At 44.5% G+C, this 70,279-nt stretch overlaps 6 protein-coding genes across 7 annotated transcripts in view; 2 read left to right on the plus strand and 4 right to left on the minus strand.

The window, feature by feature from the left end:
- Positions 1 to 3,101: 3,101 nt before the first annotated feature.
- On the minus strand, positions 3,102 to 23,365 carry kdm1a (lysine (K)-specific demethylase 1a; the record flags this gene model as incomplete). The annotated part of the gene is made up of 21 exons (XM_007894985.2): positions 3,102 to 4,330; positions 5,128 to 5,274; positions 5,616 to 5,743; positions 6,184 to 6,298; positions 7,092 to 7,279; positions 7,830 to 7,962; positions 8,737 to 8,848; positions 9,173 to 9,246; positions 9,793 to 9,927; positions 10,916 to 11,006; positions 11,177 to 11,319; positions 13,716 to 13,733; positions 14,154 to 14,248; positions 14,522 to 14,603; positions 15,047 to 15,153; positions 15,899 to 15,991; positions 16,217 to 16,295; positions 17,592 to 17,725; positions 18,164 to 18,202; positions 20,911 to 21,076; positions 23,117 to 23,365. Coding segments are annotated over 21 exons (2,514 nt in total), but the record flags the coding sequence as incomplete, so codon positions are not given.
- A 1,930-nt stretch (positions 23,366 to 25,295) lies between these two features.
- On the plus strand, positions 25,296 to 30,996 carry tmem30b (transmembrane protein 30B). Its single transcript, XM_007894786.2, has 7 exons — positions 25,296 to 25,847; positions 27,217 to 27,324; positions 27,954 to 28,061; positions 28,152 to 28,242; positions 28,441 to 28,593; positions 29,320 to 29,508; positions 30,296 to 30,996. The coding sequence occupies exons 1-7, from the start codon at positions 25,632 to 25,634 to the stop codon at positions 30,481 to 30,483; spliced, it is 1,053 nt and encodes a 350-aa protein (XP_007892977.1). The 5' UTR covers positions 25,296 to 25,631; the 3' UTR covers positions 30,484 to 30,996.
- Positions 30,997 to 36,600: 5,604 nt separating this feature from the next.
- Positions 36,601 to 45,056, minus strand: zmpste24 (zinc metallopeptidase, STE24 homolog). Its single transcript, XM_042338809.1, has 10 exons — positions 44,815 to 45,056; positions 42,024 to 42,170; positions 41,501 to 41,587; positions 41,133 to 41,249; positions 40,574 to 40,726; positions 40,328 to 40,469; positions 39,117 to 39,313; positions 38,841 to 38,945; positions 38,174 to 38,317; positions 36,601 to 38,057 (listed from the first exon to the last, which is right to left on the minus strand). The coding sequence occupies exons 1-10, from the start codon at positions 44,917 to 44,919 to the stop codon at positions 37,833 to 37,835; spliced, it is 1,422 nt and encodes a 473-aa protein (XP_042194743.1). The 5' UTR covers positions 44,920 to 45,056; the 3' UTR covers positions 36,601 to 37,832.
- A 1,385-nt stretch (positions 45,057 to 46,441) lies between these two features.
- On the minus strand, positions 46,442 to 48,075 carry LOC103179610. The gene is made up of 2 exons (XM_042338593.1): positions 47,641 to 48,075; positions 46,442 to 46,878 (listed from the first exon to the last, which is right to left on the minus strand). The coding sequence occupies exons 1-2, from the start codon at positions 48,073 to 48,075 to the stop codon at positions 46,534 to 46,536; spliced, it is 780 nt and encodes a 259-aa protein (XP_042194527.1). The 3' UTR covers positions 46,442 to 46,533.
- Positions 48,076 to 53,995: 5,920 nt separating this feature from the next.
- Positions 53,996 to 57,468, plus strand: LOC103179476 (dynein light chain Tctex-type 1). 2 transcript variants are annotated; one of them, XM_007894788.2, is made up of 5 exons: positions 53,996 to 54,144; positions 55,294 to 55,335; positions 55,452 to 55,575; positions 56,756 to 56,833; positions 57,103 to 57,468. In XM_007894788.2, the coding sequence occupies exons 1-5, from the start codon at positions 54,109 to 54,111 to the stop codon at positions 57,171 to 57,173; spliced, it is 351 nt and encodes a 116-aa protein (XP_007892979.1). In that variant the 5' UTR covers positions 53,996 to 54,108; the 3' UTR covers positions 57,174 to 57,468. The 2 variants fall into 2 exon arrangements, with proteins under 2 accessions (XP_007892979.1, XP_007892980.1); XM_007894789.1 differs by lacking the exon at positions 53,996 to 54,144 and adding an exon at positions 55,043 to 55,102.
- A 541-nt stretch (positions 57,469 to 58,009) lies between these two features.
- LOC103179477 (RLF zinc finger) overlaps positions 58,010 to 70,279 on the minus strand; it is a 24,048-nt gene continuing 11,778 nt past the window's right edge. The window contains exons 3-8 of the mRNA XM_007894790.2: positions 69,422 to 69,503; positions 68,582 to 68,717; positions 67,928 to 68,130; positions 67,280 to 67,416; positions 65,115 to 65,256; positions 58,010 to 63,864 (exon numbers count right to left, since the gene is read on the minus strand). Of these exons, the coding sequence (XP_007892981.2) occupies positions 58,411 to 63,864; positions 65,115 to 65,256; positions 67,280 to 67,416; positions 67,928 to 68,130; positions 68,582 to 68,717; positions 69,422 to 69,503 (6,154 nt within the window). The 3' untranslated portion in view covers positions 58,010 to 58,410. The remainder of the gene's footprint in view (positions 63,865 to 65,114; positions 65,257 to 67,279; positions 67,417 to 67,927; positions 68,131 to 68,581; positions 68,718 to 69,421; positions 69,504 to 70,279) is intronic.

Genomic DNA, 70,279 nt, shown 5'->3' on the forward strand with positions numbered 1-70,279 from the left:
AAGGTATTACATACATCTATAATATAAACCACATGCTTTGTCATTTCATTAAGGTTGTTTACAAAGAGTTAACAGGATAAAGACAACAAACTTTTAACTTATTTGGCAGCTTTAAAATGACACACGTTCTGTTCTATTCCCCCTATCCAACCTCCAACTCCTTCACCAAACTTTTGTCTTAATTTCACATCCATTTTTTTTCAATCGCTGTATCACTAAAAAGGATGCCCACCAAGTCCGCTTGCACTCGTTATAAAACAATAGAAGACTACGGAGGAGCTGAAACAAGCTGTCGGAGGAGCACTTCACCTCCTCACTCCATCCATGTTGTGGAGGATCTCACACCGAACATGGTGACGGATTATTATCTGCCATGAAAATAAGGACGCTCACACACAACATCCTCTGGACGTCTAAATACAGATAAACACTTGTACACAATACAATGAAGTACTCCTAAATACAACTATCATCATTCTTCCACATGTATTAGCTGTTGGTCAGTGCATTGTGTGAAAAAAAACATGGGGTAACGAGATTGTGGATACCCTGTAGAAAATTCAACAAGCCAACATGAGATAAGTGGGAAGGAACAGAAAGAGATCATTTGCCTCACTGAGCCTGCTCTGCCACTTTATCAGTGTGTGGCAGCTCTTTAACTTTCTAATGCCTCAATGGCTTTTCTCCATATCTCTTAATACCATAAATTCCTAAATACCTATCTAATTCCCTCTTTAAAATAACCTTGATCAACCCTGCATCGACCAGCAGTTTGTCCCACAATCTCACCCGCTTTGGTGTTGAGAAATGTTTTCTAAGTTTACTTCTAACCACCAGAACTCAGCTTTTAAGATCACTATCCCAGACTTCAAAGGAGGCAAGTTTCCTTCTTCCAAAATGGAAGTGGATATTTGCTTCAGTTAGAGGTCCATCTGGTGGCTTGCTCCAGAACTAATGCAACAGAGACGAGTGAGTCTTGAGTCACCGTCCGCACTTGGGATTCAAACTGTGTGACCTTCTGGTTTGGAGTCAAGTTCTCAACTGTTGCAGTTGGTGGATTGCCTGCCCAAGCTGTTGAATGACATTATCCTCCCACTGTCTGTTGACTTAAAGCTGACCAACTGCATGATTGAATCAAAAGAAAAAAAAATGTTTCTCTCACAATGCACTAAAATGTTAAATAGCTTTGAATACCGCTGCGTATTGTATTATCTTTGCACTCGCAGCAACACTTGAGTCAAGAAGGTACAGGAAAGGGGGCGTGAGGGCCTTCGTGGTCGTGGGGGTGATGTGGGGAGAAAGGGGGTGGGGTGGGCAGACATGATCCTCCTGCTCCTGATCGCTAACAAAGGTGCGCGTGCGTGGATGACAGGTGAGGACAAGACCACCAGCAAATTCCCCAAGAGATGATCAACCGAACGTTACTCACTGTCCAGGCTACCATGTGACAATTGGCCAGTTGGGCGAGGAACCAGATGGAGCCAGTGCTCGGGGAACTGTATCCCAGCACGAATGAACGCAGTAAGAAGAGAATTACACATTCCCCCCCCCCAACCCCCCCTTCCCTCTTTGTTCACTTTCCAGAATTGCCGACAGCTCTGTCCCACTGATGGGAATTGAATTTCAACAAGTTTCCAGAAGGGAATTTGGACATTTTCAAATGTTGAGAAAGAAAACAAACAGAAGCTGAGAAAATTTCTGTTTTCATTTCCTTTGCTTTCTTCTTCTGGTGTCTTCTCACCTCTGCATAACCTCCCTCTCAGCTGGGAGGCGAGTGAAGCCACAGAATTTCTGTTGGCTGTAGTCAGGAATTGTAACAGCCCACGTTAACTATTCCTCCGCCCAAAACAAGCTGATGTTTGGTACTACAGTCAGCAATGGCAGAATGGAGAACAAGGCGGAGATGACGACTGAAAAACTACTGCCCTGGATTGAAATGCCAGAAAAATGTCAATGGTATCAATGAAGCTTTGCTAGATCGAAATTGGCACAGATCGAAAACTGTGTTTACATTATGTAGCATCAATAACAATAACTCGTTTACTATTTTGGGTCGACGGGTTTATCCATAATAAAACGTACTGTGAAATATAATTTGGCAGCTTTAGGTATGAACAGGTCTATTGAATATCCCATTAAACAGCTGGTGGAGGAAAGGGGGTCATTAGAAATCCTTCCAACGTCTGTCAAAATAATAATAATAATAATAATAATCCTTGCATTTGATATAGCGCTTTTCACGTCGGGAGGACGTCCCAAAGCGCTTCACAGAATAGACTGTAAAGTGAATTGACTGTATATTTGTGGGCGAACGCGGCAGCCAATTGCACACAGCAATGTCCCACAGACAGTCGTAGATTGAAAATGACCAATTTATTTTTGTTTTGGAGGGATTATTATTAGGCTCTGTGTGGAGTAAGGAAACTTGCCCAAGGTTTCGCCCTCTGCCGGGAATTGAACTCAGGTCTCTCACTTGCAAAAGTGATCACAGAGCCTTTATTATGCACATGGGTGCAGTTTTGCTCTTATTACACAGACGGATGTTATAAAGAGCAGGGTCTAGTATGGGCTTGCCCTGATGGTTTTCAGTACTGAGAAAGAAGAACTCACTCGTGAAAGAATAACTCGTTTCTGAAAGCAACCTTTGGCAGCAGCAAGACAAAAATAAAACAGGCACGATGGGCTGGACGGCCTTCTTCTGTGGTGTACAATTTTGGGGCTCCAGAAGGGATCCCGAAGGATGTTGGGCACCTCCCTGTGGTGCACACGGAGATAAGGTAGCGCACGTGGGCAAGTCTGCTGGGTGGCTAAAGGAGACGAGGAAAAGGGTGTAAACGAGGAAGTAAAGAGCAAGATTTTCTTGAATGAAAAAATGTTTTTTTTTTCCTTTATCAAGTACAGGTGATGACAAAGTTTCTTTGAATTTTTCTGTGCCCAGTTACACCTAATTTGCATTCTGGCAACCGGTAATATGTCTGGCGAACCCACAGGAACACTGCGTTATGGAGAGAAGAGTTCATGCAATTTTCTTAAATGATGTCAGTAATCTGCGCAAATTAACCCTGTTATATCATAACCACACCCAGTGGACACCGCAGCAATGATAATACTTCTCCAATTAGACCAGTTTATTGCCTGCCCTCAATGGCATCTTCCCACTGTGTTACTCTTGTCTGAATACAGAGAAATCTGACTGTGCCTGAGATGTGTGGAATGATCTTTCGGAGAAAACAGTGGCATAAAAAAAATCATTGATTTCTCTGCTTTAAAAAAAAACTATGCTACTTACAAATCTTTACATAATCGTTACAAAACAAGGGAAGTGAAGAAAATAAAATTAATATGTACAGTTGGGTTTAAAAAAACGTCATCATCTGAGGGGTGTACATTGCAGGCAACACAATAAAAGACAACTCAAAATTTTCACGCTCGCCCAGCATTGTGGAAAATTACAGTCAGCTAAATTTGTTTACTTATTTGTTGAGCTAAATTCAGTATTAATTTGGAAATTGGTCTTTTTAAAAAAAAACTGCAGAAAAACAGATTCCAAGTTAATGGGAAGAAATTGCACCTGGAAATTTTGGACGCCTTACTCGACTTTCTAAGCACTTTAGAGCACCCAAAATCAGAAGGTATTGCAAATGTTGATCTCTGAACAATTTACGACGGTCACATCCAAAAAAAAAGTTTATTTCAGTAAATCACAACTCAAAAAAAAAAAATTCCTAAAGCACATACTCGTATGGCTGGGAAAAATACCGTCAGGAAAAAAGTAAATCTTTTATCAGTATTACAATCACACAACATTCTCACCTCGCTCCCAAAAAAACAGAAAGCCTAATAATGCATTGACACAAAAGTTAATGCTACAGAATACCTAAGGCTTCGCTTCGAGAAAAGGTTGGTTATCACACAGTTTGGTCACAGGTGGTGTTCGAAGTATCCTCGTTGCCCCATTTGGCCTTGCTCTTGGGTCAATGTACCTCCTCCTCTTGGCAGTCAGTCCCAGGGAAAAGGAGGGAAGGAGGTCAATGCAGCCCATGCATCAGTCTACACATAGTCTTCCGTAAGTCTACAGTAGCTTCTCCAGAGGAAATAAAACTTGCTTGTTTTCCATCCCACACCCACTTTGTTCTGTTTCAGATCACATGCTGGCAGGTTGCTGGGTGGGGATGCCAGGTGTGGCCTGGCGGGGGAGAGTGTACATCGCTCCCAGGAACTGATCCGCGATGCGGCCTGCTTCTCTCAACCCGCTCAGCAGAGCGCCGTGCACGGTCGCGGGGTAGTTGCGGATGGTGTGTTCCCCGGCGAAGAAGAGGCGAGGTACAGGCTGTAAATGGAGCAGAAAACCTGCAAATCAGGATTTAATCACCGGCTTGGCGCCCTGCCTGCTGTATCCCCTATTGCCTCAGTGTCAAAGGCAGGCAGAGATTCCAGATTGTGTGGAGCATTTCAAACACACATCAAGCAACATTATAACTTAGGATCCAGGGGGAAGAAGTTCCATCTGGGTCCTAGGCAGACTTGTTTCTTAGCATTTCAGAACACGCTAACCATGGGACGATTCCTAAATTCGGTCTTAATTCTGAAGCCGGCTTAAATAACCCTACAGATAAGGTGCGTCCAAAGAAAATCACCATCTAAGATGGTGGTTTCTAGCTCCAAGCCTTCTGTTCCCCTGATAGTAAAATCCTTCAAATAATGACCCTTGCACATGATATAGCCCCTTAAAGCATAGTTGAGATGTCTCAAAGCGCTTCACATAATATTATAAAGTGGGTTGACTGCGTATTTTGTGGGTGAAAAGTGGTAGCTAACTGTACACAGCAGCGTCCTACAAACAGTCGTGCATTGAGTAACCAGAAGTTTTTTTTTGTTTGTTTGGAACGACCTGAAAAGCAATCCGCCAATCGACTAACAACCAGGTTACTACTTACTGCTAGGTAAATAGAGGCGACTAGTGTGGAGTAAGGAAACTTGCCCAAGGTTTCACCCCGCCCGGGAAAACCCAAGTTGAACGCATGCATTTGAAGGACGATGAACAGAAATTCAATATCAATATTAGCAACAACAACAAAAAGCGCATTTTCTCAACAAATCATGGAAGCCAGTATGCAGATGCTCTACCTGAGGAGCGCCAGGAATGCTGGGGCCGGGAGTCACAGGCTGCGCCATCAGGTCGTAGTCGTTTCCTGAAGAACCGGCGGCCACGTAGGAATAGGAGCCTCGTGCCCACGGGTCCGCACGCCAGCGGGTCACCACCGTCTCCTTAGGCTGAAGGAATAAAAAGTCACATAATCCACCAGCAAGTCTATTTGTTTTTCTTGGTCGACCAACTCCACCCAGAAACCCATCACATCACCTCAGAGTATCCAAACTCTACCTACATTTGGAAATATCTGTTCTCTTGTGCGGTGCGCACTCTCTCCATAGAGGGGGTTCCCCCCTTGCTCACCTAATCTTAGAGAGATATCCACTCCCATTAATTTAGGCTTTGATTTAGTGTGAGACACGTTCAAAATTATTTTTTTAAAAACTGCTTAAAAATGTGATGATCCAAATTTCCCTATTCCATGCACAAGTGATCGCACACTCAAACACACACACACACACACCTGAGGCACTGCACCACTGCCAAATATTCCTTTCAGGATAGCAAGACAACGACCCACAATGACATCGTCGCTAATGTTCTCCATGATGCCGGCAGCCTCCCCGGCCACCAGGGCCAAAAGAATGGGGGCTGGCGATGGAAGGAAATAAAAGAAATGAAAGACACGAACAACAGCATTGCCACTGCACCACACTATGTAAGCAAAGCTAACAAGCAAAGGTCAGCTCACTGGGCAGCCTTCACAGAATAGACTGTAAAGTGAATTGACTTTACATTGCCACAAAATACAGTCACGTTACAGTATATTTTGTGAAGCGCTTTGAGAATTCTCAAAGACGTGATAAGCCTCTATATCAAATGCAGAAATTATTATGATTTCCAGTGGCATATTATTATGATATTCCGGCGGAATATCTATCCTTCATTGCCAGAATACAATAATTTTACAATTGGACAAACTTGACAGTCAAACTTCGACAATTACATCTGAACATTTAAATTTAGACAATTTTGGTAGATCAGCACAATGGAAATAAAGAATAAGCTCTTTCTGGTGCAAGAATGAATACCTTTGTAAAGATTCCAGAAGAGGAATAATTCTCCTCTGCTGGCAGTCGTACTTCCAACATGGCCAAAGAGATTGACGCTGGGATCCCAAAATACTCGGTCAAAGCACAGCACAACCTGGAGAGAATTATTATTAAAATTATTATTATTATGCAGAACTCTGTAAGCTGAAAGACTTATACTGTCTAACTCTATTTTTTATACTGATAGAAACTATCAAATGTAGTTGCAGCAGCAACTAACAAGGGGTAAAGACTCACTACAGTAAACCCTCTCTATTAAGCCAAGATGACCAGGATTTTGTAAGCAAAGCTAACAATAATAAAACAAAACATACAGCAATTAATACAGAAATTCAGGAGCAATGAAGGACCAAATGTTATTTATCACTCACACTCACAGGCGCATTCCTTTACGTGCTTTATCTTCCCATGGGATCTTCTCGCTGAACATTTCTACAATTTCTACCATCCATCGCAATTCTTTACATTTTAAAAATATTTTTCAAACCTTTAAATGAGTGGATTTGCAACAGTGAGATTGATGCCGAGTTTGGGCAGCTAGTCTGACGGTGAGTTGATGCTGTATTTGCTGGTATCAGGGGAAAATTGGCATTGACCTTACAGTATAAACTAGGGCTGAACTGAATGTCCAGCTGATGGATGGTAAACCTCTATTATGTTTTTCTTTCTGCTCACTGAGCTTCAAGTATCACTGTCACCTGACAGTTGGGATATTCACACCTACACACTCCCTGGCGATGCACCAATTCACCACCCCACCAAAACCTAGCCAAGAATAGCCACCTTGTGTACAGTTGTATTTTTCTCAGCTCCTGGTAGTCATAAGAGCAAATATAAAAGCAGGGAGGCCTATCTCTCATCTAGTTCTCACAGAGGAAGTGCCTCACCTTGTTGAGATTCCCAAAGCCCATCCGCTGAATGGCAGACGTCTTCCACTCGGGAAGGGGTGGGACAAACTGGACGGCCGCTGGCTGCTGTTTGAGCACGCCCAGAGGAAGTGTGCATAGGACTGCGTCACACTTGTAAATGAACGTCTGGCTATTGGAGCGCGTGTTTTGAGCAATGACTTCGCAACCTGAAAGATGGAGATTGGTTTTTTTTTGCAGGTGAGACACGTCAGACAGCGAGTAGCAACACAGGAACGAGCAGAATTCAAGATTAAAATCACGCTTTAGAGAGTTCAAAGAATTCACATCATGATTTTTAAATGCAGCTTAAAATAAAGACCAATTTAATATCATACTATGGTATAAACGGACAGTATTTGGGGGGAGAAAGATAGCCCTCAAGGTAACAGTGAAAGAGAACTTTTGCACATTTTACATGGTTACAGCATTGTATCTGCTGATAACCTCTCACTTGGGAGCTCCAAGGACTCAGCAGACCTGAACAGTTCCTATCAAAAAGCAATAATTCAAATTAATGGAAACAAAAGGTAGGGAGGGAGGGCCTGAGGCGAAATACATCGTAGTCAATTGTGAATGCTCTCAAGTTAACTTAATTAATTTCACATGGCTAACTCAAACACACAATAAACCAAGGATAAGAACACTGGATTTGGAGGCATTTTTGTTAAATGGATTCATACGAAGACCTGAATTACAATGAGAGAGTTGCTGACTGACCTGAAGCAGTGTAGCGGACCTGCCGCACGGCAGTATTTAATTTAATGTCAAGACCTTCCGCTAGAGCCACGGGGACGCATGAGTAGCCGTTCCGTACCGTTAAGTGACTTCCTGTGAATTCGAAGTCATCATCCTGAACGGGAGGCAAATAGGAAACAGTTCTAATGTTAGAGGCGAGTTTAGAAATGGCTTTCCATTTAACGTTGAATCTAAACTCTAATTAAACCATTGTGTGCATTGCCCATTAATCAACTCACAAGTCTCCTTTGACCCTCATGTTTTTAATTTCTAATTGTTTGATGTGCAGGGTCCTACAATCTAGTTTTCTTTGCCAATGCAAAAATAAGTCAATGACTTTCAAAAAATAATTTAAACAATTCTGGAAATGGGATACTGCAGTCGATAAACAGGACAACCTGATACAAAAAGATTTGCTCTCTGACCCCATTAATGTACATTAACCTTAGAAGAGCAGCTTTCTACGCCAGTGTAAACCTTACCTTTCCCATGCCAGGTTGGATGGCATTGCTCAGTAAAGTAGGCAGCCTATAAAGTGGGACTCTCTCTGGACACCGAGGAGAGTAACAGCTTGCAATAAGCCAAACACACACTAAATGATGATGTCCAGACAAACACGATCTATATTTAGTGTAAACATTCAAAAGGCTTTTCCAGACATTAAAAACAGATGGAATGTCTGGGCTCAAGGATTAGTATTTCTATTGAACTGTACATCAAAGTAACCACAAATGCAGCCTTTTAAACATTCAGATACAAATCTTTACTACTACTGCACCACTTCTTCAAACTCACCAGGTAATACGGACACAGACTAGCTACATAAGCAGATCAGCACTGTTAACAGGTGTGTTGAGCCATGTTGTCTGCACTGTAAATGCCCATTTACCTGGTCCCAGTGTTTCAACGATAACGTGGAGAGGGGTGTTGCGTTAGCAAATTCCAGATTAGCAAAATGCCAATCCAAGATCTGTCGGTCCCGCGATGACAAGTAAACATCGCTGTAACACAGAAAAGATTAGTCAAAAAAAAGCAAAGCAGTTTCCTGATCCCCCACCACGTCATAATTTCTATCATAAAATCTTATCGTGGAACAACTTATTAAACTCCTGACCAACAATTTCAAACTTCCTGTCAGATTAAACAGTGCAAGTGTCAATACTGCTAACTATTTTACAGCTCGTCACAAAGCTCCAGGTACAGCACTGATTAACTCCTTCAATGAAGCAGGACAATACTGTGCGACCAAGTTAACCAGTCATGCTGACAAAATTATCAAAACGTGATCTGAAATAGGATTCTGATCTCAGTGTGGGTGGAAATACCTGGGTGGGTTCGCTTCCAGTTCCTGGAGTTTCTCCTCAAGTTTTACCTGAGCCTCGGCAAGCTCGTCATACTCCTGTTAAGAGTAAAATAATAGACAGTCACATACCTGAAGGGATCGATCCCAGGCCTGCTCACTCAGCCAAACAAGGAAATATTGCTACTTCTTTAGAACTTGGGTAGCTCAATGAGTTAAGAACTTTTATTTCTGGGGACCTGGGCTCAAAGATAGAGCATTCTGTTCGACAACATGGATTGGATAGGACTTGCACTTATATAGCGCCTTTTGTGTGGGAAGGACTTCTTCCTTCACATTGACATTGGGAGGATTACTGAGCAGGGAGGAAAGTAGGGGGGGGGGAATTTCAGAATGTTGAGCAAAGGTACATTCAAAGTGATAACTTTTCCAGGGGGTTTGGAAGGTAGGGAGAGGGGGAAAGATACAGGAGTTTAAAAATAAACACGTACAACATCAACAAATTACATTTGTATAGTGCCTTTCACATCAGGACGTCGGAAAGCGCTGGACAGACAAGGATGTTCACCCAAACTGGGGGTTGGGATCAGGATGGCAGGGAGCTAATATATACATATACATTACTGTATCTTAATAGATACATACCTTACACAGAGCAGTTAAGTCTCTCAATTTACTTTTCACTAGAAATTCAGATGTAATATCACGTGGAGGCTTCACCTCGGAGGCTTCTTTATATTGCTGATGGAGCTCTTTGATTTTTTCCTTTAATGATACCATCTGAGAGGAGATGATAATTTTTAAACAAATCAATAAAACAGAAAAGGACAGACACTCGACAACAGTAAAAATCCTTTGAAATATTGCTGCAGCAAATAATCTCCAATCTACGGTAATAAATGGAGGTCCCTGCCATTTCCGGATATTTTCTATGTGCCCCCGAGTATCATATACTTGCAAAAATAAAACTACACGCACAGGCAGGGCATTAACAGTGACCTAAAGCCCTGCAAGCCAACCATTTGCCTTTCCGTGAGTTGAATCTCCGATGGAGCCATCAGTCATTCTGCATTGCATGTCTTTGTGCTACTCAGGGTAATACCTTTCTTTAGTAAATAGGCCAAAAGGAGAGCTTTCAATGGGTTTTAATCATATGGTGTGTGTGAACATGTTTTAGTTACATACAGTGAACAGAAGAATGGAGACGGCACAAACAGTTTAGGAAAAATAATGAATTCAACGTTACTCTGGTTTTGAAATCACTGCGCAGTGCCTCTTAAGCAGAAGTAGCACAAAGTGTTTGTGTCAGCAGCAGCACCAACAAAGGGCAGCTGATGGAATTGCAACCCAATCTGATAAACCGACAAAAATATAAGGGAGGTGCAGATAAGCGCAGTGATTTAAGCAATGTCAGAGGAAGGCATTGATCTGACAACAAAGTTAGACTTTTTTTAAAAAAAATAAGTGTTGAAAGTTCTATATGAATTTCTGTACTTTAGATTGGCTCCAGATTTCCCGAGTGCAATTGGAATTTTTATCAGTGGTACTTTCTAAATTCAACTGTGAACTTCGTGAAGGATATATTTTTGTGAAGGATATATTCTGTTCAGGTGCACGTTTACAACAAATGCAAGCAATGAAACATAGTGTTGAACTGGACGCATTAATTGAGGAATTCGGTAGCACATCACATTGGGAGACAGGTTTCAGTTTGAGAATTAACGCATTCCAATGCCCATTCCTACAACCCAGAACCTGCTGTAATTACCTTATTAAGCAATTCCTTCAGATCCTCCTGTGTTTTAACTATTTTCTTCCAGTGTTCAATCTGCTCATCCTTTACATGTTTCTCCTGCAATCTGTAGCAAGATATAGAAATCAAATGTTTTTTTTTAAAAACAGCCCACAGCATTTTACTATTGCTTACATCGCAACGTTTTAATGACAATGCAGCCAGCGTTGCTTCAGTATTGCACTGAAATGTCAGCTGAGACTGTCCAACTCAATTTAACAAAGAGAAAGTACTCACTGTATTACAACTTCCAGTGCCTGCCCTAATGAGACGGGCTTGTTGTTCAGGTAGTTGAAATCCAACTGGTGACTGAGATAGGATGTGGCTTCCAGCAAACGATTGAATTCCTGCTCCACCATCTCGTCTTTTTCTTTTGGAACCTGAAAGACACAGAAATCGACCCGTTGTTGCTTTATCAAAATAGAACCAGGATCATTTGTTGATGTGCTCAGAAATACACAGTAACTTCAGCTAAAAGACACAGGTCTCCCATTGCAAACAGGGCCCCCGTAGTTACACAAGGCCTTTTTTTTGTGAATTACATACTTATAAGTACAAAGGCATTTCAGACACAGGGAATGGTACACATTTTCCATTCGGATCGCAGCTATTCCAAATATAAGAACGTACAACACATCCCCCTCTGCACTGCCCCATGTAAAAACATGGTCAGGTGCAGAGTGCAGCACCACTACTCGGTGTGAAACTAGTGCAACCCTTTTGAAGAAACAGAGATGGGTAGGGAGGAAATCATAGGAATGGAAGACATTAATTCTATATATTTATTTAGAGGAAATTCACCTGAAAATACACAAATATCCACAGAAAATGATTGAGTGCAGGAACTTCAAAGTGCTAGTGTAATCAAAAGCCTACACAGATCAGTCCATGCTATACATTGATCCGCCCATTCACATGCATCTGATGCACAAGGTGTGCCAACATCCTGCCAATTGATGTCTGAAAGAATTCTTTAATAATACTTGTATTTGATATGGCGTCTCATCACATCTTTGAGACGTCTCAAAGCACTTCACAGCATATATTGTAAAGTGCAGTGACTATATTTTGCAAGCGAAACGCGGCAGCGAATTGCACGCAGCAATTAAGGTGGCCTTTGGTTACCTGAAGGTCTGTAAAGCAGCATCTGTAAGGGCCTGTTTCACCAATGTGTACATGTCCCATCAATAATATTCAGCGACAACATTGCAAAATGTTCTACAGTGTATTAAAGTCCCTGTGCACACATTTGGGCACACACAAGCACTCTAGTTACTGACAATGCCTACACTCTCCCTCTTGGGTATTCCAGGTCTCAGATGAAAAGACAGCACCCACGATGCCTGGTTGAGGACACTACCTCCACTCAGCCAGTGAATGATCTGCTCCTCACGTAGACTTCATCACACATCTTGTTTTTCCTCAGCAACACATTATTTGTGCTGAATAGTGAGTGACCTTTCCCTCAACTCGAAAACTTGCTTTGTCTAACCCCAAGGACGAAGACAATGGATCATCTGTAGATATAAGAGGAGATTAAATGTTTGTTTTACCCGTGTCTATGTCAATAAGTTTGTAAAAAAAATTGATCCAATACATTTTATAGTTTTCTAAAACAAATATAAACTTTAGGTATTTTACAGAAGATAACGTTAATAGCTGAAAGCGTTGCATAATAATACATAGGAACCAATAAAAGGTTTCAGAATGTTAAAAAAAATTACCAGAATTTGTGGAGTTAAATGAGATGAGGTTTTTACTTAAGCCACTCCACCTCCATATTAGTCTTGCACAGCGAATCTGTTGAACATATCCCTTGTCCAGTTATTTGGCACAAGTCATCTTGCAGTCTTCAAGGTACTGGGCACTTACGAAACTGACAGCAGTTCAGGGAGCAAGACACAGCATCGGTGGCCAGCCCTTTGGTTTTCTGCACTTAGAAATCAAACTTTGTAAACCGAACGAAAGATTCCCTCTGTATGAGGCCTTATAGTAAAGGCATTCATTCGGTGAATTAGACTGGGAGGACTAATGGTGATAGATTCTCAAGTCGGCTCAAATGCCTTAAGGCAGGCTCTGTGGGCGCGCTTCACTGGTGTGAAAGACACAAGTTACACATAAACCTAGTATGTGAAAGAAATGAGCCGCGCTATCTCATCGCAACAACAGAGAGCATTGGTCAGATCCCCAAAGAAAACCAGTGCACCTCAAGCTCGAGTTTCATTTAAACATTCTTCTGTGCTAACTTGTAAAAAGCGTTTGCAGATTGAATGGAATTGCCAGCGTTACTGATTCGTCGCCATCTGTGCAGCCATCAAGCACGGGGTCAGCTGTTAAGACATTTAGCTTTGACAGACATCTTTGTTCAACCAAACTCCAGTGATCTGAATGGCAGGGCAAAAGGCTAAAGACCATAACAGTTTTAATGAAAGAAGACAAGCTTCTACCGTGGACATCTGCTGTAGTTAGTGCCAGTCTCATGAACTCAACCCTTTTAAAGCACTGAATCACTTTGTATAATGCACACAAACGTGTCTCCCTCACAGACCATCCACAACAATGAAACTCAGTGTAGCTGTGATGAAAGGTGGTTGATGCAAACTGCAAGATTAGTCTTCATAAAATGGAAGAGAAAAAAAAGATTGTGGTTACTTTGTCATTACACAAAAGGTGTAAACAATTTATGAGGTCTGTCTACTGCCTTTCCTCATACTCGCATATATTTATGCACATCATAACATACATTTATTAGAAAAAACAATGGAATAGTACATACGTTTGTGCATCTTTCTCCCTTCATTGGGAATAGATTCCAAACAGCAGGAATGACATGGAAAAAAAAAGGAAACCAAAGTAAATAAAGATTAAAGCAGCACTTTTGACAGTGCCGTCATTGCAAACAATTTAGGAAATGCACGAGTTGTTTCTCAGAAGTATCCACCGGCTCCAATTCACCTTCTCTTCCTCCCACCCGTTGACCATCTATCTTCACTCCACTTTGCCCACACTGTTGTACGGCTTAGATGGGAAACTCACTGCATTGAAAACCCCGGGTACAAACCGCACCCTCCTAACCCCACAATAAGTGCACGTGGCAGTTTTAACGCAAAGCTTCACCGAGGAATACAATACAAGCAGGCAATTCCAAATCAAACAAGCAGTTCTGCAGGTCTGTGTTGTGCCATGCTTCATAACTCAATTCGTTCAGACTTACAGCCTGCCCATTCGCTTCATACAGGGGACACTTCTGCTTTATCTTGGCCAGCTCCATGTTCACTTGTTTGCTGACCACTGCCATCGGGTTTCCACCTGCAGAACAGAATTATTAACCTTTGTTGCAACAACCCTAACCCAAGCCTCCCATGGTTGGATAAACACCTTTCATTTGAGCAACCCATAAAGGAAAATGTCGTATTTCATTTTTAATATGCAAATCAAATGGGGGGTAAAGCAAGAGAGAGGAAAGACAAGAGAACAAATCTGGGTAATCAATTCCCTTCTATTCACCTTCCAACTCACCTATAGCTTCGAAAGACCCATAACCACATGATAATTCGTTCTCAAAAGTTGCACTCAACTCACCGAGTCCTGTTACTACCATAGCCCCCAAGTCAGCCACGTAGTTTCCTTTCCTGAACGTGGCCACTCGGCCTCCTACACGGTCCTGCAGTTAGCAAAACCCACATTTAATAAAGATGCATTTAACCACACTGAAATTCATCATTCTACAGGAATTAGTTTTAACATCATTGGATTACATCATTGTGCAGGTCAAATACTTCTCCCACCGCCGCCCTCCCTCCTGCCTCTAATTTGAACCACCATACAAGGAAACAAATCTATTTGCACTCGTTTCTTCAATAAAGTAGTAATTGGCAGGTGCTGGAGAATAAGCAGCTGAACGCAAACGTCAATGGTACCAACAGCGAGTGAGCCCACTATCCCACCAAGGTGCTGGTGATCGATCCGCTTAATGCCAGCAGCTTGGGATGTCCTCCTTTAAAATGTAATTTGTTGTTGCTAATTGAGCTAGAAGGGATTACGACCTTCCCCCCACCCACCAACTCTAGCCACCCCACTCAATCGTTGATTTGTAAGCAGACTTACCCTAGACTCCAGGACGGTGACATCCATTCCGAAACTCTGTAACTGTCGAGCAGCACCTAGCCCTGATACTCCAGCACCAATGATGATCACTTTCCCCGTCTTCTTCGCTGCAAACACAGAGTTACAGAACATAATGAATTCAGACAATACACATCGCCATTCTAACACTCCAATTATTATCATAATAAGCCGCAACCAGTCCAGTAAGAGGCTTTTTTTTAAAAAAAACAATAAAATACCCGGTTCAATTCATCCCAATTCACTCAACTGTCAACGTGAAATTTGTTTAAAGATTGGATTTCTAAAGAGACAAAATGCCACAACGAAGGGAATAAAACTCAAAACGATCTTGTAAATGGATTTAACTTGTTTACAATTTATCGAATAATGCTAATTTGATGAGCTCTGCCATGTTAAGTGCTCCAAGATGCTGCTCCACATGAGGCAACTATATAAATGTACGTTGCTATTATGAAACAAAAACAGAGAGAGCCGGGAAAACTCAGCAGGTCAGGCAGCATCTATGGAGAAAGGAAAGTCAGTTCTGACGAAGGGTCGTGGACCCGAAACGTTGACTCACTTTCCTTTCTCCGTAGATGCTGCCTGACCTGCTGAGTTTTCCCGGCTCTCTCTGTTTTTGTTTCAGATTCCAGCATCTGCAGTATTTTGTGTTTTGTTCACGATGCTATTATGGTGCCCATAACAAACATTTTGAAGCATTTCACAAAGAACTACTGTCAGGTGTAATGGCTGTGCACAACAGATTCCAATTAACGACCCTGGAGGACCCACATGCTACATAACATGAGCAATGGTTGTCAAAACAAGAGACTCGGCGATTACAGTACTTACACGGGAGAGGCTTAACTCTCTTGTAGATCCCGAAGTTAATTAAACCATGTCGCTCCAGGTAGCTGTGTACCCTGTGGACCAGTACAGCATCACCTGAGGGGAGAGATAAAGGTAAATTGAATACTGAAGCCAGTGCCATAATTCAGGATTATTCATTCGATTTAACATACTTTCTAAAAAAAAATAATTCCCGAGTTCAAGAACCGCTAGAAACACTTCACATTCACAAACCTTCCCCCCACACACAACACGCTGCCAAAAATTCCAGAGAAGCCTGGCCCGTGGCTCAGCAAGTGGCTTCAGAGAAGCTGGACTCACTGTTATATGGAGACTCCAACTGCTGAAGTGTCGTCTCGAAGGTTAACTGCACCTTGGGATTGTCAAGCCAGAGCTGTAGCTGCAGTTAACAAGAGAAGACATGCGTCAAATTACATGCAATGAAGTTGTACAAAAAAATGCTTCGTGGGAAAGAGTGCTTAGGGCAGTACTATCAATCCATGACTGTTTGTGGGACATTGCTGTGCACAATTGGCTGCCGCGTTTGGCCCACAAAATATATACAGCCAATTCACTTTACAGTATATTCTGTGAGGCACTTTGAGACGTCTCAATGACATGATAAGGCGCTACAACAATAAGATTTCATTTATAGAGCGCCTTTCACATCGGGAGGACGTCCCAAGGCGCTGGACAGTTGGGTTGGGACCCGAGCAGGGGGGAAATGATTCAGGGTGAGGGGAGGGAAGGGAAGGAGCGAGGAGGGGAGTTAAAGGTACGGTCGAAGAGAAAGGTCTTGAGACCGGCCTTGAAGGAAGAAAGGGAGGAGGCAAGGCGAAGGCACTGGGGGATGGAGTTCCAGAGCCTAGGGGCTTAGAGACTGAAGGCCTGGCCACCGATGGTAGGGCGGTTGGGGCGGGGGATGTGGAGCAGACTGGAGCCAGAGGAACGGAGGGTACGGGCAGGTACTTAGGGGGAAAGTAGGTCGGAGAGGTAGGAGGGAGCGAGGCAGTGAATAGCCTTGCAGGTGAGGATCTTGAATTCGATCCTCTGGGGGATGGGGAGCCAGTGGAGGCGAGCGAGGGTAGGAGTGGGAGCTATATCAAATTCAAGGATTATTATAGATTATTACTAGGCCATGCGTTATTACTGCAGCTAATAATAGAAAGTAATTAATTCCATTAGGAGGTTTTGTTTTCCTCTGCTCACTCTCTCAAACCCTCTTGGACGCAAGAGGAAACTGAAGATTTAGTTTAAAAACAAAATCATCTTCAAGCTGTGACAAAGATGGTCAATCACACCCAATGTAGTACAAGCAATATCTAGCTATCGGCTTACTAATGGGTTACCACGCAGGATTTAGTGGAACGCTCCACAGCACGTTCACACTTTCGAAACATACGTTTCTCCCCAAAACAAAACATAAATACAGACCATCATCTCCCTTGTAATGGTACCCACAGCAAGCAATTCGAACCATTTCGCCCTCAAAATATACAGGTAATTCGCTTTACAGTATATGCTGTGAAGCGCTTTGAGAAATCTCAAAGACGTGATAATGCGCTCTATCAAATCCAAGGATTATTATATTATTATTTTACAAAGAACTGCTGTAAGGTGTAGTGACTGTGTACAACAGAATATAAAGGACAAACAGAGCATTGATTTGATAAATGTAACGGTTGTAGAAACTCACTGTGCGGTTCCGGATGTACAGGAACACCTTCTGAGTCTGTGCAGGACCACTGATGATGTCAGGGAAGCAGGCTGCTTCCTGTGAGGTCATGCGATCGTGAGGTAGACGACTCTGGAAAGCTGCTCCCTCAACACCTGACAAAAATGAACTTACAAAATTAGTGCAACAAAGCTTGAACTGTGCCCCTGGAATAACACACAGCAAAGCCACCGTAAGCCTCCAACTAGACGCACAGGTTCTCTGCCAGGTGGCTACGGAACAGGATCAATAACTCCTCACACAGACGTGGACGAATCCCTCTGAGCAGCTCCTCCCGGGAGCTTCTCTTCCCGAGCACCGATGGTGAGAGCCGGGTCATCAGTTGCCGTGTTCACATCAAACTTGGGTGGGAGAAATTCCGTCCCTAATAAGCTTACCCCCAACACCACAACAACCCCCACGCAACACCTTCCTGCCTCACAGATACTTTCTGCCACAAAAGGGACGTCAAAAACACAAAATTAAAAAGGCAAAAAAAAAAAAAAATCCCGAAGAGTTAAAAAATAAATCAAAGTAATTTAAACAATACGTACCTGCAAACGACCCTGGCAGACTGATGTTGCTCCAATGCACTGCGGAACGAACGTAAAAACATTCACACGCATGCGCACACCACTAATTTCCCTAACTTCCGCGGTTTTATTAAAGCATTTTGCAATTTCTTTTTTTACTAACACCAATAATTTTGTACAAATAATTTAATGTCTGGCAGTTAACTGGAATATTAGAAGCTTTGGAAGGGTCGTCAGGGCAGATTACCACAACCTGCGATGGCTGAAGATACTTGGCCACGGCAATTTAAGCCTCCCTGCACCATGATACGCCCCACAAGAACCCTTCCAACGTGCTAATATTAAGTTATTACATTTTTCAGTTTTTATTTTGATAAGATCCGCCTTTCACCTCCCTCACAAACAAAGACAGCACAGAGGTTATTTAAAATATAACATGATACAAATTGCTAGACTAAAGAGTACTTAAATGGAAATGTATTATATCTTGCTGCCCAGTATACAAAATCATCTCTTGTGTTTACAGTGAGCATTAGTAAAGGCTACATATTAAAAATCTAAAGGACGATTTTATTTCAAGATTGAGGGGAATGAATGGCAGAACTATATTTAATTTTTTTTAAACTTTATTTTATGCATCGAACACACACAAGCAATAATATATCCCAGGAAAAAAACATTTCCGACATCTCAGTATTAAACCATATGTTAAAAAAAATGCTTCTTCCAATAGCCTAGAGGTCAGTTGTTAAAGTTGGGTATGGAATGAGTTAATCCACGGCAGCAATTGGGGCATTATAAGTTGCTTAGAATCTCTGAGTTTGGGGAGAGAGAACTTCAGTCAGTGTGCTTATAAGATGTGGGCAGCGTTGGGCTTGTTTGTAATGCCCGCCACTATTCACCAGCTTGGTAACAACCTGTTTAGACTTTTATACGAAGAATGGTCACTTGTGTGAGGTAATCAAAGAGATCTCAGCCCACGTGGAACTAAACATCAGCGCAGTACAAGACAGCACCTTCAGGAGATGAGGACGGAAGAAAATGGACAACATAGCTTTTTCCTGGTCACCACTGCTTAAAACTACAAGCAAGTACCTTTAGCACTGGACCACAGGCAGTGAGACCACATTTGATCCACCGAGTCAATAAATATATTCCAATGCTCAGTGCTCTCACATAGAAAGCAACTTTGCAGTTGTCACCAAGTGTCTTCCAACACACACTTGCGTGTATAAGAGGTCCATACAAGCTAACATTTAGTTTCATTGCTCCAATAATCGTGTCTTTGTCATTTTTCCAGCCAGTTACTACAAAATTCTTTGCCAAGTGCAACTTTAGTGTAGCAATAGTTCACAGATGGTTAAGAAAAGATGACAGCAAAGGATTTTGTTTTTAGAAATGGAAAATGAAACATAGTCCTCTCATACAGTAGTAAGACAGTGTTGAATTGTGGTGAAGTATTTCTATATACGTTATCCAGAATACAAGACAGCAATCAGTTCATATGAGAAGCCCAAAAGCCTTGTAGCCTTAGCTTTAAGATCATTTTGCAGAATTCCAAAAACTTCTTAAATTCAGCCCAAGTCTAAAATTTGGTTTTCCACAGTTCTTTTTGGTGACTGTGGAAAACTGGCTACCAAACCGTTTAACATTTTCCTCCAAATTCTACAATGATCTTACATTTTGAGACACAAGGAATTTGGGAAGTGTCAGAGCAAAACGTGACCATTTAAAATGATCAACCAAACCTCCAGGTTAGATTACACCATGAAATCACCTGAGCTATATTCCTTATTCTCCGATGGGTGGAATGTACACTGGTTATCAGCAAACATTTGATATTGACTCTCACTGTGAACATCCAACATCAATAATATATATATAATAATGATATTGATTATATTGGTAATCCCAGCCAGCAAAAAAAACCTGGGAATGGGTGCACATTTTGGGGAGGGGGCATGAAAAGGAAAGCTCAAATGTCATCTGATTTCCAATCCTTGACTGTCTAGTGCCTTGGGATATCCTCCATTAAGTAATATAGGGAATGAGCTGGAAAGTAGGAAGAAGGCTTACTTAATACTAAAAGAGATAGCGGTGGCACAGACACAACGAGCCAAGTAGCCTCCTTTGTGCTGAAAATTTCCATCCGTGGGTTTCAATGCTCAGTAAGATGACAGTCTCAATTTATCAGCTTCTTTGCAATATAATGTAGTGATTCAATTTAACGTGGATGGAAATTACAAAGCTTTAAAGTCATCTTTGTCAGACAGCAAAGGTCTCTGATACACAGGTACATTAAAAACAGGGCATTAGGTGATTCTGATTCCAGCGTTGTAGCTTCAAGAAGAAATAAACAGAGCTAAACCAGTTGAAAGAGAGATCAGTATCCAATCTTTCACACAAGAGGGTTGTGAAAATGTGAAACCCCAGAAAGCTGTCCAAGCAAAATCAATTAGAATGTATAAAAAGGAGATAGATACTAAGGAAGTAAGGGTATTATTAAAGGAAATGCAGAAAAGGCGCGGGAATGCAATTAAAAAAATCAACTGGTGAACAGCCGCGATGGGCTGAATTTTGGGACGTCCTCTTGACATGAAAGGCACTATACAAATGTGATTTGTTGTTGAATGGCCTCCTTCCGTTCCTAAATATAGTGCTGGGATATCCTAGGCCAGTGTAGGTCAGTAATGTGTCTCCAGCCCTTTAGGGTTTTGTTGCCTCTGTACCCATATAGAGCTGTTTGTTTTGTAGTAAATGCCACTTACCAGATGGTTCCTCTGGATCACTGTCAATGTCCTCCTCGGGGGGTGGGGGCTGAGGTGGGGGCACTTGTTTCTTTTCCTTTTCAGCTTTAGCATTGCGTTCCTCTTCTGAATAATATTCATCCTCCGACAGGTTGGCCAAGCTCTCGTCCATCTCTCTGTACTCAACCTACAGAATCACAGGAAAAACAAACCATTAGCTGACAGTAAAGTCCTACACAACAACAGTTGGCCATTTAAAATACTGATATGTATTGCTCCAGTGTGGGTCTCACTGCATATGAACCTTCTACCCTTGAGACAGCATTTTTTTAAAAAAACACACACATTCTCTCTCCCAAAAGCATTAAATTATACTGGGGTTCCTTGTGTGTTGGCAGCCATCCAGTCCCATCCTCAAGTGGTCTGGACAGCTGTTACTGAGAGGCTAGCTCACCAAATGGGCTCCAAGACAGCCCAGCTCCATTCCATCCTTTCCAGCAAAAACAACTTGATCATTAAAACAACTTGATGCATTCAGGAAAACAAAAGATGAATGCTCATTAGTACAGCATTAAGGCTGTGTCCAAGGATCCACTGGATCTATGGATCTATGATCTCACACACACACACACAATGCCTACGTGCAGTGAATACTTTTTAAACGGTAGAAATCGGTGTAGAAGAAACGCTATGTAAAACGACAGTCAATATTTATGGGATTCATATATACAGTATTCTCAGAAACTACTTACAAACCAATCCAACAACCAACTGACATGCAGAAATGAATAACAATTTCACCAATTCTCTCTTCTTTTGTCTCCATCACCAACCCACGCAGCCCTTGTTCACTCTCCTCCTCCCTCCCAAATCAAACACAATTGTGCCTTTTGGATCAGTTGACACCCAACCTAATTGGTTCTGGCCCTCAACCATCATCAATTGAGAAGCATTATCAAAACGAACGGCAAGGATATCCTCCCCAAAACAATTGCACCAAAATATTTTTTACTTTGTAAATGAAAGATATGCAATTATATCAAATACATTAATTAAATAAGTATACATATAAAATAATACTTGCATTTTATTATTAGATTACTATAATATATACCAAATTATAATAGGTTTATATTGCATATTTATTCCAATGCATCCCAAAGCATATCTAAAATTTTAAAAATTCAACACCTAATTTAACAAGGTATGGGTGAAAGGGCAGGAAAATGGTACAGACACGAATGGATGAATACTTTCTTCTGTGCCATAAATATCCTATGGGTTTGTCTTATAAAAGAAACAACACGACTAAAAACCTGCTCTGTCTGTGCCTTGCAGATATGCCTACAGATATGCATAAAAAATTATTTATATACAATTATATATGCACAAGAATCTATGTACACATGTGTATACACATGCATATCTAGTTATATCCAATTATATCAACCATATACAAGATACAATCATATATGTATAATATAATTATATACTGTATTATGCACATTAATCTTATATACATATGTACATAAACATGAATTATACGACTATAAAAATATATATAAATATATATTATATATTTTAAAAAATATATACTGGATGCACCCCAATGCCCTTGAATTAAAACAACAGCAGCAACTTGCATACAAATAAATATTTAACTCTATAACACAGTATAACATAACATGGAGGATATGTAATGATATATATACCATTATGTATGTATATAATACACACAACAGTATATATAATTACATATAAAATATACACAATACATATCATATATGTATATAATACACATAACGGCATATATAATTACATATACAATATACATAACAATATATACCACATGTGCATATAATATACATAACAGTATATATAATTATATATGATATACACAATACATATTATACATGTATATAGTATACGTAACAGTATATATAATTATATATGCAGTACACATAACAACACATGTATGTGCATATAACATACATAACCGTATATATTATACACAACACACACAGTACGTATTGTATAGGTATATAAAATACGTAACAGTATACATAATTATACACGTATATGGTATACACATACAATTATATGTGCACAGATGTGGTGAACCCCACTTTCCCCCCCTTCTCTCCTTTATAAACGTGCCCCCCCCCATCCCCCCATCCCCCACCCCCCCCCCCCCCCCAGCCCCTAACGAGAGCGGTGGGCGCCTTACTTTAGCTCGCTTGCGCTTGCTGGTCCTCCTGCCGTCCGGCGTCTCTGCCGTGCCTCCCTCCACGGTGCCCTCGTTGCTGCTGCTGCTGTGGGGCGACGCTCGCTCTTTCTTCTTCGGGGTGCGCTCGGCCGCCGAGGCCGCGGTGACGATGGAGGAGGAGGAGGAGGAGGTCGACGACGACGACGAGGACGACGACGAGGACGAGGAGGAGACGACGGCCGAGGGGTTGGCGGCGGCGGCGGCCGAGGGGTTGGCGGCGGCGGCTGAGGAGGAGGAGGAGGAGGCGGCTGAGGCGGCCGCTGAGGCTGGGGCCACGACCGAGGAGGAGGAGGAGGAGGCGGCGGCGGCGGCGGAGGAGGAGGAGGCGGCGGGAGCCGGGCCGGGGCCGGGGCCGCCATCAGCCTGCGGCTCCAGGCCCTCGCTTTGTCTCTCCTCACTCTTCTTACCCACCAACATCCCGGCGCTCGCTCGTGGCTCTTTATCTCTTCCTCTCGCGGCCCTCACCTTCCCCCCCCCTCCCTCCCTCTCCCTCTCTCTCCTCTTCCTCCCTCCCTCCCTTCTCTCTCCCTCCTCACCTCACCACCACCGCTCCTTTTTTCCTCACGATCGACTCCCCCCCCTCCACACCACACACACACACACACCCCCCTCAGCTTAACCCCCCCCCCACTCCCGCCGACTGCTGCTGGAGGAGGAGGAGCCGCCGCTTCTCTCTCTCTCTCTCTCTCTCCCCCTCTTTTTCTCTCTCTTTCTTTCTCTCCCTCTCTCTCTGCTGTCGTGAAAGTTTTTTGTAAAATAAAAATGATGATCACAAACCCCGAGAGCGAACGAGCGAACGAACGAAGCGACTGAGCGGCGCCAACACCAGCCGGGGCAACCTAGCTTGCTTGACGCTGCAGGTCCCGCCCTCCTGCCGCGCGCACCACCCACGCGCCGCCACCGCGCCCCCGCCCCCCCCTGATTGGTCCACGCCGCCGTCACTCGCCCCGTGATGGACGTGGAGCCCTCAGCACGTTCGGTTGAGCCGACAAATTGCGTAAAGACGTGACGTGACGTGACGTTCTCCTCTCGCTCCTCCCCCTCCACTCAACCCCTCCCCCTTTCTCAGGCAATGGAGGAAGGGTTGTACCTGCACAGGTGATGGGGGGCACCTGTCACCAGGTTCTCACTATTATTTCGCCCCCCCCAAAGTGCACAGTACATTCACTCTACAGTGTATCCTGTATTATTATTATTATCCTGCCACGCGCTTTGAGAAACTAAAACCAGGGTTCTTTCGCACTGAGTTGAGGAAGAACTTGAATTGAACCAATGCAAATATTTAGACTTCTATTATCGGCATTCATTCAAATTTTAATATGCACCAATTAGCCTAGTCAATGCATTTTCTTTCGAAGTGTTCAATTGCATCACTATTTTCAGCCAGGTTTCACATCACCAGCTGCCTTTTAAGATCGAAAGTTACCTTCAAATAGGGCTTTCATGCCAAAACATGAAATAATTATTTATTTCGAGGTTATTTTAACCCCAAATCCTTTCAACTCAAACAAGCGTACACAATCTGAAGAGGCCTTTTATTTCTGTGTTTAAATTGATGTCATTAAAGAAAATCTAATTGAGTGAATTGTTTTTAGATTATTGACTTTTAGACAAGTTTTTTTTTAAGGAGGGAACCCCAGTATTATTGTCATTGGTGTAAATGTTAATGTAAACATTTTATATTTTAAAATTGAGATTTGTTTCTCCCTTGCGACTTTTTAAAAAAGAATAATAATCCTTGCATTTGATACAGCGCCTTATCACTTCTTCGAGACGTCTCAAAGCGCTTCACAGAATATGCTGTGAAGTGAATTGACTGTATATTTTGTGGGCTAAGGCGGGAGCCAATTGCACATAGACAGTCGTGGATTGAGTGACCCTATTATTATTTTTATTTAATTAAGTAAATATTTCCCAGACATGCTGTCAATGTTTTTCTCTGCCTGTAATAATAATAATAATAATAATAATAATAGAAAGGGGATAATTAAATGAAAGGAGTTGATCAGTTTGTGGTGGGACAGAATTGGATGGGTAAAGGCTATATAATATAATATAATATATATAACGTGTATTTTTTTAAAAATTATGGTGATTGACAATTCAAAGAACACCACTTGTGGATGGATGTTGCAACACACCAGCAAATCCCGTGATCCTGCCCTCCAAACCAAAAGTAGGTGTGTGTTAACAGTGACGAGTTGGGTCTAAGTCTGGAAAGAAGGAAAGCGTTTGACACTAGTCCCAACAGACTAAAAAAAAACGTTTCTCTTTACAATTAACACATCAGATCTCGATTTGTGATCAGGTTTTTTTTTCTTTTTGTCTCTCTCTCTCTTTCCTTTCTTTCCTTGGCAATTCTCAGTAACTTGCAGCAAACTCGTTTAAGCTTAAAAAGTTGTGTGCTTCCCTTTCTCTTTCTCGCTCTCGCTCTCGCTCTCTTGTCACAGGTAAGAAGATCTCACTCAGTTAAACCATGTCAGTGAGTCAGGTTTCGACTGTGGACAGAGTGGAGGCTTCACCAAAGAGCAACAAACCAGACAACACAGCTTTCACCCAGCAAAGGCTCCCGGCTTGGCAGCCCATTCTGTCGGCAGGTTATGTCCTCCCTCTGTTCATCGTGTTTGGGTTGATATTTATTGGGATCGGACTCGGGTTACACTTCACTTCCAACAGCATCATGGAAAAACAGGTGAGTGAGTGACTAGTTATCTACCTGCCTGCATATCTACCTTCCTACCTACCTACCTGCTCCTTCCCCTATCACTTACTTCCTGGTTCTTTGTAGCTAGATTATTTGTCTTTTCCCCCTCCCCCCACCTTCTCTTTGGAGCTAGGAGCTAATATTTAGGGTTTTTAACTAAATTTAGGGTTTTTAACTAAAGTTCTGGGTATTGCATCCACTTTTAGTCAGTTTCACGCGTTCCCGCAGTGACAAATTGGTCTTAAAGTTGCAGGATTTTTTTGTTTGTTTGTTTGTTTGTTTCCCCATTAAAAATGTCAGTGGCAAAGAGAACAAATCCTCACCTCCAAGGTTATCGGTCGTTATGGAGTCTGTATTGACCCGAAAGTAAAAGCAAACTATCCCAATGTTCCCAGATGCAGAGATGCAGAGTTGGGGTGTAATTTAATCCTCAGGCTGAAACCTTTTACATCCATTCCTACCATTTATTTGCTTAATCTTCAGTGGAGGCCAACCTTTTTGGTCAGGCGAGAAAATAAATGTTCTTGATTTATGGCCACGGCATAAACATTGCCACTCAGTCCTGTAGCTCAGTGGTTAGAGCACTCGCCTTGCATGCGAGACACCTGGGCTCAATTCCAGGCAGGTCAGGGCGAAACCTTGGGCAAGTTTCCTTACTCCACACGCCTAATAATAATAATCCCTCCAAAAAACAAAACAATAATAAATTGGTCATTTCAATCCACGACTGTTTGTGGGACTGCTGTGCACAATTGGCTGCTGTGTTTTGCCCACAAATACACAGTCAATTCACTTTACAGCATATTCTGTGAAGCTCTTTGAGACGTCGAGACGACGTGAAAAGCGCTATATCAAATGCAAGGATTATTACTGTTATCACTGTAAAATAAATTGACTGTATATTTGTGGGCGAAATAAGATATCGCGCCTTATTGTGTCATTGAGATGTCTCAAAGCGCTTAACGGAATATAGTGTAAAGCAAATTAGTTGACTGTGTATTTTATGGGCGAAACGCGGCAGCTATTTGTGCACAGCAGTTTCCCACAAACAGTCATTGATTGAGTGACCCATTTTTTGGAGGGATTATTAGCTCCTGGAAGCGATCCGCAATCGACTAACAACCAGGTTCTTACTTACTGCTGGGCAAACAGAGGTGCGTGGAGTAAGGAAACTTGTCTAAGGTTTTGCACTGTCGGGCAATTGAACCCAGGTCCTCTCGCTTGCGAGGCGAGCGTGCTAACCACTATGCTATGGAACTCCTCAAGTGTTAAGCATTAAGCGTCTGGTGCAAATGATATGATGACCCAGGAATTGTAAGGTGTAACCAAAAGTTTGCACTTTTCTGTTTTCTCCTAGATCGATTATACAGGTGACACAAGCGAGCATGCTTGCTACAATTGCAGTATGAATGCAAATAAGAACTGCAAATGCACAATAAGATTCACGGTGACCCAGATGATGAAGGTAATTAACTGAAGTCCATTCATATCTGAATAAGTAACTGCTCTTTGACTTCCAGATTTTAAAAAAATAATAAACTTTGCAGTTGATGTCGCACATTTAATGTGGGAAGGACATGTCAAAGCGCTTCACCGGACATAGCTGTAGGCGAACACGGCAGCTGATTTACACACATCTTACAAACAGACACAAAATGAATGACCAACTTTATCGGGGGGTTGTTGGGTGGGGCACTGGGAGAAACTCCCTTTTTTCGAGTAGTGCCATGGTATCCTCAACGCCCACCTGTACAGAATAACATCTCAACAACCACAACCTGTATCTACATAGTGCAGGGGCAGTGTCAGATGATGAGCAGTGAGAGTGGAGGTGAGAGGTGAGAGTATTGGTGAAAGAGGTGACCTCATCTGAAGGACCTCACTTCCGACAATGTAGTACAGAGGAACTGTCTGGTGGAGTGGCCAATAGACCTGACCATATGTCTGAGTACTTAACTGCGCAGCAGGACTAATGCTTTGTTAGTCAGAATGTAATGAGAATGGAAACCCTCTGCTTAAAGTTCTAACTTGTCGTCATCATCAAACCAGGCACCATCAATGTTCACTCACAGAGAATACTGTGTTTCTCTCTAGGGGCCCATCTTCATGTACTACGGATTATCGAATTTCTTTCAAAATAATCGGAAGTACGTAATCTCCCGGGACGATATCCAACTTTTCGGTGATTTAGATAATTTCCAGGTAATGTCTTTCAAGGAACGGTAAAGCTCCAAACAGTTCAAACCGTGGAAATAAATGACTTCCTTCATCTCTGCTTCTCTGTTTTCTCAGAACCCTTCCAATTACTGTTTTCCATTTGTCCGAGACAGTCAGAAACGCCCAATTGTTCCATGTGGAGCCATTGCAAACAGCCTTTTCAATGGTGAGTTAATGAGTATTGTGTATCAACGGAGAGTTCATGTTTGTTCACTTTACAGTATACTCTGTGAAGCATCACTCGACTTGAAAATAATTACTGCAAAGCATTTTGAGGCGTTTCAATATAGTAAGGCACAATACAGTAAAACAGTAAGTATAAATCGTTGCATCACATATCTTTACCCTGAATGTTTTCTTCCAGACTCCTTCACCCTATATAAAGTCGGGAATGACAACAATCGCTCTCAAGTTGTCCTGAAGAGCAAAGGAATTTCTTGGTGGACGGATTACAACGTCAAATTCAAGAACCCGGTTACAACCAACAATAACAGCGTTCTGCAGGCAGCATTTGATGGTAAGTTTCATTTGCTTATATGTTAAGTGGATCAAGATCCTCAACGTGACCTACAAAGCCCACTCTTCACCCATACAAATACTCCCACCCACCGACCCACCTCATAATGGCAACTCCAGCAGTCACCCCCCAAAGCATACTCTGGGATCCCCATGTTTTGGCTCTTGCCAACCTGCACCTAATACTCTCGGGAAATAGGTAAGCAGGGTGTGTCCCTCCAGAGGGAGAGTGAGCATTCCATTCTAGACACTTGCAAAATTTCCATATGTATGTGGCATGCACGCAATAATCTATCTGGATAATAACAACAACAAGAAATTGCATTCATATCGCGCCAATCACGTCGGGAGGACATCCCAAGGCATTGGACAATGTGGGTTGGGATCAGAGAGGGGTGGAGTGCAAGTGGGAGGGGGTGGAGGAGGGAAGATGACAGATTGCACGGTCAAAAAGGAAGGTCTTGAGACACACCAATGGGTTTCTCCATGTGTTGGACACCCAGCCGAGCAAAACCCAAAATGTTTGTTTGAGTGTGGTGCTCATCTCGGCTTATTTCGCCCACAGGGTATACAGTCAATTCACTTTACAATATATTCTGTGAAGCACTTTGAGACATCTCAAAGACGTGATAAGGTGCTGTATCAAATGCAAGGATATGATTATTATTATTTCTGCGGTCAGCTCGTTCCAAGGCCAATTCGATCAATTATCTCGATTCAATTCTAGGAACCGTCAAACCTTTGAACTGGCTTCGACCTGCCTACGAACTAGACACGAATCCCCAAAACAACGGCTTCCAAAACGAAGACTTCATTGTGTGGATGCGGATCGCGGCTTTGCCCACGTTTCGCAAACTCTACCGGCGAATCGATGAGGGACTGACCGTTGGGAAATACGACCTGGAGATAGCGTACAGTATCCTTGGAGACAGTGTAAACATAGAGGGGGTTGAGAGAGGGAGAGGGAGGGAGAGCTAAGATAACAGACCGAATCATATTGAAATGTTTCCTCCATCTCAATTATGATCGAACCGAGCTCATTTGCTAAAGTAGCTCAGGTTACTCTGCGTCCCATGACTGTGTTTGTTTGGAAGTCTCAAATGGAGTGGTTTCCAAACAGCATTCCTCCATAAGGAAATGTAGGGGGGGGGGGGGTGTGCGTGCGGAGGGAAGGGGAGAAGATAGATTATGTCCTATAATCAGGGAGAGGTCCCTCATGCTGTCCCAGTGTGTCACGGGAACCCTGCACCGGAAACAGCTCACGAGATACAGAGAGAGAGAGAGACGGCGGGACACAATACTACAATACTATGCATTTCCAGTTACTATATTGAGTTCAGCTAGGAACGTTGCATTTTACACCATGTTATTAAAGAGCAGGGTTTTGCCACTACACAGTGGGCCGTCCCCGGCCACTTTCAAAGAGTCACAGTGGGACCGCAGCCCAATTGGATTCACACCCCGCTGTGTAGGCGTCTGCAGGGAAACTGAGTCTCCTCCAGGTGTGGGGCAGGAGCAGGGATCCATTGTGACCCTTCTTAGCTCAACCCTGACAGCACTGTGGGATTCTCACGGTGACGTTTCACCACGAGGTGAGCGAGTGCCTTGTACCGTACGGAAGGCTTGAAATGTCAGATGGATCCATCAGGTCTGTAAAGACATCCTAACAGCAAAAAACTTTGGCCTTGACCCATTGTATCCAGATTATCCGGTGCTGAGCTTCGACGGACGGAAGCACATAACGTTCAGCACGATATCCTGGATGGGCGGCAAGAACTCATTCTTGGGCATTGCTTACCTGGTGTGTGGGTCCCTCTGTGTTGTGACTGGCATTGTGCTGCTTATCGTCTATATCAAATACCAAAAACAGCACCACGGCTCTGCTGAATAGCGAGCTGCACAACGGCACCCAAATCGTTCTGCGATTAGTTCTACCTGTTGGACAGAAATAGCGAATTATCATGGAATGGTTATTAGAAATTAACTCCTTATATGAAGCGTTTAAATTTTACTTCATCTTTTTGGGAATGAGAAGAGTGTCAGGTCTCTTTAATTTACCCGTCGCATATTTCCCAGTTGTGAACTCTGTATTGATTTAATTACATTATGAAAAAGGTGCTTCGAAACACATCCCAAATGACTGTGTCTTCTTGCAAATGTTAGTTAGTTACTTGAAAATGTTTACAGCGATTGTTTTGCTCAGCAAATGTAGTCGGGTGCATTAACAAATTAGGGCTTGTGAAGGACCCTCTGGGTACACAGAGGCTGGAGCCAGAAGAGGTAATAATGTTCCAGGAGTAAGACTGAGCACAATCACTAGTACTCGGTGGTGGAGGCGGGAGAATAATTCAGATCACTATCATTGATCTTATTGATCAATTATTATTATTGCGTTTTGCCCACAAAATGCAGTCAATTCACTTTACAGTCTATTTTGTGAAGCGCTTTGAGGCATCTCAATGATGCGATAAGGCTCTATATTAAATGCAAGGATTATTATTACTATTACTATCTTACTTTTTTTAAACTCCTAAAAGTTTCCGTTACTTTTTCAAACAGGGTTTCTTTACGGTCCAGGCTTTCTGCACCCATCACTTCAATGTTTATTTCACCCTTGAATAAGATTTTGCGGATTGTAACAAAACGTCTTGAATTGGCAAAGCCGTTGGCTATGCGTGGAGCCTGAGCTGCACGCTTTGGGTGGGGGTGTGAGGGGGTGGGGGTGTGAGGGGGGGTTGGGGGTGTGAGGGGGTGGGGTGTGAGGGGGTGGGGGTGTGAGGGGGTGGGGGTGTGAGGGGGTGGAGGGAGCCTGGTCCAATCTTAATTGGGATCTAGGACACATTTAGACAAGAGCTAATGGAAAAGTGAATTTCGGAATTTCCGCAATCTGGGATCATCTTAAATTTGGGGGCAGAATGGTGTCACAGGCTAAGACTAGGTGGAATTTCAGGCCTCGGGAGCTGGGAACTCAACTGCTGGCTCGGCCCAGGGATAATATAGGGTCAATTATCATAGCACCGAGCTCCTACCTTCAGCTGAGAACAATCAACTCAACACAAATATTTTCCTAATCTCTCCCTTCGTTTTTATTCGATGTTGATCGGGACTCCAATGACACTGATCGAACGGGAATGAATGTGCGGGAGGAACGGTCTATCTGGAGGGTCCCAGAGTAAAACAGTAAATAAATACAAAATACACACGCTTTCTCTCTCTCTCTCTCGTACTCATAATCCCTCAATTCCTTTGCCGATTAACTACACCAATTCCCTCTTGTCACCCCGGGTAACCCATTTGTACAGTCATCACTCAGTATTTCCCTTCAAGTCACTCAAACCCCTTCCCATTTTGCTAAAATACAGGAAGAGCTATGTTCATCTGAACAAGAGGAGAGAGTTTCTATGAAAATTTAATCAGCTATGGCAGCAGCCTGGTATCAAATTGCCTACTCGTAACTCCTTTTTGGCAGGCAGGTGGGAACAGATCAAATGTGCGACAGCACTGTGACTGCAGACAGAACTTGCACCCTTCCACTGCCATTTAGACAGGAGGTAACTTACTGTGAGAGAGGAACAGGCTCCAGTGATCTGACAGTTTTATTGCAAGATCATTTCTCCATTGCGGACAATTACCAGTTTGCAATTGCGAAGCCTATATTTCAGCTTGCGCACCTGACACTGACTGAGCCGCTATTTCAGCTTCTGCTTGTATCAAGTTTTTCCAAGCTTGAGAAAAGCAGGACTTTGAACTAAAAAAAAACAATAATTTGGTCACTCAATCCACCACTGTTTGTGGGACACTGCTGTGCGCAATTGGCTGCTGCTTTTCGCTCACTGGAACTGGAAAGTAGAGCGTCCGATTAACAACCCCAATTATTACTAAATCCTGTTGGTGAAAGACAAGCCACTGCCCCACCTCACACACACACACACACGTGTGCAAGATGTTGCTTTGTAACATAATAGTAAGAAAATGTCTCCCGCGTATATTTTTGTATTGCTAATAATGATAACCCTTGCATTTGACATAGCGTCTTGTCACATCGTCGAGACATCTCAACGCACTGCCCCGAAGATACTGTAAAGTGAATTGACTGCGGATTTTGTGGGTGAAACGCTGCAGCCAATTGCGCCCAGCAGCGTCCCGCAAACAGTCGTGGATTGAGACCGATTCAAACCCAAGACCGATTCAATGGTGGGTTGAAAAACGATCAAAGAGGCCCCAATGTCCAGCTAAAAACAGGGGGGTCAAATAGGTGGGCCTTCTTCCTGAGTAGCTGAATAAGAGGGGTGGGGGGGGGGGTTGTGGGTGAGGGTCATGAGAAAGTTGCCGTGACCACACACCGCCCATTGTGACGCCACAAACCGAGCGATCTCTCAGCTGCTCCTTCTCAACAATCACAGCAAAAAATCTGGCGCACGAAATCGGTCTCCAGCCGCGGGGATCGCTGGAGACGTCGTACAGGATTTCTTTTGTCAATCTATCGGTAAGAACGGGAGTTTTACCCCCCCCCCCCCACTACCACCACCACCACCACCTCTGGAAGCCATCCGCGCACGTTCCCTCTCCCTCCTCGGTTGAGGGAATGGTTGTCCTGCTCGGGAAAGCCGTCCGTCCGTGTCCGTCTGTCCGTCTGTTCATTGTGACATCAGCAGTCTGCAGAAGAACGAGTTCACGTTACGCTCCAACCCGGCCCCGAGCCTTGGCTTCAACCCATCGATTAACCCCAAAAATACTAAGTTGACGAATAAACTTAATCACGGGTGCAGGGAGGGAGGTTTCTCTGAACGTTTTCTGTCCTTGTACAACGCAATGCGATACAAAATGACATGCATGCAGCGCCCTTCGCGACGGGAGGACGTCCCAAGGCGCTGGATAGTCAGGGATCAGGACCCTAACTGTAACACACCCGTTAGGTACAGAGCTGCAGAGAGCTGGGAGGGAGCAACGAGGTTGGAGGTTAATTCAAACTCGTGTGGAATAAGCCTATTACTTAGTCTGAGGCTATTTCTGAAACAACGCAGTGATGGCGTCAGGAGGGATTCATCCTTTGGAGGGATGAAAGAGGCTGAAATTTTCTGTTAGGAGGGAGAGACTCAAATGTACTGCACAGGCTCGTTAGGCAAGTTATCGTGTGTGCACTCTGCACTCATTCCATGTTCACATTCATCACACGAACATCCCCAACTTCCAAACTAACCCAAGGGTTTCTTAATTCACGTCTGAATTTCACCGCTGACGACTCAGCACTTTGTTGAGAAGCTTTCAAGAGCGGATGAGGGTGGCGGTGGGGTGAGGGGCTTCAAAGAAGTCAGGTGTATTGCAAATAACACAACAAAGATGATCGAGCATTACACAGCCATGAAACACCATTAAAAAATAAATTTGCAGAACTGCAGTCAGATAGAATTGAAAGGATCCACAGAAGTGATACAGGAGATTTTATACAGAATTCTTTCAAAAAACAATGTATATTCTCTTCTCCCCTTAAGAGTTCTTTGTGAAAGCTCTCGAGCCTAGGCCATGTTTGATATAGAAATGTTACAGGACGACTCCAGTGTGAGGATGAACACATCCTCGCCCCCGTCGCCTCTCATGGCCATCGGGCAGATTATACTCGACCTCATTCTGTTCCTCTGCTTGTCTGTCCTCATCGTCAACATCATTAACTTCATCACCAAGCGGGTGGAACCCCCCACGGCCAAGGTCAGTGTCTCTCTCTCTCTTTAGAAAATGTTGTTAAACACTCAATTTCCTTTCAGGGGCTCTCTTGCTGACTCTTTAGAACTAAAAAAAAAATTCCTATCTTTGCCCCCCCCTCCCACCACCCCCCCCGCCACCTCACCCCCCCCCACCCTTTGCAAACGCGTGTTTTTAAAACGTTACTTATTTCGATTGGGATACAAAATGAAATCGATCGCTCCTCCCTCACTCCACGGTCGTTTCTGGGACGTTACTGTGCGCAATTGGCTGCCGTGTTTAGCCCACAGTAATAGACGGTCAATCCACTTTTAACGTATATCCTGTGAAGCGCTTTAAGAAGTCTCAACAGCACAATAAGACGCTATATTAAATGTAAGGATTGTTATTATATTATTATATAACTTGTCCCCTCCAAGGGAAAAGGACTTAGTGACAAGTTATCAGCAGAGGCGGGTTAGGCATATGTACAGCAAAACAAATTACATTTGTAAATCGCCTTCCACGTCAGGCGGAGAATTTATATGAAGTATAAATATGTAGGTGCATGTATAAATACATCGATAAATGCAGCTGGGATATTGACAGTGTGATGACTTAAGTGGCAGAGACAGGGATGAGTTATCGGGAGTTTACTGTGTGTAAAAAAAAAATTGCTGTAGAATCAAGAACCAAATTATTAATGACCTTTTGCCATTTTCAATTCAGGAAAAACATTGCAATCTTTCCCCTCTAACAGCTGATGAAACAAGGCGGCTACATTACGGCATTAACATCCAGAAGGTTTTGCTGAAAAAGATGCAGCTCGTGGAGCTAAAGATCGGGTTGCTGAAAGCCATTCTGAACTCCCTGAAGAAGAAAAGAAAACTAAAGACGTCTCGCAAACACAAAATGTGCAGCTGCTCTTATTGCATCGCCAATACCTTCGGCTCCGAAATTAACTGCGCTGAACAGACAGATGCACTGCTGGAGGATATGTAACGCTAAATATCTAAAATAAATAACTTTAATTTCAATATACTGAATTGCTGTGTGTCCTGGTACCTTAAACCCTAACGGATACTACGAGATTGTGGAGTCCTGTAGTGTAGTGAGAGGACCCGGGTTTGATTCCCGGACAGGGCGAAAACTTAGGCAAGTTTCCTTACTCCGAATGCCTGTTCACCCAGCAGTAAGTAGGAACCCGGTTGTTAGTTGATTTGTGGATAGCTGTAATGTAATAATCCCACCCACACCCAAAAAAAAAAAGTGGTCACTCAATCGAAGACTGCTTGGGTGCGACTGGCTGCCACATTTTGCTCACAAAATACAGTCAATCCACAATATATTCTGTGAAGCACTTTGAGATGTCTCAACAATTTAATTACGGCGCTATATCTAATGCAAGGATTCTTCTTATTAAAGAGGTCACACCAATCCCCTTTGTAAATTGCAATTCTCCAAATAATCCTCACATGACAGGTTACTGTACATAGTGTGTGCTATAATACTAGTCTGACCCACACCCCAGTCTGCTTCTCTGGATTTGAAGGAACTTGACCATCCCAGTCGACTTTGCATGGTTCATAAAATAAGGGGTTTACTGTTTGCATATGCTGAGGGGTCAGAGCAATGGGTAAAACATTACGTGGAAGCACTAAGCTCAGGGTAACCTGCTCTGTTAAGCAGATGTAGGCACCGTCCTATTTGCCTTACAATTTAATGGCTACAACGTGCACAGCAGCTTCAGAAAGACGGGTTATAAAACCACAGCAATAAAAACGCTCCATAAGCACTAGCAATGTCAAAACCGACCCATCGTCCAGCTCTGAAGGATGACACACGTTAGGGGGGGGGCAGTATTGGTGGAGTGGATGGGAGGTGGAGAAAAATACAGCCATTTATTACAATATATTCTGTGAAGCGCTTTGAGACGCCGAGAAGACGTAGTAAGGCGCTATATGAAATGCAAAGATTAGTGTTAGGGTTAGTGTCAACTGTGCGCTTTCATCAATTCACCTTTATAAACTACAATACTCCAAATAATCCAGCAAAGGAAAACAGGAATGGATGGATGGATGCAATTCAGCCCATCAGACCTGTTTCAGCCGTTTAGCAGATCCTGACAGATCTCTTCAACCCCCCCCCACAAAGTCCCGCCATTTCACTGTATTTCAGCGACTTGGGGGTCCTCTCAACGTGAAATGCTCTGTACAAATGTAATTTGTTGTTGTGGTACTCTTAGCAACACATATTGAACGCAGACTGGGACACCAATTGTCAGGATTAAAGGTACAAATTCATACACAGAAAACAGCAAAGGCTTTTGTGTTCCTCAAACTCCACCCATTCAGGCCATTTATTTCACACTTGTAATATTTTTGCAGTTTGGTAGGTTTTTTTTAAATAAACAGAGGAAGATGAACTGGGATACGTCCTCGGCTTATCAGAATGTGCACGTTCATTTAAATCCACAAAATTCATCTGAAATTTTTTTCTTCTTTTTTTTACAAAGACAAACTCAAAAAAAAGTAATACACGTTACATCACAGGCACTAAATAAAGGTGTGTTTATCACAATGCTGATTTAAGGTATAACCTGGCTTTCCTTCTCGTCTTTTTTGGTAAAAAATATAAAGTGAATTGACTTTGTGTTTTTGATTTGCAAGCGGCATTTAAACAAACAAAAGGTTGAGAGTTTTTCTCTCCGAGAAAGAAGAATCCAGGCTCAAAGCAGAATTGAAGTGGATGACAAAATGCACTCACGCTATCTATTTGCATAAAATGAGGGCAGCAGAACCATTTTCGAAGCTTAAGGTAATTTGCTAAAAATTTCCAGGTGCCAGATTTCAAACAAAAAAAAACTTAGGATTGTAGTAACTAGTGTAAAACTTGGAGTTACGGATATGTTTCGTTGCTCACTTCGACTTATCTGTTGATGGGACAGCTTCAAAAAACTTAAAGGGACTTAGTTACGTCTGTGTCAGAGAGAGAGAGAGAGAGAGAAAGACTGGGGTGGGAACAAAGTCAAGGAACGCAGCACAGTTGCAAGTGATAGCATAGCAAAAAAGACAAGCTATGAAATTAAAATTGACTCGTGATTTACCGCTAATTCTAACACAACATACTACAGGCACAAAGCAGTTTCCGAGGAATCTTTTCAGGTGTCATTGCCACACTGAGGCGAGCTGGATGTAGGGAAGCACTCCTTCTCTGTGGCTGACGGCATATGTTACTGTCAGTCTGTATTACCGAGCCTGGCAGGTGGGTTTGTAAATAGGTCTGGGCGACTTCAAGTGCTATTGCATTCTTAACACAACAACACAGCAACTTCAAGTATGATAACAGTCCTCCACTGCTCAAACACAAGTTGGTCCACTCCCTGGTAACACAAGCTAAATGCATTCAGATCATCACGCAATGCCCATCAATATCACTCTCTTGATGCGAGTTTGCATCCTCAATGGAATGAGAAATTAAAATTAATCAAAAAAAAAAGTCAGATTTCCTCCCGAGGCCAGAGAAACCGTTTCCTGCTCTCGTTTTACTTTAAATATATTATCAGTCCTCTTTCTTGTCCTTTAAGGCACGGAGTCTCTCCAGGAGAGGAGGGTGTGAGTAATGCCACATGGAATACAGCCAGTCAGCGACTGGGAAGCCTAAGTTATCCTTGTTCAGTTTGATCAGGGACGAGTACAGATCCGTCGCTTTTCCCAGGTTCTTCGCGAATGCGTCAGCTTGGAACTCGAACCTTCTGCTCAGGACAGTCAGGCAAAACGACAGCACCTGCAATTCAATAGAAAATCCATCCCCATGTCAGATCGTAACGCAACCTGATTTAGCGACTCTTTTCAGCACAAAGCTGTAAGAGAGCAAAACGGCGCCGAACGCTGTGACCTCACCTCGTTGTAGGGCGAGAATATGAACTGAAAGATGATCATCAAGCCGATGAGAGTGGGCTGGCTGTCGTAGAAGCCGAAGGCGGAGAAGAGTTCCTTTCTGTCCATGAGGACAGCGAACAGGAAGAAGCAAAAGAACGAATTCACCTGTAATGAAAGGCATGGTTGGTTGCACACGCTCGCAATTCCAATCATCGCCGATGCTGTTTGCCTTTGGGACTCCGTCTCAGGCCCTTCGGTCACCCTCCTACCCCCACTCTCCCTACCCTCCAACCCTCCTGATCACAACCCCCAGCTCGGCTCCAAATTCCTGACTTTCAAGAGCCTGGCGACGTCCTCCCGGCATGAAAGACGCTATACGGGTGTAAGTTGTTGTTAGCGGCTGGTAACATTTTTGGAAGGAGGGACATGTATTTGATGAGAGTTCCAGATCAGCAAAGGATCAAAGTCACTTCTGCCCATTTGATCCTACAAACAACTTACACTTTTACAACCATCTTTCGTGTAGGATTCATCAGGCTGCGCTACTTTCTTCATCCCACGCTCGGAATGTATGCATGCATGTATTTATTTTAAATCAAAAACTTGTGGCCTTGAAGATGGATGTTTTACATCCTTTAAAGTCTCCTTCAAAGTAATTAATGGGGACATTTTGTAAGCCACGGATTACCTGACTGATGACAATGTTCTTGACTGTGTGACCCAGTTTCCAGTGTCCAAGCTCGTGCCCGAGCACAGCCAGAACCTCTTGGTTGTTGCAACCTTGTCGCTTGTTCTGAAAAGGAACACAGATTTTGCTCTGAAATCATAATATTCCTTGCATTTGATAAAAGCGCCTCATCGCGTTGTCGCATCGGGTGGAGCTGCTGCACGGCACATTACGGTAGCGTTCGGTCTCAGCGTCCCAGCCCTGCACCGGCATCAGAAACTCAACGGGCAACTTTACTTTGGGTTTGAGCTTGGCCTCCGATGCCTCGGCTTCACCGCCGTCCCCTGCAGCTGTGGGGGCATCAGAGCTGTTCTCGTCGACAGCCCCTTTGTTTAGCGGAGAGTGGTCCTCCAGCAGAGTGTCAAACAGCACGATCCGCTTGTTCTTAAAGAATCCGTAGAAGTAGGCGTTGCTGTGCGACGATCTTTTCGATCCTAGTTAAAGAGAATGAATACTTACAGCAGGATTCAAATGTTAATCCTTTCCTCGGATACAGCCTCCAGAACATGCCATAACATTTTAAAGCATTGCACGGAAAATCCCCGACAACTGGAGTTTTTCAGTAAACACAGCAGCCATTTTGCACCCACCAATGTCCCACAGACAGGCACGAAGTGAATGGCCAATTTACTTGGAGGGCTGTCGGCCAGGACACTGTTAAGACACTCCATTTTCCTTTCCGAATAGAGTTATGGCATCTTTCACATCCACCTGAACAGGCAGAGAGGACATTGGTGTAAATGTCTCAAACGAAGGACAGCAGTGCTTCCAAATCAGACTAAGCTAGGAGTTCAAAGTGCCAACGTGGGGCTTGAAAATCATAACCCAGAGACAAGAACGCTTACCAACTGAGCCAAGCTGACGCGAGGCTTAATCAGGTATAAAAATTGCAAAAGACAATCCATGAAAGATGATCATCGAGTTACCAAGTGATCTTTAATATATTAAAAAAACATAAACCTACTAATAATAATCCTTGCATTTGATATAGTGCTTTTCACATCTTCTCGACGTCTCAAAGCGCTTCACAGAATAGATTGTAAAGTGAATTGACTGTATGTTTGTCAATTCTCAGGGGAAGTACTGGTGTCCTGGAGATGAATAATTGCTATTGTTAGATAGGGAATGCTATACAGCTCTCTGACCAGTTATTGCCACTCAGGAGCGCTGCCTTTATAAAGGTCTTGCATTGTCACATGTCGCATCTCCTTGCGTAATTCATATTACGCAAGGAGATGAGACAGTTTTAAACAGCTAAACCTGGGTAGCAATGTCATGTAGAATGTAGCAAAGCCAAAGGTATTAAATGTACTTATATCAACCAGCAATACAGTGGACTGCACATCAATAGGCAACTTGCTGCATTCAAAGATGTTCCGCCGTCACAGGTTGCCTATTAATAAGCCTGAGAGCAGGTCACAGAAACCAATGGAGCTTCACTGCCTTACCCTCTACTATGTAAACCTTGGTGAGAGGAAAGCTGATACTCTTGGCCATTTTCTCGATGCTCTCCTTCAGTTCCCCTTCAGGAAGTGGAGTGAATTTATCAAACAATGGTGCGATGTAGTCAGCATAAATGGTCACCAGTACCTGAAACATACAGCGCGAAAGAGGAGGAAAGAGTTAGAAATGAGGGGAGAAAAATTGAATAAGGGCACATGATAAAACATGAAAAAGCAGAACTTTAGACTCACCAGGGAGACGATCAATGTGAAAAGCCAAGCGTAGATAAAGAAATAATCTCCACCGATTTTGATGATGTACAGAAGCAGCGAAGTCACAGGGAGTAAAATACACTGAGTCACTGCAAACTTCTTCAGGGCATCTTTAAAAAAGAATCCCAACGTCTGCGGAAACCAAACGAAAATGCGATGCGATCAGCCCAGAAAATAACATTGGAAGACTTTGCCAGATTAAAAGATACACATATTCTGTTTACACAAAGTACGAGATTCCTTGTATCTGAAGGCAGAAGTGTCGATTCCTTCAAACACAGATTAGATAGTTTTTTTTTAGGAAATAATATTATGGGATATAGTACATAGGTAGTTCAGGACATATGTGCATGCAACCAAGTGGAGCTTTGTCTTTTTTTGGTCTTGCATTACTTATGTTCTTAAGAATGAATAAACTACCATTAAAAATATAGATCATAATTTGGTTTTCTCCCGACATCCAATTTATATTTGAATGAGTGGCGCAACTTGCAAACCGTTATGTGTAGCCATTTAGAAATCTGCTGCCTTTACAGACCTGCTGGTTGAAGCCATGCCTCTCCTCAATGACAAACGTATTGTAGAGACTCCAGGGTAGACCAGTCACTGCACTGAACAAGGTAGCAAGGAATAGGAACGCCAAGGATTGGGTTATCTGTCAAGTATAAAAGAAAAGGAAACATTTGAAAAGTTAAATTCATTGTAAAACAGTGCCACTGCAATGATCCTCAAAAGGAAAAAGGACTTTAGCACAAAGTCATCTGCATGATTTTGGACATTTGCAGTTGATATTTGACCAGAACAATCTGCAGTCTACAATTCATGCCGCACAAATAAAGCTGTTTGTTGTGCGTCAACTATAAGTAATTCATAATAATAATAATAACAAAACTGTACGCTAATTACCTCATATGCAGGGCCAAACCCAAAGCGCCCAGTCATGTGTCCAGACACTCGCCATAGCAAAGGGATTCCTCCCAACAGCAGAATCAGCTGAAACAATGGAGAATGATTGTAATCAAAATAGGCAATGGCACCGGCCACATGCAGATGCAATAAATCAGAAATATTTCTTGAGATAGAATGCCACACTGGCGGAACTAAATGGGATGTTTAAAAAGGAGATGGCTAGATACTTGGGAAGTCAAGGGATTGAGGAGCATCGAGGAAAGGCAGAGAAAATGAAATTCAATGGCAGATTGGGCCATTTTAACCCCGTCCCCACCCCACCCAAAACTTCACGTGACAAACTACAAAATTATATTTCTATAGCGCCTTTCATGTCGACAGGACGTCCCTACGTGAAAAGTGCTATACAAAACAATCTTTCATCTTACCTCCTGCAATTTAAGAATGGGTACCCACTACTCACAAGAGTAGCCGCAGTACACAATACAATCGCAGGTTAAAGTACACCGATGTTACTCACCGTTCCTTCAGTCTCAGAATAAAGGCCAGACCAGAATCCAAAGGTACTTTTGTCCAGTTGGTAGAGGCGAGATTTCTCAAAGGTTTCAGAGTCCATGATCGTCCCCAGCTCCTCTGGGACCAATGTAGTGTTTCTGTAAGTCTTGCGCTAAAGAGGGAGAAAGATTTTCATAAAGAGCCAGAAAAAGGGATACAAGGAAAGCTTTCAAACATCAAACATGGACACTTACAGCACAAACAACAACAAATTACATTTGTTTGGCGTCTTTTACGTCAGGAGCACGTCCCAAGGCGCTGGACAGTCAGGGATCCACACCCGAGCTGGTGGTTGGGATTAGGAGGATAGGAGGGCGGAGTGGATAGTGGTAGGAGGATGAGCAAAGGCACGGTCGAAGAGAAAACACTCAACACCTTTTCAGTGGAACTCCCAGAAGCATTACCTGATATTATTCCGGTACTCCCGCGTCCCCATGCATCACTCCTACCCCCTTTTCCAAACAAGATGAGCCCCGCCTCAGCAATTGCCCGTTCAATACCAGCTCCCTTGCTCTTCATCCACCCCTCAAGCTCTCCAACAGCAAAGCTTTCAAACATCAAGCAAAACCCAAGCCTTTCATTACCATTCGCCTTCAGTGTGCTAACCCAGGACACTGCAACTGAAAGCATCATTAAGAAATTGATGATTTACCAATGTGCCTTACACTGAAGAGAGAGGAAGCAATATCGCCCAAGGATAGTCTGACTCACACAATGTCTCTTCGTGTATACTAGTACAACTACTGGATGAGCCACTGACGCACAGGAATTGACCAGCAGAGAGCGAGACCCGAAGAGGACTCGGTGAAGAACTTCTTTTGAAAAAAAACGATGACATTAGCATTGATCTGAAACCCTGCTCGTTTCAATCCAAAAGATTAGTGAACTTTTTTTTTTTGCCACTGATTAATAAACCTACAAGTTCCACTTTACGCCCTTGCAAAGTATTTTTTGTTGCGTTTCGTAACAGAATTTAATGAAAAAAAAACCTAAAACTCTGAAGCTCGCAAGTTGTCTTTGGGGGGGGGAAGCCACCGATTATTCCAGTACTTCGTACATTGACTTGGATCTAAATGTCCTGCACGTAGGGAGCCAATGTTCCCTGAAGCCACAGAAGGATTATAGAAATGTTCGAAGACTGCCCCAGTCTCAATCGTGCTTATCGCAGTTGCCTAATAAATACTTCCTCTAATCTGCCCAAAAAACAGTTATTTGCATAAAAACTGAAACTGGTGAAACGGTTTGATATCACAACAGCTGCGGAGACACCACTTACCGAGGGACTCCCAGCGGGTCAGGCAGATATAGTTTGCACCGAGAAAAATAATAATCCTTGCATTTTATACAGGGCCTTAACACGCCTTCGAGACGTCTCAAAAGCGATTCACAGGATATCCTGGAAAGTGAACTGACTGGATATTTTGAGAATCTCTGAACCCCAGATTCATTCAATGAATAAACCAGTCCGTTCGCGGTAACCAATACAGGTTTCCATCATACTCTAAGCAGATTACTATTGATACAAATTGGGTTTTACACCAAAAAAAAATGTACTTTTTATTTTAGCGTCAAGAGTTCTACATCGGATGACTTCCAATTCAGACACCAGCATGGCACTGTGCTGAGGCACAACGCAAAGGAACAGACATAAGGTTCAAAGTCTCAATGAAACGATAAGGTACGATATCAAAATATACCATATTCAGGTTTGACCCCTGAAATGTGCCAAATTTCAGAAGATTTAGCGAATTGATTTTTTTTTTGGAAAAAAAACATGTGTGGCATCAGAGTATCTGGGGCAGAGGTGTCTCAGAGTGGGGGGTCCCTGGTATGGAGGTAGGTGGGGTATATGTGTGTGTTTTGGGAGGGGTGGGGGAAATATACGGGCAGAATCTTTTGGGCTGAGAGTGCACGATATCTCTAGGGGTGGGGGATGAGGGTATCTCTAAGGGGGTGGGTATCTGTTAGGGGGGATGAGGCTATCTCTAGGGGGTGAGTGAGGGGATGAGGGTATCTCTAGGGGTGTGGGAGGGGGGGTGAGGATATCTCTAGGGGTGGGGGCGTGGGTATCTCTGGAAGATGGGGGAGCAGGGTGAGGGGTGGGGGGGTATCTCTGGGGGTGGCGGGGTATCTCTGGGGGTGGGGGGAAGGGAGTGAGGGGGTGGGGAGTATCTCTAGGGGCGAGGGAAGGGGAAGGGGAGTGAGGGGGTGGGGGGAGGAGGGGACTGAGGGGGTGGGGGGGACTGAGGGGGTGGGGAGGGGAAGTGAGAGGGTGGAGGGGAGGGGAGTGAGGAGGTGGGGGGGGAGTGAGGGGGTGTGAGGGGAGTGAGGAGGTGAGGGGGGTGTGAGGAGGGGAGTGAGGGGGTGGAGGAGGGGGGAGTGAGGGGGTGGAGGAGGGGAGAGATTAGGGGGTGGTGGGAGTGAGTGAGGGGAGTGAGGAGGTGGGGAGTGAGAGGGTGGAGGAGGGGGGAGTGGTGGTGGGAGTGAGTGAGGGGAGTGGTGGTGGGGGGGAGGGGAGTGTGAGGGTGGAGGAGGAGGGGAGTGGTGGTGGTGGGGGGAGTGAGTGAGGGGAGTGGTGGTGGTGGTGGGGGGAGTGAGTGAGGGGAGTGGTGGTGGGGGGAGTGAGTGAGGGGAGTGGTGGTGGGAGGAGTGAGTGAGTGAGTGAGTGAGGGGAGTGGTGGTGGGGGGAGTGAGTGAGTGAGTGAGGGGAGTGATGGTGGAGGTGGTGTGTGTGTGTGGGGGCGGTCGCCTCTCACCTGCCGTCGGGCGAGGTACGCTTCCCACATGTACACGGCCCAGGAGAAAAGTAACACCGAGTAAAAGATCTGCCGCTCGGCCCCGAGCTCCGCCCAGGGCTCCATGTTGATGATGTTGATGATGATGTCGTGGTGGTGGTGACGGTGACGGTGGCGGTGACGGTCCCTCTCTCTCTGCGACGCTCTGATTCTCTTTCGATGCGATTCCGTCGGTGTCCCTCCCGCCTCCGCCCCGGACTGCGCTCCGCTGATGTCGCTCCGGGTGGACCGCAAGTTCCCCCTTTTTTTGGTTCCGCCCCAGCGATTTGTTCCCCCCCCCCCATTCCACTGGGGCTGGTGTCACTCTCTCTCTCTTCCCCCCACCACCACCACCTCCTACTGGAGGTGGTCCACTCTCTGACCCCCCATTCATATTATTGAAAATATTATATTATTATTATTATTATTAATATTATTGTTGAAAATAATAAGGAGACGCGTCGTACGCTCGGTTCAATACTTTTACGACGCTTTTGGGACGGCTCAGAAGACGCCATAAGGCGCTGTCACAAATTGCCGGGATTATTATTATTATTATTGTTGTTGTTGTAAATAACAAATTCAATGCTATCCCAAACAATTGCAAGGATTACCGTCAACCGTCGCGCTCGCATTTGATGCAGCGCCTTTGTGGCATCAAAGCGCTTCGGTGGTCTCTGTAAAGTACGATTGGCCCCGCAACATAGTCGTCTGCACAGTCACTAATATAATCCTTGCATTTGATATAGCGCTGTTCACGTCGGGAGGACGTCCCAAAGCGCTTCACAGAACACACTGTAAAGTGAACTGACTGTATATTTGTGGGCGAACGCGGCGGCCAATTGCGCACAGCAATGTCCCACAAACAGTCGCGGATTGAAAATGACCAATTTATTATTGTTTTTGGTTTTGGAGGGTTTATTATTAGGCTCTGTGTGGAGTAAGGAAACTTGCCCAAGGTTTCGCCCTCTGCCTGGAATTGAACTCAGGTCTCTCGCTTGCAAAGCGAGTGCTCTAACCACTGAGCTACAGGACTACACATTACATTAATGCCTGCAAATTGCTTTGAGACGTCCACCCCACCATGTGAAAGGCACTATATGAAATGCAAGGATTATTATTTTATTTGTGTCGGTTTGCTGGGGCTGGAGCTATCTACTGTAATTCCATCCCGCTTCATCAATGTGCGAGTAACAGTATCCCCTTGTTGGAGCTATCAAGTGTCAACGTTTTAATTGACGTTTTAATGTCTTATTATCCAAAGGATAGCACTTTTTTCAATCCAGTGCTAACCCCGCTACTACTATGTCAGACAAAAAACTGTGAGTTCAAAGTCCCAGTACGAGACGTAAACCCTCAAACCCTCTGACCCAGAAGTGAGAGCTCTATTTGCCCACAAAATATACAGTCAATTCACTTTACAGTATATTCTGTGAAGCGCTTTGAGACATCTCAAAGACGTGATAAGGCGCTATATCAAATGCATGGATTATTATTACTATTATTATTATTAACTGAGTCCAACCACTCCTCTAATCAATAGCAAATGAGAAGAAAGCTGAAATAATAAAACGTGCCATTTCTGGACATGAAACATTTTACTGTGGCGATTGTCATACAATAGGTAAATTATACTTTATAATTTTCTCTATCAGAAAGGTTTTTTTTTTGGTGGATGTGTGTTCGTGCGTGCGTCGTGCGTCAGCATATCCTGTCCTCTCTCTCTCTCTCAGTGGTGGGGTGGGAGTCCATCTCGGTGCTGAAGGGGCTTGGCGTGTGGCATCTCGAACAGATACAACTGGACGACCGGCTCGTGCACTCGGACTCCGTCACTCGGCGAGTCATTTTCTTGGCAAACTTCATAATCATGTCTTCCATATCCCGGATTTTCATCTCCATCTGTTGCAGCTTCCTCATGATCTTCTCCTGGATGGCCAACCCTCTGCGGAAACGCTTGATCTCTCTCCTCTTCTTCTCCTTCTTCAGATAGTTCTTGTCCATGGAGGGTCCGATCTTTAGGTACCCCGCGTACTTGTCCCACATTTTCTGTAAAGATACCAATTTGGATTACCAACAGCGCTTTATGCTTCCACCGGACTTTTTGGAAACGACAGTATCAACAACAATACAGTAACGATAATCCTTGCATTTGATACAGGACCTTCAGGTTGGGAAGAGGTCACAAAGTGCTGTAAAGTGTCGTATAGTGACTATTATTATTATTATTATTATTATTATGTGTATTTGTAGGCATTAAATGGTTTACACATAAATAACCGTGTGCAATAAGTAAGTTCTTAACATGTATCCAGAGAGCTCGCGTTTGAAGAGCGACATCGTCTGGGAAACTTATCATTACCCCACGCTCCGAGAGAGATCGGAATGCGTTTACATTACAAGTGCGAACAGATAATAATAATAAAATAATCCGTGCATTTGCGTCTTCGAGACATCTCAAAGCGCTTCACTGTATATACTGTAACGTGAATTGACTGTATATTTTGCGGGCGAAAGGCGGCAGCCAATTGCGCACGGCTGGGCAGAAGAGAGATCTCAAATATCCCCCTCCAGCAGCTCGGTCTGTCTTAACCTCAGGCACAAAAGTAGCTGACAGGAGCTGTCCTGCACACAACGGCTGACTCCCACACTTTGAAATCTGCCTCCCTCGCCTCCTTCAAGGTCCTTCTCAAGACTTTCCTCTTTGACCGTGAGCCGGGTCGATGACATGATAAGGCCCTGTATCAAATGCAAGGATTCGGATTATTATTATTACAATTTTATATTTCAATGCGGGCGCGAGCGACTGACCCTTAACATGCACGAGACCTTTCGTTTCTTCAGGAAGTTGAAGAAGAGGACCATGAGAATGATGAGGAAGGCCACCAGAAAGGCTCTGACCAGGAAATTATCGAGCAGAGCGGAGACACTGGACTCCTGGATCGAGTGGGGGACGCACCAAGCTTTAGCCGAAAGCCCGGTCAAGTCGTTGGGGACGGTGTCCGTGCGGACCCTGGGCCACGTGCGACAGCCGGTGGTCTCGCAGTGATCGTGGTAAGGGGGGCGCTTAGCAAAGAAGAGCTGGGAGATCAGCCCGGCCATTATCACACCCAGAGCAATGCCAATCATCCAGCCAACCAGCCAGGCGATCAGCTGGGCTGCGTGTTGCACAGCCACAGTTGGCAAACTGATGGGGACGCACGCGCTCTCTCTCTCGGGACACGGGGGTGTGGGGGGGTCACGCATTGTGAAGTCAACAGCTGTCGGTTGAACCTTTGTGATGCTCCATTATCACGTCGTCACTCACAGCCAGTAGGAGAGTCCTCCCCTTGCCTTCCACCCTCCCACCCTCTCTTTCTCCCCTCTCGCCCCAACTCCCCCCCACCCCCACCCCCAACCTGCTAGTGAACCCTTTGTGACATACAGGATCAATAAAAACGCGTGCCATGGATCTGGGCGCCAGCGCACACTCACACACACGCGCGCACACACACACATAGACACAGACGGACAGAGACACACACACAGACATCGATAAACACACAGACAGACGTAGACAGACGCACACAGACCGACAGACACAAATTATTTTAAGACATCCACCCGACCCGGCAGACAATTGTGACACTGGAGAGTCCCACAAAAGGGGATTGAGGGGAGGAATTATTAATGGATGGGATCAAATGTACTGATGGTCTCTCTTTCCCCCCCCGCCCCCCACCCCCCCCCCGCGCGCTTGTGACCTTGTGAAGCGAACTTCAAAGTTACAAATTTTATCTGTGTGAAAAAAAAACATTTTATTTGCGAGAATGTTGAAGGAGTGACTCTACTTATCTAATAAGTCTGATTGGGAGACACTCAGCCCCGGTCTGTTTGACCATGAATTTAGAAAATAATCCCTCTATTGTCTGGCTCCATCTGACAGTCTGTGCAACCGCACTGCTCAGACAACTGCTTTTTGGCGTCAGAACCCACACGGATTTAACCCATTCATGTCAGATTTTCTGCTGCAGTTTCCTGCAGGGAGTAATCCAGTTCACAGCTGGAACTCTGCCCAGCAACGACGCTGAGGTGTGCAATATACAATGTACTGTAAAGTGTAGTGACTATGTTTACAATAATCCTTGCATTCGATACAGCGCCTTATCGCGTCTTCGAGACCTCTCAAAGCGCTTCACAGAATATACTGTAAAGTGAATTGACTGTATAGTTTGTTGGCGAAAAGCAGCAGCCAATTGTGCACAGCAGCGTCCCCACAAACAGCCCTGCATTAAGTGACCAAATTATTTACTATTTTTGGAGGGATTATTACCCCCGGAAAGCGATCCGCCAATCGACTAACAACCGGGTTCCTGCTTACTGCTAGGTAAACAGAGACGCGTGGAGTAAGGAGAATTGCCTAAGGTTTTGCCCTCCTGGGAATCGAACCCAGGTCCTCTCGCTTGCGAGACGAGCGCGCTAACAACCACGCTTACGGGACTCCTAGGAATAGGAAACGCAACAGGCAACAGTCGTACGGCTTCCAAGGTATAAACGTTTCGCAAATTCCGCTGGAGTCAGGATGCCAATGAGAAGCTGCAGAGGGTTCGCCGCTGTGGAATCTTTACGTTCTTGCCCATTACAGCAGGGGGCAGAGTGACTGCAGTTTACTGGAGGTGACCCCAGGGACACTGGAACTGAGACGACAGCTGGGGAAAAAGGAACCTTATCCCTCAAGCTGACAGGTTTGGACGGATTCCACGACCTCCTGTGTCTGCTGGTAGTGCTGAGGAATGAGCTCCCACATAATGAATTGCACTGTTTCTGCTCTCAAGAGCACTAACCCTCCCTCCTCCAGCCCGCAACACGCAGCCAGAGCCGGAGACAATCCGTCCACTGTGACTTGCCACTGTGAGAGAGAGAGAGAGAGAGAGAGAGAGAGACAGGTAAAGGACCAAAAAAAAGGAGGACTATTATTATTCATTACCTACAGCCTTCTACATCTTTAATAATAATAATTCGGTCACTCAATCCGCGACTGACTGCTTGTGGGACACTGCTGTGCGCGGTTGGCTGCTGCGGTTATGCAGTCGATTCACTTTACGGTATATTCTGTGAGACGTCTCGAAGAGGTGATAAGGCGCTATATCAAATGCAAAGATTATTATAAACACGGCCAAAGCGACTGAACGCCTATTGCTAAGGCAACCGTGGAGACAATTCCCAGAGGCCCCGCTGGAGTGCAAAGCAATGTAACTGGATGAGAACAGGAGATAAGACATTCCATTCATTGCCTGTCCTCTCCCCCCCACCCCGACCTGATTGCAATCTCTGAAACAAGGGCCTCCAGGAATCTGTTTGATTCTCCTTTCAAGTAAATAAACCTGAAATCTCTCTCTCCAATAGTCTGACCTTTTGCCTTGCAAGGCAAGGTTTTATTTGAGGGAGGGAAGGGGGAAAAAAAGTGTCTACTTGTATTCGCTCCAACGTGGACAATAACCAGGGTCAATACGAGGCAAATCTCTTCAATAATCCCCGTTTTTTTAAATGGTCATTTTTCACTTTAAAAGTGGAAACGATGGGAGTTGGTGCAAACAGGTTCTGAAAACAAAGGGGACCTTGTTTTAAAGTTAGGAGATCGGAAAACGTTGGGAAAAGAGTCGAACGCATTGTGCCCCCATCGGGACAGAATGAAATAGGACACATTAAAAAAAAGGAGGCAGATAGATCAGGGATTTGGGAAGAAGGTGAGGAGGAAGAGGTGGGATTCCCAAGCAAGGCAAAACTTTAGGCGAGTTTCCTTACTCCGCACACATCTGTTTACCTATCAGTAAGTAGGAACAACAACAATTACATTTGTAAAGCGCCCTTCATGTCGGGAGGACGTCCCAAGGCATTGAACAGTCGGGGATCTGGACCCGAACATAGCAGGGCAGGGTTGGGGTGAGGGAGGGCAGAGAGAGGTAGGAGGGCGGCTGAAGGCACGGTCGAAAATGAGGGTCTTGAGTTGTGCCTTGAAGGAGGCAACAGAGGGAACGAGGCGAAGGGACTGTGGGATGGAGTTCCAAAGGGTGGGGGCTGAAAGCCTGGCCGCCGATGTAGGGTGGGTCGAGTGGGAAACCTGGAGTACTTTCTGGGAGTAATAAACCCTCCACACGCACAAAATTTAGTCACTGAATCCATGACTGTTTGTGGGACAATTCTGTGCGCGATTGTCTGCTGCGTTTCGCCCACATATAGAACACATAGTCACAACGCAATATATCCTGTGAAGCGCTTTGAGACGTCTCAACGACCTAAAAAGGCGTTGTATCAAATGCAAAGATTATTATTATTTATTGAGATATCTCGACTCAAATTGCCAGCGCAAAGAAATCCGAATTCAGTGCTCAAACGAGGTTTGACTGAGACGTGTTACCATGGAGCGTCACAAAGGGTTGAATGACGCAGTCCTTTACCTCACAATCATTTAGACTGTATTTTACTGTCAGTTGCATTGTGTCGGGGGCAGTTTGTGTTTAGCACTGGGGGTAACGCCGGTTGTCAAATGCTTAGTTAATTTTGCGCGAGTGTGTGTGCGCAAAAAAAAATGGTTAGATTAGCTTCCGATTTATTCTCTTCCAAGTGTCCCTCTAATCCCAACCGATGCGAGGCTTCGGAATCCACCACCTGGTGCCGAATCCGTATGGAAAACATCCCAAATGATTTCACCAGCTCGGAATGCAGTTCGCCTCCCAACTCGTCCGATTCCTTGGGGGCAGGCGACTCCGACTCAGAGACTTTAAATAACTTGACAGCGACTGCCATCCTCATCACCTGTTTAGTAACCCTGGTATCTATCATCCTCTACATGCTCATGAGGCAGAATATTCACTCTCTATTCAAGGTTAGCTCCTCGAAGAATGGGTAGCAGCTGGAAATCTCTCTCTGCTAGGAGCGAAGAAGCTTGGTCCTGGCATTATATTATTCCTCACCACACAAATATTTTGATGTCAAGATCCTCACACTCGTTTTCAAGTCCCTTCACGTCCTGGCACCTCCCTACCTCTCCAACCCACGACCCGCTGCTTCCACTCGACTGGCTCCAGCCTCCTCCGTGTTCCTTGTGCCCTCCGGTCCACTATGGGTGGCCGCGCTTTCAGCCGCTACGCTCCAAAACTCACGAACACTCTTCCTCTATTCCCCCCCCACCTTGCCCCTTCCTTTGCCATCTTCGGGTTGTGCCTGAAGATCTTCCTCTTCGATCCTTCCTACGGTCACCTCCCCCTTCCTTCCAGCTTGACACCGTGCTCCGCTGTTGACAAGAGCTCTGGGACGCTGGCCTGGGTGAGGGGCGCTCCATAAATGCAAGTTGTTGTTATTTATTTATTGCTTTGCATGGAGGGTAATTAGTGATTGGAACAATTCCCAATCTCCCACCCCCCACCTCCCACCCCCACCCCCTATGCCCAAATGTGCCCCTCATAGCGCCCTTGTCTCTGGGTCAGAAGGCTGTGAGTTCAAACCCCATACCTCACAACCTGAGATCACAGCCCAGTCTGACCAGTGCTGAAAGACCCACTGCGTTGTCACAGGTTCCTTCCTTCAGAGGAGACTCTGAACCCTTGGTCCTCCTGCCCAGCCCAGGGGGTGTTAAACAAACATCTGACGCTGTTCAACAGGTGTCTCTCTCGACGTTCTGGCCGACATTCCCCCCACCCACCCCTCAATTAAGTGGTCACTCACCTAATGGGTGTTTGGGCTCATGTGCCAATTTGCAAACCTTGCAATTGCCGAAAGATACAGTCACTACACTTTACAGTAGTTACCTGTTCTAGGCATTTGCCCACAAAATACACAGTCACTACACTTTACAATATATCCTGTGAAGCACTTGCAGGCGTCTCAACGACGTGATAAGGCGCCATATCAAATTTAAGGATGTGTTATTAGGCACTACATCGAAATCGAATCCCAAAAGATTATTCCTAGTTTGTTTTTCTTAGTTGGAGCTTCGATGCAATTCAGAAATCGGTGTGAATTTCTTTTAAGGTTATGACGGATTTAAGAGTTAGTGGTGAGATTGGCAATGAAGTTATGCTCTGTCCCCAGAATTTATGCGAAAAGTGCCTGCAGTTTTTGGAAAGAAAATTCGGGATGGACTTGTTATCGGTGAGAGAGGTACAATGTCTGCGGAGGGCGCTGTGCGTACAAGAGAGGTTGGGGAGGAGGCTACACCAGGTGGAGTGGAAGCTTGGTGCCATGGAAGATACCATCGTTTATCTCGTCGATCAAATAGGGCAGCAGAAGAGGCTCCTGAAGCAGAGAGCAAAGTCTTCCCCTCGCTGCAGGGTGATCTGGTATCAGAGCTCCTGCGTGTCTCGGAGAGAGCCGGAATCACTGCACATACAGTGAACGCAAGTCACTTTACTGTCAGAACCCAATGAACCGTTCACTGTCCACTTTGGCCAAATAAAAAAAATTATTAAATCAGCGCAGAGTGAATGCTGCTTCTGTTGTGCCTGTCGCCATCATTATAGCAGCAAATAATGAACCTTGCATTTGATATAGCGCCTTATCACATCATTGAGATGTCTCAAAGCGCTTGACAGGATATATAAAGTGGTGTGACTGTGTATTGTGTGGGCGAAACGCGGTGATAATTTGCGCGCAGCAATGTCCAACAAACAGTCATGGAGTGAGTGACCAACTTTTTCATTTGGGGAGATTGTTGGCCAGGACACCGGGAGAGAGAAACTCCCTACTCTTTTCAAATAGCGCCGCGGGATCTTTAAAGTCCACCCGAACAGGCGAACAGGACCTCGGTTTAACGTCTTATCCAAAAGACGGCACCGCTGACAATATAAAGCCCCCCTCCCCCAGCACTGCACTGGTGTGTCAGCTTAGACTATGTGATTCCCAAGTCCTGACCTGGGGCTTGAACCCACAACTGTCTGACTCTTCACAGGATACACTGTAAAGTGGATTTATATCTCCTTCCTTCCTACCTCCCTCCCTCCTTCCCCCCCTCTCTCTCTCTCTCTCTCTCTGTATATCCATCCATCTATTGGGATGATGTGAAATGCGCTATACAAATGTAATTGTTGTGTTTTTTTTAATCTCGCGATCTTTTTCTGTCCGTCAATCAATTCAATCAATCAATCAATCAATCAATCACTCAATCCATGACATCCCTGTCTATGTGTGCGCTGGTTCCTGCTCTTTGTTGCTTGCTGGGTTTGCTCCCACCCCCAATGCTGCTGCCTTGCCCAGTGCCCTGGTGATCGGCTTGTTGTAGTTACACAACCAGGGGCTGGGAACATGGACGACTTTCAGCCTGGGGAAGAGCAGGAAGAGGTACTGTAGCCTTTTCACACATTCCTGGCATCTCCCAGCGCTGTCTTGGGGCTGATCAGACCTTCCGCGAAGCTCCCTGCTCTGTGTGTGTGTGTGTGTGTGTGTCTGTCTCTCTCCTTTGTCCATTTCCTTTGTCCATTTGCCACGTTGCAGGATTTTATTCTCTGGGGATTTAAACAGCATAAAAAATACATTTAAAAAAAACCCCAGCATTGCAATGATTTGCAATAAATATATATTTTGCGTGTTCTTTTAAAAAAAACTTGGCTGCAAATTTTTTGCCCAGCAAACACCCAGAGGTTTCCTTCTGTTTGTATGTAGTTTCTCCCTTTCCTTTACTCCTAGGGTTAGATTAGGGGGGGGGGGGGGGAGGGGGAGAGGGAAGAGTCTATCAAAAAGCTTTGATCGAGCCCTTTCCTTATTAATATTGGCGTCAGTTTGAGTACAGAGGCAAGATGTGCAATACCGAGAAACCCTTTTTAATTTCATCTCAATAAGCTCTTATATAATTAAAGACCTTTTATTATCCCGAGCTGCTTTCTTCCTCATTGTCCATCACTAATCCCCTTTCTTCCCTCCCCCCTCCAAAGCTGTCATCATTTAATTGCATTGAACTAGTTAGCCATCTCCAGGCTCGGAGGGGTGTGCTGCGTTGAGCGAGATGGTGTAACACATCACACAGCAGTCAGACCAATTTGCAAGGGACCACCAATAGCAGAAATGCCAAGGCCAATTAAAATGCTTGGCCAAATATTCCCCCCCCTCCCCCCCACCGCCCCCAAGATAAAATTGGTCACTTGCTTCAGGGCTGTTTGCTGGGACGTCGCCTTGTGCAAACTGGCTGCCGTGTTAGCCCGTAAAACACAGGCACCCACCACCCCCCCCCCCCCACTTTATGCTGAATCCTGTGAAGCGCTTTGAGACATTCCTCCCGATGTGCAGAGGCTTTACACCAGATGTAAGGATGAGAAATGCAAGTTTGCTAAAACAAAGGAGCGTTAAGTAGAAAACTTTTATATATGTGTATATATGTGTATAAATCCCAAGTGAATTTCTTAACAAAGCCGTTTCCAACGAGGTTAAGAACTCTCAAATCACCTCTACTACGACGTGTTTTCTTTACGCAGCTGCTTTTGGTCTCTTTTTCAGAATGCCTTTGTTGTTGACGATATCAGCACCATCATCAAAGAAGTGAGTACATTATTCTGGATCTCATTTTTCTAATTGGATTTTAGTTTTGTCCCGGCAACCGTCTGATTTGATTTCTGACGCTGTTCTTTTTTTAATTTCAATCTCGACATTCCCAGGCGGTGGAGAGCACAATTGGAGGGAACGCTTACCAGCACAATAAGGTCAACCAATGGACCTCAACCGTGGTGGAGCAATGTTTGAACCAACTCACCAAGTTAGCCAAACCCTTTAAATACATTGGTGAGTGCTTAATAATATAATATATTATAATAATTTGATACAGCCCCTTATCGCCTCTCTGAGACTTCCCAAAGTGATTCACAGAATATACTGTAAAGTGGATTGGACTGTGTTTTGTGGGCGAAAAGCAGTAGCCAATTGCGCACAGCAGTGTCTCAGTCATGGATTGAGTAACTTTTTTTTCAGCAATTATTACCCCGGAAGGCAATACGCCAATCGGCTAACAACCTAGTTCCTACTTATTGCTAGGTTTGTGGAGTAAGGAAACTTGCCTAAGGTTTCGCCCATCCTGGGAATCGAATCCCGTTCCTCTTGCTTGCGAGGCGAGTGCGCTGACCACTACACTACAGCACTTCACTACGTGATGCCTCTATTTCAGTTGCCAGACTCAACAATAATTATCTGTGAATTAAATGTGATGCTATAGCAATGAAAAAGCCTTGATTGGGGTAAATAAAGATATGTCCACTCAATAACACTGGAAAAAAAAGGGGAGATCAGAAGAATCTCTTTATACAGAGCTGTTTTAGAGGACCAAATGCCTCATTATATAATATTTGCTGTCAGTTTTACTGCCAACTGTTCAACAACAATAAATTACGTTTGTATAGCAACTTTCACATCGGGAGGACATCCCGTGGCGCTGGACAATCGGGGATTTGGATTGGATCAGGAAAGGTGGAGGGCCGGGAAGTAGGGGTAGGCGGCTTACCGAAGGCACGGTTGAAGAGGAGAATCTTGAAGTAAAGTTCTTAGGACAGTTACGCCTCCAGCTCCTTTAATATTAAAATATTAACCAACACTTGGAAGGGTGTAACAACTGCACGAGAACTTTTGACATGTTGACGATTTAAAACAATCCACGTCGATTAATAATTTTAAGGGAAATTTAATTCGAGATTTGCAGAAAATTCCAATGGTCAGTGAGGTTGTCTCAAGTCGGGTGCTTCAGAATTTCTTTCCAGTCGAGACAGTTCACAGTTCTTGATCAATCCTTCAATAAAAGCATATCCAGCTCAATGGCAAGGATCAAATCAGCTCAGAAAAAGCTGCCGGGTGGGAGGGCAAAAATGCAAAGAAAAACAGCGTCCGAAAGGTTTTCCTAATGGCGAACAACACAATATAGGTCTGAGTTTCTGCTGTTTTCAACAGACTCACTTGCCTTTCTTCTAATTTCCAGTGACCTGCGTTATAATGCAAAAGAACGGAGCAGGCTTGCACACCGCTAGTTCGTGCTTCTGGGACAATTCAGTCGATGGTAAGAAATTATTTTATCGGTCAGTAAGACTTTCACCGCGGTTTTAATGTGCGGTAAAATTTCCCCTTGTGAAATACAATGTATGTGGTAATGTACACGTAAATACACCAACGCTTGAGCTAAGGGATCCACAGGGAAACATCGTAACACATATGGGGTCGTGGACATTTTATTGGGTTTGTATCTTAAAAGGCAAAAACACACCTTGTGTTACGTTTTACATCTAAGTGCTGTTAGCATCACCTTGACTTGACCGGTTTGTCTTTTAGGGAGTTGCACTGTCAGATGGGAGAACAAGACAATGTATTGCATCATTAGCATCTTTGGCCTCGGTGTGTAGAAGCAAAACGCTGGCAAGTGCGAATGGATTCTCACCGGGACCCCTTTTTTGAAAAAAAATGTTAATTTTTCTTCAACTGTGCTCGACGCAAATGTGTCGGAAAATGTGAGCGTTGTACGTGTCTACATCAAGACACACGTACACAAGATATGGTGGGTTTCAGTTACAAGAATCGCAAGCACGGCCCCCAAAACACAAAAGAAATTGAATTATTCAGTCGCTCGGGAGATCACTGCACTCTAAGTGAGATGAAACGGAGTGGAGAGTCAGTTAAAAATAAAGGGAATGAATACTGCAATTTGGTCCCTGGTTTTTTGTTTGCTAAATTGAACCACGATCTGATTAAAGAAAAAAGCTACACAGTAGTCAGCTAAGTAGAGGGAGAATCCTATATTTATAAGTACAGTAAAATCCACACAAGTATGATCTCTATAAGTCGTATAATCAATCACCTAAGTCATACATCTGCCCGAGTCCTTTTCAAGAGTTTATAATACTATGCAAGTTTGACATAAGTCATACTTTGCATAAGTCATATTCAATGTATGGTCGCAACTGATATGACTTATGTGAAGTTTACAGTACCAATGTAGAAATCTTGCAAGAAGTCAAACATTTAGAAATTGGCTAAAGCAGAAAAACGCCACCTGCTCTACACGCTCCGACTTTCTAAACTATTCTTTTAACCCAATGCTGTCAAGACGGTCAATCGATTTTAGCGGAGGAGGATAAATGCATTCATTCAACCTAAAATGGGCCAGGACACGCTTTTGCTGGAACAAAAAGAGTATTTAATGAGTAGACTGGTGCTAACGTCGTATTGATCCCCGTGGATATCTAGGTGAACTTTTTTTTAATAGAAAAAAATCATTACAATTTATGATACAAATCCATCAATACAATGCCTTGTGAAAAATCGCCATTTAATTGACCAAGTGTACTATTCTCAAAACCCATACATAAAGGAGATGTAGTGTACATTATTACAGAAGAGCACCAGTTTTGTGCACATTCAAGTTCTTTTTCCGTGAGAACTACTAATCCCCCATAAGTACCCTAATACTTGTTCAGATTACACACGTCATGCACAAAACCAGAACAAACTAAGGGTTCGTTTTCCCAAGTGGAAGCCCCCAGTTGTGTTCGCTTTTGTATACTCTGCAGCACTTGTCAACACTCTATATAGGTTACAGTATAGTGATTTCTGGTTTGCAAAATAAGATTTACAAATAGTACTTTAGGAACTCCCCACACAGAGCTCGTCGCTCTTTTTCGTGGGGAACAGTTCGATCAGGGGAGTGGAGAACTCGGACCTTTCCAGGACGACCACTGGCCGCAGAAAGTGCAGCTGCTTTAAGGCGAGATCTCCGCAGTCTGTCAGTGCCTTGTCCAATATAGTCCTCAAGTTCTCCAGAGTAGGCGACTGCCCTGGCGAGATGAGAGGCTGGATTGCCGTGAAGGTGCTGTGCACGGCGGTGTCTGCGTTGAACTCGCCGTAGCCTTCCTTCCCGGATCCTCTCAATCCAGAGTCGATCCGGCTCTCGTTTTGCGGAGTGTTTGATCTGCAGCGTTTGGTGGGCTCCCAGTGCCACGATTCATCGACCTCCGGCTCGGTCTCCTCGCTCTCTTGGATAAACTTCAGAAACGAGGCTTCGAAGCCGATGGGTTTGTAGGTCGTCAAGTCGAACGGTTTGGGCGGAGGGTCTGCGCTGTCCTGGAGATTGCCGGTGCCGAACAGCGAGTCCTGCGTCACGGCAGAATACACGCAGGGGTCGGTTCTCTGCGGTTGTCCCTCGGTTTCGGATTTCCTTTTCTGAGGCTGCTTCAGCTTCACGAAGAGCGAGCCGTTCTGGTTCCCGCTCTGTTTCACCAGGTTGGTGAGTATCCCTCCGTTTTTAGGCAGAAACACCTGGTTCGCATCGTTCTCTTTGAAGCTCGGGCCCCAGTTTGTCACCCCGGTGGCGCTGGCGTTGACGGCCTTACCGGGAAAGCCTCCGCCGCAGCTCGGGCTGTTCCCGTTTCCCACGCTGCAGCTATGCAGCGGCTGCCCGTGACCTCCCGCGTCAGGTTCGTTCTTGATCTCCAGCTTCAGGGGAACTTCGCCGTTCTGTTGCCTGAGAACGCTGCAGCTGGGAGTCTCCTCGTTTGGTTCGGACAGGACTTTTTTCGGAAGCGTCAGCGGATCGGATCCCAGCTTCTCGCGGAGTGTGGCGTCGGGGTATTTCTTGCAGACCAGGAGACAACTGCAGTTCTGATTGATGTACGTAGCCGTCATTTTGTGCTGCGTCTTGTAGTGCCTCACGGCGCTGTGCCGGCTCAGCACCACCGATCGACACCCGAGGACCATGCAGGGAAACTGATCCCTCAGCAGCTCGGTCTTACAGATCGCAAAGCCGTGCTCTTTACTCTTGAGCACAAAATGCTGCTTGCGCGACCGCCTCGAGTCCTTCTCGTGCCTGGGACACTCGGAGGCGAGCGCAGATGGGCCCCGGTCGCAAGCCTCGTCCTGCGCTGCAGAGTCACACGAGTCGTCGGGATAAGCGCCCGGCCTGAACCTCCCCGGATCGCCGTCGGAGCGGCGCTTCCTGCGACGGCGCCCGAAACTCGACCGGGGTTTTCGGCCTCTGCTGTCGTATTCGAAATCGGACTTGTCCTTCGGAGACGAGTCGTACGTGTCGTCCTCATCGTCTGTGAGCTGCTCCTCGTCGCTCTGGAAGTCGGGGTCGGCCCTTTCCGTCGAGTCGCAAGTGTCCTCGTCGGTCAGGTGCGCCGGGTTGAAGATTTTCAACCGAGGCTCAGCTTTGGAGGCGCCTTCAGCTTTAACGTCATCCCCTTGAAAGTCAGGCTCCAGGTCGTACCAATTGTTCTTGCGGGGTCTCAGTAGTATGGACTTGTAATGGTTTTTGTGCTGCCTCTGCACGTGCCGCAGGTAGCTGGAGCGGATGGAGTAGGTGCGACTGCAACCGTCGATGCTGCACTTGAATTGCAGGCCGAGCTCCCGCTTCACTTGATAATCCACGTCGTGCGCCTGCTGTAAATGGCGGCGGAGGTCGCTGTAGGCGTTGAACGAGGAGATGCAGTCGGGCTGGTTGCACGGGTGCTTTCGACGCTCAACTCCCGGAAGACTGTGGATTTCACTGTAGTGCCTCAGGAGGACTCGAGGATACTGGAAGCGTTTGGTGCAGCCTTCGATCTTGCACTTGAAGATCTTCTTGACTTTGGCGTTGTCTTTCTTGGCGCTCCCCTGCTCGGCCTCCAGACACATCTGCTCCCGGTTGTACTGGTGGACGGTCTGGTAGTGGCGGATCAGGTTCGGCTGGCCCGTGAAGGCCGCCGTGCAGCCCTTGTGGATGCAATGGTACGGTTTGTGATACTTATTCAGCATGTAGCACAGGTTGGTTTTCGCGCCGACTCTCCTGCTGCCTCTGCCCTCCTCCTTGAACTCGGAATCGTCAGCGCTGTCCAGCGGGACCGAGCCGGTCTCTGGGCTCCCGTTCAGGTGCATCTCCTCGGACTTCAAAGATTCCGTGGACTCGGAAGATTCCAGCTCGGTGGTAAACGATTCGTTCGTCGTGTTCTCGGAATCGCTTCCGCTCTGGCGCCAGTCTCCGCATTCCATGCTGTGTCGCGCATTCTCCTCCACCCCCAATAAAGCATAGTCTTTAGACTGGTAGGTGTTAACCGGGTGGGAACAACCGCCCTCGCTCGTGGGGAGCTTTGTATTCTGAGGCAAACAGAGCCTCTCTTCCACTTTCACACCACCCAACAAGGTGCTCGCAGGCAGGCACAGGCTGTTGTTGTTTTCAGTTTTGATCAGTAAATTTGGTACTGCCAGCTGTTGATTTGCATTGCTAGGAACTGAGATACAGTTTATATAGGATAACTTTGCCTTCATGTCTTCTTTACTGAACATGTGCATCTGTTTATAGTGAGTTCTAAGGTTCGTTTTTCTGGTGAACGTTCTTAGGCAGATGTGGCATTTGAAGGGCGCAAACCTGAGTTGAAAGCGGTTTAACTGAAGAACCTTGTCCCGGGCGTATTTGTGGGTTTTTACATAATGGTTGACGAGGCCATCTTTGGTCATTGCCTTAAAGACACACCCTTCGTGGTCGCAGACAAATGGCTTAATGATTCCCGAGCCCTCGTTCGAAAGGTCGCTTTGGGAATTGTGGGAAGAAGCGTTCGTGGGAGGTGCTGGAAGAGAGACACTCCCAATAGAGATCACTCCTAAGGAAGTTGAAGCTGAAGTGGAAGCACAGACCTTCTCATCCACCAACGCTCTCGACTGATCCAACTGCAGCTTCTGCAGAGCTCTGATAAGGCCGTCCAGGTTCGGAACATCAGCAACACTGGCAGCTTTGGCAGGTTGGTTTGTGCAAGGATTCTCTCTTGCAATCATCTCCGGAGTATCGTTGAGCAACGGACATTTGATCTTGCGAGCCAGGTGGCCTCCCAGCGATTTGGGGTTGGAAAACTCCTTGAAGCACCTGGAACACACAAACTTGTCGTCCTTAAAAATAGCCGGCCACTTGGCGTTCCGATTATTCTTGGGCCTCTTGATTTTCAGAGGCTTCAGCAAAAGGTTCTTATTTTCGCCAGACTCCTCCGTTAGCCGAGTTGCGGACGCTGCCGCCTGCTCTTGTGACCCCTGTAATGTGGAAACGTCAACCACATCGCCGCACTCTTCCTTTATCTGCCTCTTGCCCTTGTAGTAACTCGGATGAGCCACTTTCACGTGCTTCTTCAGTTCCTTTGCCAACGTGTACCTCATCACACAGCCATCGACCCCGCAAATGAAGTGATGCAGATGTGCCAGGACATCTGTGAGGTCGCGGCAGTTTTGGTTGGCGGCCCGATTTAGCTCCGGATGCAGCGTTGCCGCTTTCATCATGTCCTCAATGTCGCTCAACTCCTTAAAGGACGCCAGCTTCTCTAACGGTACCAGTAGGTTTTCAGAATAGACGCTCGGAGAATTGCTCTTGCCGGGTTTAGTCTCGCTCACGAGCCCCTGATCTCCCCCACCTCCCTCGCTGCCACTGTGGCAGGAATTGCTCGGACACCGTGCGGGCGTGGCATTGATTTCACCCTCTTCCGTTCTCTGGGCCAGAGAAGAACTGCAGCTTTGCAAAGACTTCCCGGCGACGTCATTCAAGGCCTCGCCGCCACAGAGATTCTTGTCTGGAGTTACGGAATGATTGCCGGCAGCAACCAGACTTTCCGGGGAGTCCGTTTCCTTGGTTTTCACAGCTGGGTTTTCCCAATTTGTTATGCCGTGCGTTTGCAGGTGGTTTTCGAACTCGCTCTTGGAGAAGTAGAATTTCTTGCAGCCGGCGGTGTTGCAGGAGTAAGCGGCTTCTCTGTAATGCTGAGCTTCGTGGTGGTAAAGCAGGCAGGACCCGCTGAAAACCTTGCTGCAGCCCTTAAAAGTACACTTCGATCTGAATTCCTTATGCTGCTTTCTGTGCCTCACCAGCTCCGCAAAGGCCTGAAAGCTGGCGTTACAGTCCATCTGAATGCAGATATAGGGCTGCAAGCCCGAGTGTACTTTTAAGTGAGCTTTAAGATGGAAGTCGCTGACAAAATGGCGCCGGCAATACTTGCACAAGGCCTTCCTGTTGTTCATTTCGAGAAAGTGCCTGACATTATCATCATTGTCCAAGTGGTCGTTCTTTAAGTGCGCGGTTAGATTTTTGTAGTATTTGAAAGATCTTGAACAATCTGTACCAGGACACGGATAACTTTCAGTCCACGGGGACAGTAAAGGTTCACTGGCTTGAGGCTTGGCCAAACCGGCTTTCCCTTCCTCTGTTGAATCACTTCCACTGAAAACTATGTAGTCATTTTCTCCCTCTTTTTCATTTTCTTCACCCGCTGAAGGCTGGGGCTTGGGAGATGTGGCCACATTGAATAGAGCTTGAGTCAGCTTAGGCGTGTCCTCTTTCTTTTTCGGTTTCCTCTCTCGTTTGGGTTTCTTTATGTGTTCCTTCACGTGCGGGGTGAAAAGCTCCTTCTTCTTGAATTTCTTCGCACAAATGGGACACGAGAAGATCCCATCTCTGACGTGCGTCTTGGCATGGTGTACGATTCTGGCCACCACATAATCTTTCTTGCACAGTACACAAAAGAACATGTTCTGGAGCCACCTGTAGTATCTCTCGGACATGACCTTTTCCTTCTTTTTGTAAGGAACGTCCGTGAATCTCTCGAGCTGCTCTTTCATTCTCCTCTCATTCTCCAAATCTTGCATCCTACTCATCTGATCAAAGAGTTCGTTATCGTTGGGTTCGTCTTCGCTAAGTTCATCCTCGGAAATTTCAGTCGCTTGATCACCTAGTTGCCCACGGCAATGTCGTTTCAGAGTTTTCCAATCCCAAAACTCCGGATCGAAGGGCCAGTGGGCTTTCAAGGCCAGCAGGAGTTCACAGCGTAATGAATTTGGTATAGGGCCATTTTCTTCATTGCACTTTTGATCGGGCTGGTTATATAGCCTTTCCACTTCACGGTACGCTTCCAGGCCAGGCTCCAGCAGGAATTGAGTGAGCTGACAAGCTCGCCGAACCTCAAGGTCCTCCGGCATCAAGCATGCAATGGTTTTACAGATTGATATTTGCATTTCTGAATTGGTGTTGGACTGAATACGGAGGGCTCCTACACACAGCTCAATGGAAATGGGGAGACCAGCTCCTTCAGCCTAGGAAAGAAGAGAAAAGAAGAGTTACATTAGCTTCCACCCTAAAGAAGACTTTAGGATCTTTTGGCAGTGTGTCCACCCAGCCCCCCTGACACAAAAGGTGTTATATAAATGTAAATTTGTATTGTATAAGTTGCATTCCATCAATATATTCTATATGAGTAGTAGCACATAATTCCTTGCCAGCTTCTGCACAGTGTGTCACTGATTACACACAACTGAGTAGCTGATTGTGGGGGATAAAATCGGAAGGCTTTGCTCTGACCTTTTTAAGGAAGGCATTTGGAGTAATGCTTGCAGAGATATGACTTTACGAGAGCTGCCAGCTCTCTGGCATCTTGTTGAAGGGACCAATCTTCAGGTGGAGCTGACAATAGCGTCAGTGGGATATTCCATCACATGGGGGTGGGATTGGCACTCAGTCAGACGCTCCTCACCAGATGTACACATACTCCCACGTGGCAGCAGGGGGCACTGTCTCGTCACCACAAGCAGGAACGCTGACCTACATTCTCTTCCCTAAGCCGGAGATAAGGTCCAGCGGGTAATACCAATTGTTAATAATACACCACGCTCCACGCTAACCTTACAATTAACCATTGTCCCAGTGTTTTATCGCTGTAGCAAATTGGGCAACTCCACAGCAGATTTTCTTTGAAAAACAGCTTACAAATTAATAGATGGGATTCTTCCATGAGAGAATCACTGAAAGGCAGAATAGTTGTGGTTACGTCAGCCTGCGTGTTAAATTTATGCAAATTCAACTGAAGGCAAATACGAGCTAGAAGCAACAGCAAGGAACACAAATGCCACTAATTTTAGAAGGGGGTTTATGTTTATCACTGTCTTGGTATGCTTCGCTGCTTTGTCAAATTTGAGACAGCGCTGCACAGAAAGAAGGGATTACTTGGAAAGATGTGAAGCAGAACAGCTTTATACAGTTCCACGCATCAACCGAAACCTTACATAATCAAAAGCAGGAGCAGAGAAACACTGAATACAGAAGTGGTTGAATACTGCGCTGGGCAATACAACAAAGTAAGTGGATTATATGCAGCCAACAAAAAAATCAGGGTCAGTTCTATTCACGAAAACCACCAATAACTGACAAGCAGAGAGAGAGACGACCATTCTACATGGAAAGGAATTTCTTTGGACAGAACTCCTGCAAAATTAAAGGACTAATGTCATTAAATGTAATAGCATTTCTGTTCCATTTATAAAATTAAGAATGCTCTCAAAAATCTTACTTCAGATTGGATGACTTTTATAAGGAAGAATATATGGTACACAGTTCTTGCGCTGATTCCCAATTGCCGACAGCGCTCCAGGAAGGAATCCAAAGAGGGGTCCATTCTCCGCTGTAACTTGCTCCAAAAAAGAGTGAGTTCCCTTTACAGAAAGAAAAACATTTTAGATCAGTGTATTTGAACAGGGACTTTCTGGGGAGATTTGAAGGTATTGTGGATTGAAAAAAAAACAATGGCAGCACTAAACCAGCTTTTCTTTCCAGTACATCTTGTTTCACCTTTTACTCTTCCTCTTGCCCCCTCCTTCCCCATCTTCTGGTCGCGCCTGCCTACGGTCATCGCACCCCCCACCCCACTCCCCTCCAGCTCAGGGTTGTGCTCCGCCACTGTCAAGCGCTCTGGGACGCTACCCTGTGTGAGGGGCTCTACATAAATGCAAGTTGTTGTTGTTCACATCTGGTTGCCTCTGACACTCTAGATAACAAATGCAGACTCACTATTAAGAGGAAGTTTACGTTAAACTGTTCCAATTCGACTTGATGTTTATTAAACATGGTTGGCACTACAATATTCATTCAAGCTTTTACTAACTAACACAATTTTAACAATGCAACAAAGAGGAAGCTGTGGCTAATCCTATAAAGTAGGATTAGTAGAGTTGAGGAAAGCTCGATTTCAATTTACAAAACAGGGATACCAAACTAAGAGGCATGATCGGATTTCCCATATATTTTAATTCCCAAATCCTGTAAAGCAGGGTCAAGCACAATAAATGTTGCATTATGCAGCTGTACTAGTCTTATTTTGAATATAGGTATTTTCGCACCACAAAATACAGTCAATTCACTTTACAGTATGTCTTGTGATGCGCTTTGAGGCATCTCAACGACATGATGAGGTGCTATATCAAATGTAAGGATTATTACTTATTTTATTATTCATGATCTAGGCATAAATGAACAGCATGACCAATTGAAGGCACGGTCCCTTTCAGAATGGGTGTGCCAATGTGATCTCCCCAGCCAGTGCTATATATAGATTCTCCTTCTGGATTCTCTCAGATCTTTCACAGAGGCAGAAAGCAGGAGATTAGTTTATAAGAGCACAAATAAATCCAAAACATAAAGCAATCGATGTCAGACACAGGGCGAAGGAACCTAATAGATGGAAGGTTTACAGAGGGAGTGATTCTTCCTAAGATCTGGTGTAGCCTTCCTTTTAACAGTAGATGTGCATTCTTACTCATGACTGGGGTAAACCAAATGCATGTCTTTTCAAAAAGCCTCCTGATCAGAGGTGAATTTGCTCAGCTTCAGATCAAGGCACCAATAAGGAGATCCCATCTCCTCCTCTAAGCTTATGCCAACCCATCACCTTGTCTCAAAGTGCTCACAGGATAGAACGTATAGTGGTAAGATTACATATATTTTGTGGGCAAATGCAGCAATTAATCTGCGCACAGCAACGTCTCTTTATGAGTGAGTGAGTGACTCACTCACCAAGGAGTGAGTGATTAATTTTATTTGGGGGATTTGTTGGCACAATTTTATTTGGGGAATTGCTCTCCCAGAACACTGAGAAATCCTGTTCATCATTTAGCTGCTGAAATAAATACTGGATTTTACAAATGGGATGATTTAAAGCAAAACAAACAAGAATGGCGCAGTGGCACAGGTGTGGAGAACAAACATCGTCACCACAAGGCCTCCGTTGTACATCAAGCCCGACATGCTAAAATAATCACAGATGAACAGATACATTTCACCAGTGATAGTGTGGTAGCAGCAATCTGTAACAATTATCTCTCGCTCGCCTATGAATAAGATCAGCACCGTTAGGATAAAATTCAACATGAGGGGGTGGTGGGAAAGACACGGGGAAGTGGAGGGAGAAACACTAGGAAAACAGAGAGATGAACTCTTTTGCGTGCAGGGAAACCCAGCATTACATTCCCAGTAACACAGATAACAATAATAATCCTTGCTTTTGATATGGTGCCTTATCACGTTAGAGACGATTCAAAGTGCTTCACAGAATATATGGTGAATTGACTGTATATTTTGTGGGCGACTTATTAAGATATTCTTAATAAATCCAAAGAATGTGGGTGTGCGTGTGTGCAGATTTGGAGGCCGTGTAAAATCTTCAAGGCATCAAGAACTTACCAGGAACAATAGACACTTTCTTGCTGCAGTTGATGGGTCAAGAAAGTTGTGCACAGAATAAAGGCGGTGTTTTCCTGGCCTTCAGACTCCAAGTTACAAATAATGTCCAGCACTTCCTTGCAGTCAATGCGTGTGATCTAACAAAAACAAGAGTTTGGGATGAGACTGGAAAGTGTTTTATGGTCACATTATTCCTTGAACCAAATCATTACAAATTCCAGAAGGTAATAATAATATGCCTTGCATTTGATATAATAATAATCCCTGCATTTGATATAGCTCCTTATCACGCCTTCGAGATGTCTCAAAGCGCTTCACAAAATATACTCCAAAGTGGATTGATTGTGTAGTTTGTGGGTGAAACGAACGTAGCAGCAACATTAACATATAAACGAAATGGACAAGTGGAACTGCAATTTACAAAGTTGATTTAAGTACAAAAGAAAAGAAAATCTACAGTTTAAAATAAAATTTTCCAGTGGAAAACTATCAATTGGGGGGGAGGATTTTTTTTGTTGCAAGTGTCGTAATTGCTTCAGCTCTTACAAGTACAGCATTAACAACAACAATTTGTACGTATATTGAGCCCTTCACGCCTGACAGCACCAAGGAGCGCGAACACGGTGACCACATAATTAGCTCACTCACCTCTTCTGCTGCCTCCTCATTGGGCCCTGTACTGCACAGGCAGGTGAGGTAGATTTGTCGAAAAGTACCTTTGCTGCTAATTTCAGGGGTTTCTGTGCAACACTTTGCAAGCAGCATTGCCTCAAGTGTACGATCGGACTTCAGTAGGTGTTTAATTCGGATCTCAAGGTACACTGGCCCCTCCTGGGTTAAGTAGCTTTTCACTGTACAAACAAAATAATATTTAGTCCTGGCATTTGGTGGTAGCAAAGTTCACATCAGGAGGATGACGCAAAGCGCTTCACAGAATTTACTGAGAAGTATAGTAACTATGTATTTGAGGTCAAATGCAGCAGCACATTTGCACACCTCTTAAACCGTCTTAAAGGATAATAATCCTATGATACTAATCCTTGCATTTGATATAGCGCCTTATCACGTCTTCGAGACGTCTCAAAGCGCTTCACAGAATATACTGTGAAGTAAATTGATTGTACATTTCGTGGGCGAAATGCAGCAGTTCCGCAGGTGCGAAAATGTGCTGATGCATTTGACAACAAATGCTGTCCCACAAACAGTCGTGGATCGAGTGACCAAATATGTTTTTTTTTTAATAATGGATTTAAAAGGAACATTACAGCTACAGAACTTTATGTAAAGCTGTGTTATTCTCACCTTCTTCAGCCTCCACTGTTTCTCGTGAAAGAATGCATCGCAGGGCTTTATTTCTCCATGCACCACCCTCTACAGAAATAGCCAGTAGTGCCTGGAGATCATTATTCCCATAATCCATCAGCACATTGTGAGATTCCTGTCAAAAAGATTAGAGATCAATGATAATTCATCAATAAAGACACACAAATACCCAAAGTCGGTCTGTGTATCATTTTATTTGCTGAAATATAGCATGAATAGATTTTGAACAAGATTTATATTTGAACCCGCTATGAATCGGCCATTTCATTCAAAACATTAATGAGTTCAATTTTAATTTCAAACACTTTTCTCTACACGGGAAGCAAGCACAATAGATATTCTGGTGCTAACGTTCTTTTATTTTTGCGTCATGCGGAGTATGCTGGAAGTTCTGTTTGTAGAATATTACTTGTTGAATAAAGAAGAATGGATCGTATGATAAGTATTGTGTTGTGGGTAGTTCTTGAGATCGCTCTGAATGGGCCTGCATTCACCTGATAAGAGGTGAAGGAGAGCGACAGAATGAACCAAAAATGGAGATGTCTGTAAGGCCGCTACAAGAGGTTAGATTGGGGGGCAACAAATATGGGGTGGGGGAAGTTCAAAGAAATATCGAGTTCCTTCTGAGAACGAAGAATAAATTTCAGCAGAGCACACATGGAAAGGTCACATTTAGCACCGGTGGTGGAAAGTATAACCTTGCTTATGGGGACAAATCAATTCAAAGTGACTTTAAAGCATGCAACATTTGATAAAAAATATTCCCCTGTGTACAACCACTTCAAGCAGAAAGAAGGCTTCGGTCACACATCTACTCACTTGCAATGTCTGCTGCAGCTGCTGCCACACGCCTTGGGGAACCTCATCTGCAGGCAGGGACAACAGCAGCTCAAAACAGCTCCTGAAAACATCAAACACAGGCAAGAACCATTAACCAAGCTCCTTTTATGTTTCACAATTCTAACGCAGAAGAGATTATTTGCTGCAGAAATCAAACATTTTTTGCACCGCTCGGTAAAACGGAGTACTGTTATTTGGTAACGGATGAAGTTGGACACTTCAGGCATTTTATTAATTAAAATAATTATTAAAGAGCGGGTACCGTCATTCAAATGCAGTACACAGCCATTTCACAGGACAGAGGGCATGATGTTCTTGAGAGAAGATATCAGTATCATTTACCCTATCCCCTACTCTTTCACTAAAACCACAGACTGGAGCACAGTTAGTTCCTTTTCCAGTGAAAACCAACCTAACAGAGGTCTTCAAAATTCTGAAAGACTTTGAGAGAATAGATAATGAAAGATTACTCCCAATGACCGCTAAATTAATAGCAAGGGGGCACAAACTCAAGATTAAGGGGCGGGGGGGGGGGGGGGGGGGGGGTTCTTAGAAGAAACTATCAATGCAGAGGGTTATTACAACAAGCAAGGCTTTGCCAGTTGTGACGACTGATTAATATTTAAAAGGGAGTTTGAGAAACATCTGAAGCAAAATATAAAAGGATACATGAGCAAGGAAGTGGAATTAGAATAGCTAACCCCAGTAGAGCAGGGAGTATAAGCATAGGTTTGTTCTATTGGTTAATTTACTTCCGCCTACGCTGTAATTTTAATGATTTCAGCTATCACACAGTCCTCTGCCAAACATCTTGGCCCAAAAACTGATTGTAATGGA

This window comes from Callorhinchus milii, unplaced genomic scaffold (genome assembly GCF_018977255.1).
Source record: "Callorhinchus milii isolate IMCB2004 unplaced genomic scaffold, IMCB_Cmil_1.0 Scaffold10, whole genome shotgun sequence".
NCBI classification, from domain to species: Eukaryota; Metazoa; Chordata; class Chondrichthyes; order Chimaeriformes; family Callorhinchidae; genus Callorhinchus; species Callorhinchus milii.

Bases quoted from the DNA above. Each gene is read 5' to 3' on its own strand.
- zmpste24 (XM_042338809.1), bottom strand. From the start codon at position 44,919: ATGGAGCCCTGGGCGGAGCTCGGGGCCGAGCGGCAGATCTTTTACTCG. The intron at 42,171-44,814 runs GTGAGAGGCGAC...CTCCCTCTTTAG, and splicing joins CGTACCTCGCCCGACGGCAG to CGCAAGACTTACAGAAACAC. The intron at 40,727-41,132 runs GTCTGTAAAGGC...TGGTTTCCGCAG, and splicing joins GGCATGGCTTCAACCAGCAG to ACGTTGGGATTCTTTTTTAA.
- LOC103179610 (XM_042338593.1), bottom strand. From the start codon at position 48,075: ATGCGTGACCCCCCCACACCCCCGTGTCCCGAGAGAGAGAGCGCGTGC. The intron at 46,879-47,640 runs GTCAGTCGCTCG...GTATCTTTACAG, and splicing joins AGGTCTCGTGCATGTTAAGG to AAAATGTGGGACAAGTACGC.
- tmem30b (XM_007894786.2), top strand. From the start codon at position 25,632: ATGTCAGTGAGTCAGGTTTCGACTGTGGACAGAGTGGAGGCTTCACCA. The intron at 28,062-28,151 runs GTAATGTCTTTC...CTGTTTTCTCAG, and splicing joins GTGATTTAGATAATTTCCAG to AACCCTTCCAATTACTGTTT. The intron at 29,509-30,295 runs GTATCCTTGGAG...CATTGTATCCAG, and splicing joins CGACCTGGAGATAGCGTACA to ATTATCCGGTGCTGAGCTTC.
- LOC103179476 (XM_007894788.2), top strand. From the start codon at position 54,109: ATGGACGACTTTCAGCCTGGGGAAGAGCAGGAAGAG. The intron at 55,336-55,451 runs GTGAGTACATTA...CGACATTCCCAG, and splicing joins TCAGCACCATCATCAAAGAA to GCGGTGGAGAGCACAATTGG. The intron at 56,834-57,102 runs GTAAGAAATTAT...TTTGTCTTTTAG, and splicing joins CTGGGACAATTCAGTCGATG to GGAGTTGCACTGTCAGATGG.